General features: G+C 35.1%; 3 protein-coding genes across 6 annotated transcripts; all 3 read left to right on the forward strand.

The window, feature by feature from the left end:
- The first annotated feature begins 4,293 nt into the window (after nt 1-4,293).
- On the forward strand, nt 4,294-24,575 carry LOC136987902 (palmitoyltransferase ZDHHC16). Of its 4 annotated transcripts, XM_067285679.1 has the most exons (10): nt 4,294-4,389; nt 9,211-9,345; nt 18,558-18,874; nt 18,956-19,147; nt 19,214-19,331; nt 21,620-21,762; nt 21,835-21,906; nt 21,989-22,243; nt 24,074-24,144; nt 24,217-24,575. In XM_067285679.1, exons 3-10 carry the CDS (start codon nt 18,659-18,661, stop codon nt 24,344-24,346), a joined length of 1,197 nt encoding a protein of 398 aa, XP_067141780.1. In that variant the 5' UTR covers nt 4,294-4,389; nt 9,211-9,345; nt 18,558-18,658; the 3' UTR covers nt 24,347-24,575. The 4 variants fall into 4 exon arrangements, with proteins under 4 accessions (XP_067141780.1, XP_067141778.1, XP_067141781.1 ...); XM_067285677.1 differs by having other exon boundaries at nt 18,956-19,331; XM_067285678.1 differs by lacking the exon at nt 4,294-4,389 and adding an exon at nt 5,001-5,080 and having other exon boundaries at nt 18,956-19,331.
- LOC136987865 (uncharacterized) lies at nt 8,403-14,771 on the forward strand. Its single transcript, XM_067285614.1, has 2 exons — nt 8,403-8,510; nt 12,639-14,771. The coding sequence occupies exons 1-2, from the start codon at nt 8,403-8,405 to the stop codon at nt 14,769-14,771; spliced, it is 2,241 nt and encodes a 746-aa protein (XP_067141715.1).
- Nucleotides 24,576-53,868: 29,293 nt separating the features above from the next.
- On the forward strand, nt 53,869-54,273 carry LOC136987866 (uncharacterized). The gene has a single exon (XM_067285616.1). It carries the CDS (start codon nt 53,869-53,871, stop codon nt 54,271-54,273), a length of 405 nt encoding a protein of 134 aa, XP_067141717.1.
- The last annotated feature ends 955 nt before the right edge of the window (nt 54,274-55,228 follow it).

Genomic DNA, 55,228 nt, shown 5'->3' on the forward strand with positions numbered 1-55,228 from the left:
TATTCAATTGGAACGGTCCGTTCGGATATGTCGAGCCCAGTCCCTCACCACCCGGTCGCCCCATTGTGGGCCTGGCCGAACCCATAATGGGCCTTCTAAACGAGGCCCTCTTAGTGCCCACAGGGCGGAAAGAGTTAAAAAAACCGCCCGAAAAAAGGAAATAAATCGTCCATAAATTGCGTATTATGTAACGTGCATTTTCCATTCCCTTAATTATACAAAGGAATAATAGACAACACGGAGTTCTGAAAGTTACATTATTTATTAATTACACGTATAACGGACAGTAATATTAAATGAACCATCGCTATGCAATATTTCAAAAACGAAACTCAATCATTCTGTCACCCAAGGAATGAAACCGTAGAATTACATAAATGCTCTACCTTCTCATAATGCATTGTAACGATTACTTGCAAACCAACTCATCCATATGTGCTTTACGTAATTTAAAAACAGCTCCAAATATGTATTTTTAGTATTATTACTTTGGGTGGAAATTCCATATCTAAATGTAACTCAGGATTTCCCGTTTAAAAATATTTGCAGACACCAAGATTTTCAAATTAATAAGAAAACTTAAAGTAACACGTTTCTCGTATATAATGATATAAACATAATATATTGAATAGCAAAGTGGCAGCCTACCGCTCTGAAGGACCTGCGTTCGAATCCAGACGGATCGATAAATCCCCAGAAATTTTTCGGGAGTGGTTCGTCCGGATATGTCGGGCTTTGTCCCTCACCACTCGGCCGTCCCATTGTGGGCCTGGCCGAACCCATAATGGGCTTGCTAATGGAGGCCCTCTTAATTCCCACAGGACGAAAAGAGTTTAAAATATATTCTTTCCTCTATTTTGCAATATGTTATAAAAGCCATGCATATGAGTAGCTATTCAATATATATATACTAGCTGACCCGGCCACGCGTTGTTGTGGCTCAAAATGTATCTATTATAAATGTATGACACTTCCCCCGTGGGGGGAATTTCAAAAAATCCCTTCTTAGTGTACATTCTCTTGACGTACCCTATTAAAACGCAATCAAAAACGCATCTAAAATAGTATAATAAAAGCCGAGTTCTTCACAGTAAGCCTTAATCCCGTCATTTTTCCCGCTGGGGAATATCGAAAAATCCCTTTTTAGTGTATATTCTGTTGACGTAACCTATTAAAACGCAATTAAAAACGCAAAAAACCGCATGTAAAATAGTATAATAGAAGCCGAGTTCTTCACGGTAAGCCTTAATCCCGTCCATCTCCTCCCACTGGGGGGATTTCGACATGTATATTATATAAAAACACGTGCGTATTCGAATGCAACGTTGTGTCAAAATTTCAAAGGAATCGGTAGGAACAAACGAACGTTATATTTTATTTATATAGATAGATAGAAAATGATCTGCTTCAGTCCATTCTCACAGAAAAGCAGAATGCCTCACAGAAAAGCAAACTTAGGTCGTCGGAAGTTAGCGCCATCTGTTGGACATAAAAGCCTTAATCCATATATAAATATATTTTTGAAAGGGGGAAATGGTGTAGGGGTATGAAAAATAGATAGTAGCCGATTCTCAGACCTACTGAATATGCATATAAAATTTGGTAAAAATCGGTAAAGCCGTTTCGGAGGAGTACGGTAACTAACATTGTGACACGAGAATTTTATATATAAGATAATTGTTGTGTCTGTAAAATAAACGATTACTTGTCAACGTATATAATTTACTTTATTATAATAGAAACGTAACTGTGTGATAGTACAACGTAACGTTGTCCCTCCAGGTTTAAGTGCTACTACAGCTAACGCACGACTGACCGTAGAGAAAGGAACACGACAAAGATCGGAGGTGCGAGATCGCTAACTAGGTCAAGGGGCAATTCGGTGTGGGTTATGCCCTGGAGGTTTACATACATAACAATAATCCATCCTGTATGCATGTTATTTTCTCAAATATCAAATAGTTGATGTAATTGATGATTAGCCGTTCTCAGAGTAGTAAAACCAAAATACCGACTGGTTTCAGAACCTCATATATTAATAGCGGGATGGTCGAGGTGATGGGAGCGTTTGACTATCTCTCAGGAGACCCGAAAACTGTTCATAAGTTTCATAACACAGATGACTGGGTACGCAGGTAATTGTTGAGATACGTTACAAGGGGGTGTAGTCTTTACAAAAAGGATACGTAATGCTAGGGACTTTAAATCGACTGACGTTGTTTGTTAGATATATAAGGATTATGCTATTCCTAGTTTTTTACCAAATGGCTACAGCTTCTCAGACTTAGCTTTAGCTCTCGTTATCAAATTCGCCAAAAAGCTATCACGATAGATAAAAAGTATTGCATTGTATATTTTCAAATATGACAGGAAAATATATACTGTGTAGAAACTAGCGTTATCGAGAAAAAACTAAGAATGTAATCCAAAAATAATTATGAAAGTAATTATAATACAATGAAATGTCCATATAGCAAAATTGTAAAATCACAGAAATACATTCTATATCTGTGATCCCACAGTTTTGTAATCCCCAGTGTAACCATTCGTTACACTCAAATATAGACAAAACACAAGAATGTTGAGAAAGCTGTTAACAATTGAGAAAAACTCTCATACTGTAGTTTGAAAGCAAGGTTACTTTACATTACAGTCTTTCTACTGAATTTAGTTTCCCAGAGTTTTTTAAAGCTGGCCTTTCTACCGTGTGGGCACTAAGAGGACCTTTTTTCATCAAACCCACCGTGAGCTCAGTCAGAATCATAATGGGTTACCAGATGTTTATTTCTTTAGTTAAGTTATAGCAACGAAAGACTTGGGCGATCTGCCTAAGAGGAATGCGTTCCGAGAGATTTTTTTAAAGGTGACTGGCCCCTATTCAGAAATGTGGAGAAAACCCGAAAAACTCCACGTGGCCAGCCCGTCCTGCCGAGGCGCGAATCCACGACCGAACTTCCAGTGTTCAGGGAACGGAACCGCTAGGCCACTGGTGGGCCGGCTGCCAGGTGTAAAGGATGAAGCCCGACATATCCGAAACGGACTTAACTGGGGTTTCCGACTCATCCGTATTTGTTCTGGATCCCTCAGAGCAGCAAGCTGATACTTAAACCGTCGGAGATCCGGCCGCTAGTTTTCCAAGTGGTAGATAAAACTTTATTACCTTGCTCACTAAACCATTTACGTTGGTACTTATCTTAGTTTATTATCAACACTATCAGGAGTCGACAAGAGAGAACTAGGGATTCTTCTCCTAGCATAGAGGTTTATAGTAGTTCCTACCTTACAAATTGTTATTTTTACTAACAAAAAATAAAATTTTTAAGACGGCTTTTTATTAATAAAGAAACATTCTACATATTTCATTTGTTCAAAAAAAAAAAAAAAAAAAAAATGGCAAAAAAGGGTCCTTTGTACCCTAGCCCCATACAAGCTCTCGACGGTCTTGAGTACTGTCTTAAATGAACAGCTGATGTGACAACCTCAGGTGACTAAGAATTTAACCTGGGACCGAATTCGAGACCTACCCCAGGAATTTTTGTGATCTTCCTCATCATCCGCATCAGTATGTCTACTGCAGTCGCCGAGAGCTTATACGGGCCCCTTTTACCTTACGTATTTTGAACAAATAAAATACGTACAATGCTTTTTTTACTAATAAAAAAAAACCCTAAAGATTTTATTTTGTTAGTAAAAATAACGTTAAAGGTGCGACTATGCAGACGCGAGCGAACGAGAATATGTGATGACGTTTCACGCTCTCTGTTTCATGTATTACGACCACACAGGCGAGAGCGAGAAGCAGAGAGCGTGAAACGTCATCACATATTTTCGCTCGCTCGCGTCTGCATAGTCGTACCCTAACTTTATATGGGTAGTAATCACTTCGGATCCCTAAGTTTACTCTGGACCCGGGGAAAAGTCCCCGGCTTTCCCGTTCTCGACGCTTCTGATCTATAACTCCGGATGGTTAAGCGGCTAAGGTACTGTACAACATGCCTGTCGCCGTATCGGATTATCAGTGATTTTTCTAGTACTAGTAGTCAAATTTTATCTCTCGCCGCCAAACCAGAACATTCCCGAATTCATTACGGGAGTGTTTGAAAGCCCTTTTATTTTCCTGAAAGTGGAAAGAAAATAAAAAAGTTACTTTAGTATATTGAAGGTTTATCTCTTTATTATTATTTTACTAACTAAAACTAACCTATAAAAAAAAATCCGAAAGTTTGAAAATATTAAATATATTAAATTTAAATATTTTAAAATTTTCTTTGGTTGGCAACGTCTGAATGAATTTTTAAATACGCATGTGCACATGTATTATAATAATCAGTATCAGTCTGCCAAGTTCCACCTGCAACCTTTCCTGACTCATTCATTCACGGAGGAAATGTAATGAGTAATATTTGGATAAATATATATTACTTTTTTTAATTAATAAAGTGTTATTTATGTTCAAATGTAAATGTATATTTAAGATCGCACGAAGATATGATAGATATTATTCGGTAATTGCAGCTCTTCATAAATATTCATTTAGTGTCAAGGAGAAAACAATAATGATGATGTCAATAAGTAATTACCACAATTGTTGAATATAAAATTATTCAGTTTAAAAGTATATATCTATGTAAATATTTTAAATTATTTAAAAAGTAATATATCAATTATATGATATTTTTAATCATATACCCAATTTAAAATTATTCTAAACACACAATAAATATTGCAGTTATGGAGTTATATAATTAAACTAAAAACCCATAATTTCTCGATGCTCGTTAAGCTTTTCAAAGAAAAATCGTCAATTAATTGATGTTTTGTGTGCACAATAATTGAAATTAACATATCCACTCAAATATTAAAGGGAATCATTAAATATCGGTTTCATTTCTGCAATCTTTATTTAAAGGCTCGATAATGAAAATTAATTTTATTATGACGAGCCAATAAGGTGAAATAGTGTTACAAAATGCTTTATCGGAAACTAGAAAAAACAGAGTTTAAAGCTTCTCCGCTTTGTCGGTTCTTTTATAGAAACGTGGCTGCGATAAAAGCGTTTTTTATAGTGTAATGTAGTACGGTAAGTTATCTGGAGTCTCGAGTTTCAAATTAATGAATGATTGTATCTTTTGGTTATTATAACTCTATATTAATATAATACAATTTTCAGTTTTGACTTATGAGAAGTTTTTGTGAATCATATAGAGGAATAGTTGCAAATTATTCCATAATCATGATGTTTTAGTATCTGTTTAATAAATTTTGAAGTAACCTTTGCATAACTTTTTAAGATAAGTTATAGACTATTTATATAATGTTAAAAGTTAAAGTTAATTTTATTAATTTGTCTTTAATGAAATGGATAAAGGTACTAAATTATGATGTTTCAATAAATAATTTTTATATTGATTTTTGAATATATTAAGAATAGATAATTTAAAATTTAATAAACTCCTGATTTAATTGTAAAATGTATTTATTATTATTAATTAACACAGTTCAGTTTAATTAGGTACAATGTCAACTTTAAAGATCGAATACATTAGTTATAGTTTGTTTATTGAGAAATATCTATATCCAAGTTGGCTTTTATATTTTATAGTTTAGTAGACAAAGTATTGTTTTACATTGTTCCTTATCTTTATTTTTGTATTCTTTTTCTATAAACAGTGACTTAAATACGTATTGCTTCATCACATAAAAGCATATATCTTCACATAATAGATGGAAATTTCCTTATTTAAGTTAGAGTTGAACAATAAAAATCTACGGAATCAGCTTGAAATTATTACAGCTTTTAACGAGCAGATTACAAGTTGATTCTGTAGATTTTATTGTTCATTCAGGCAGATAAGATTATCAAACATTTTCAAATGAAACTTTAGTCACTTCCACGAGAATAACATTTTTGTAGATATTGTGCAGTGAGTGAGTTTTGTATGTGGATTTAACAGTTACTGGAAATGATAAATAGAATATAAAAGATTCTAAATTCGATTCATTAACAATTCAAACATTCTTTTCACAATTATTACAGATTTTCTTCTTAAAATAAGTTAATAAAATGTTGATTTCAATGCAAAGTATATGCCATTTTATTTGGAGTAATATGTAAGATTGTAATTAAATTATTTGATGTTACTTAACTATAACTTCTGCATTGAGTCTTAATTCTCTTAAAAGTATATTTTGTAATAGAAAGTTAATCTTACAAAACAATAATGAAGCTACTTAAATAAAAGTTGTATTTATATCCCTTGAAAGTTACTTGATAAACAAATACAAAGCTTATGTTTACTGATGTGAATGAATAATTGTCTAGAAAATATTATTTCAGTTTAATTATCTTTTAATGTATCTGATAATATTAACAATGAAAATAGCTTAAAAATGTTTTCATAGAATTGTAAGAAATGTTACTGTATAATACAGAATGATTATGGTACTAAGGGCTGTCCATTTGTACAGACTAAGCAGGAGGGATCATGAAAAGTACATTATTGTGCAGGAAGGATTGTGGCATTGTTGTGTGGACTTTTTAATGGTATTAGTAGCATATAAATTTGTTTTTATGAGCTACTTACTAATTATTTGACTAAACTATCAAAAAAGGTTATTTCTTCGATATCAGAATGTCACGAGGGGGATCCATAAACTATTGTACAGTACATGTAATTAAAGATGAGGAGTTTGACAAAAGTATATTATGTATAATGGGGAGGAGGACAAAAGTGGCTCAAAAATTGTGCATGTAATGGACTCCCTAATACATTATAACCTATCTGATGAAATAAGTATGTAATTTATTAATTTCTTTCACTTTTATAAATTCTATTGCTTTTGAATTTTTCTATTTTCAGTTTAAATATTGCATTTTTTTTAAATAGCTGTTTTGATTTAGTTAGTTTGAAATGAGACTTAGCTTAGAGGAAAAGAAAGCAGTTGATATAATAGCGAGGTTGAGGACGAAGTTTTAAACACGAAAACGTGTACGTCGGATGTTCGGCACCGCTTTCCCGTAAGCCTAGAAGTTTGACAATGGCATTTGGAAAGTCAGTGGAATCGTGCTTGACATTCCAAAGGCCATTGCCAAACTTCTGGGCTTACGGGAAAGTGGCGCCGAACATCCGACATATACGTTTTCGCGTTTAAAACTTCGGCCCCAACCTTGGTATTGTGTTTTAGTTTCAAACTTGTAAAAATTAAAACACAAGACACTTCAGAATTTTTTTAAAAACTTCCTATAGAACTTTTTATAAATACTTTAGGATTTCACACTTGGTGTCTAATTTATTTTGTGAAATTACTTGTATTTGTTTGAAAATAAGCTTTCAGTTGATCCTTACATATAAAGTATGCTAGACCTTTACAGTACAGTTTTATTATGACTGATAAAAAAATTCCCTATGATTTATGAAATGTTGTATAAGTGCCATGTATTTCCTTAGTTATCTCATAATTTAAATTCTATTTTCGGGAATGAAATCTTAGTTTGATATTTAATTGTTGGGAAATCAGACTTTCAAGTAGCATAATTTGCATATTAATATTAATATTAATATATTAATATATATCCCACCTGGAATTATATGTAAATGAATTACGAATGTTTTTATCGTGTTAAATCAAAAAGAGAAAATTCAATTATGGAATTTGATAAATTATGCATTATTATACAAGTTAGGTTGCTGCTATGTTTTAATTTCATATCTGAATGGTTTTAAGTTGAAAATTATGTCTACTATACTGCTGGCCATCAAAAATGCAACACCCTGAAGGAAGCATCCAAATCAAGTAAAATTTGCACCATGCATTTGCGGCGAGGAGATATGCAATTGATTAGCATTTCAGTGCAGACACACATCATGGGCACCTGTTGTGCCACCTGCAAGTGCTATATAAAGGGAGAATAGAAGGCCATTTTGAAGTACTGGAATTTTGTTTTGTGCATTTTTTTGGCGTAAGCAGCTTCAGTATGCCATGCAGAAGAAAACGAGTGTCTTTTAAGAACGTTTCTGAGTTCGACCAAGGAAGAATAGTTGCCTATAGGGATTGCGGATTATCCTTCAGAGAAATCGGTGATCGTATCAGACGTAACCAAGCAACTGTGATGCAGATCTGTAACCGCTGGATGCAGGAGGGAATGATGGACTGACGGGACCTATTGCACCCACCTTGTTGCATCACTGCATGTGATGACAGGCATATCATGTGCATGGCAGTGATGGATCACTGTGCCACATCACAAACCATATCACAACAAATTCAGTCTGTTGTGCAATAATCGGTGTCCGCGCGTACCATTCGACATCGTTTGCAGCAGAGTGGAATGTCCACAAGGCATCCACTGCTGCGTGTACTGTTGAGTCAAAACCACAGGCATTTGTGCCAGCAATGGTGCGATGAATGACGGACATGGACAACCGAATGGAATGACATTGTTTTTACTGATGAATCCTGCTTCTACCTGCAACACCACGATGGTCGGATTAGAGTCTGGAGACACTGTGGTGAGAGACTGCTGAACTGTTGCCTTATGCATTGCCATACACATCCTAGACCTGGTATTATGGTTTCGGGTGGTATTGAATTCCACTCCTGTACCCCCCTAGTATGCATTGCCAGTACACTGACCAGCCAGCACTATATTTCTGAGGTGTTGGAGCTTGTTGTCCTCCCTTACCTTCAGAACTTGCCAACGGCCACATTCCACCAGGATAATGTGCAACCACACGTGGCATGCATTGCTCAAGACGACTTCTTTGCCCATCAGATTGCATTGCTGCCTTGGCCTCCTTGTTCTCCTGATCTCTAGCCTATAGAAAATGTCTGGTCGATGATTACAGAACGACTGGCCCGGGATACACCACCCACTGCTACACCAGATCAACTTTGGCAATATGTGGAAGCAGCATGGAATGCTATACCCCAACAACATATCCATAGCCTCTTTGACTAAATGCAGAGGTGTGCAGCAGCGGTTATAGCCAGCAATGGTGGCAACACTCCATACTGATTCCATCATCTTCCTCACTTCACAAGAGACTGTATTTTCAATCATTTGATCTTTGTACAACGTGTTATCTCCCAAATAAATTTGGCTGTGATATCTCTGGTCCTTCTTGGTGTTGCATTTTGGATGGCCAGCAGTGTATTTGTGTCTTATTGATCAAGTGATTTTTACAGTAAATATTTTGTTTTTTATTTTAGGAATATTGATAGAAGAGAAATTTTATTAATGATTGACACTTAAGTCATGGATAAAAGTTGAACAACAATAAATTACAAGAAATCAAAGTATTAAAAGAATGACTTTAAAATGTTTCTAAATGAAAGAAATTTAATGTAAGTTGATTTTTTTCTGTTTTCTTACTGTTTTTGTAATAATGTAAAATAATTAGAGTGAAAATCTTAAATACTGTATTTAAATGCATGAAAGATATTCAAATTTATTTATTTTTTTTTTTTTACAATAAAGATAGTTAGATGGAACACTATTTTATTGTTTAATAAATACAAACACTAAAATAGTGCGGCTGAGATTATGGGATGATCTCAAATTTATACTATAACCACTTACAATTGAGACCTTGTGGATAATTATTGCATTTAGAAATATGTTTTATTCAATAACACTTCTTTTTTACAATATGCATTTTGGCAAAATAACTAATTTACAACAAGAGGGCCAAGCTAGTTATTTGGCCAAAATGCATATTGTAAAAAAGAAGCGATGTATTGAATAAAACATATTTCTAAATGCAATAATTATCCACAAGGTCTCAATTGTAAGTGGTTATAGTATAAATTTCGGATCATTCTGTAATCTCAATCACACTATTTTAGTATATATATAAAATAATAATTATTATTATTTAAAAAATAGGAAATATTTAAAAACCTTTGTTTCACAATAATAGTTATTGGTAACTATCACTCATTAGGAAATATATAATTAATTTTTTTAAACTTATATGTATTATACACAGGGGTCCTCAATATATCTTGTAGCTATGTTTAAAACAACCATGACTTAAAGGAAATGAGGTATGTCAGGCATTAATTTTCCATTGAACTAATGCTTTATTGGAAAATACATTTCAGACTAACTAACTAAAAAGTTCAATTTCTTTAAATTATAACTGTAAGTAATGAGCTGTTATACATTAACAGTTTATTACTTACAAATATAATTTAAGGACATTGCTTTTAGTCCATTATTACTAATTTTATTCAACGTTAAATATAAAAAGCTGATGTTTATATGGAAATATACAGGGATACAAATAGGAAATACAGTAAGACCCCGCTTAATGCAGGGGATGCGTTCCTAGATGACAGAGCGCTAAACGAAAGAGCGTTAAACGGGGTCATCTTAACATGTAAATAAGGGAGATACGTGAAACAGAACAGAGATAAGAAAATTTATCAGTTTTTTTTTTGTTTGTTTTATTTTGTAACATTTATTGTTAAATACTTTTTTATTACATTAATTATAGACTTATTTATTGCTAATATCGAAATTTATTCATAAAACATTCATGAAAATAAAAAAAAGTTCGAGTAAAGAAGTTATGTTTGTGATGAGGAAGGTTCTTCCTCATTTGACATCTTTTGTTTCTTTGTGAAGAAGTCATCTAATGTCGTTTGCCTTTTCCTGTTTCGTTCAGCAAGACATTGCATCCATGACACTTTGTCTTGCCTTTGAACTTCAAAATTGAAATCATTTTGTATAAACTGATCCATTATTTCCGTTATACTGGCTAAACTTTTTTTTAGAACATCTGTTGAAAGTTTCTTTTGTTCCTATCTTCAGAAACGCTAATTTCTTCATCTTCATGCACCTGTTGTTCTACTAATTCTTTAAGATTGTTGTTGGAAAAACTTTCTCCAGTTGTAACTTGGAATAATTCTCCAATATCCTGCGCATTTATATTATCCAACCCTGTTTCATTAGCTAGCTTGACAATTTCGTCGACATCAACAATGAATTTTCTTGTGTTAACATCCTTGCTAAGCTCCGGCCATACATTCTTCCATACTCCTTTCAAAACATTTTTCGGTCACCTCATTCCAGGAAAGATTGATGTTGTGTACAGCATCCATGATATTATAGTTTTTCCAAAAATCTCTAATGGATTGTTTATCTGCTCCATCTGTTTTATCAATCAGTTGTCGGAATGTCCGCTGCAGATAATAAGCTTTAAAATTTGATGTTATGCCTTGATCCCAACACTGCGATCTCGGGTAATTCCAATACTACTGCGTAATACCGAAACAGCATTAAGCGGGGTTTTACTGTACTTAAAAACGCCAAATGTGATAAAACATAGTCTTTCAAAAATTGTTTTGCTCATTATATTCTCATAATATGACCTTTTTCACACACCTCAAGAACAAAATAAAGTCATACAATAGAGTTAACCTTTATTTTAAAACACAAATTATAGCTTTCCTATCCAGCAGAACTAGATTTATTTTTGGCCCCTCCTTTATAGGACTTCAGGCTACAACAACATAAAAGAGAATGTCCGTTTCAACACAAAAACAAAAATGGAACATATTTGAAACAAATTCCAACATGTATATTTAAGTTAGAGAATGTCCATTTCAATGCATATTTGGAAAAGGAACACTCCAAAAAAATATCTATAATTAATTTATGTTTATGTTTAATTCAAATTGCATATTTATTCATTTATAATTCCCTTTCTTTGGTACATTTTATGCTAAGTAAAATAAATAAAATTTGAAGACTAAAATAACTTATACATGTATCCCTCATACAATAGTTTTAAAATTGGGGATGTTCCTCGTAAAACACGACTTCAGGTTTTGCTCTAACATGGTTTTGGAAATCCTCCATACAAAATTTCACAATTTTCAAATGTAAACTTTGTTATTCGATATTTTTTTTTAAATTCAAGTAAGCACACATGCCATCCCAAATTCAATATTCTAAAATCCGTGGACGAAATTATTAAATTATTTTGTGCTTTTCATCAGATTTACTTTAATGAAAACTGATAGGAAAGTTAGTGCAATTGTTTTCTTCCTTGTCCTATCAACTAGGTGTTGTTGTTGCTGCTATCAGACTTTAGCCATTAGGACTGTCACTTAGTTCTTTTTATAGATTAAATAAACTTTAATCTTTGTATTTAGTAAACGCTTTTAGGTAAGTGTTATTAAACTTTCTTTTTAATTGTAGATAAACAATCATTTGTAAAACGATGAATGAAATATGGCAGAATCTTAGTACTCAAACAATTCAGTATTTAAACACAAATTCTGGTAAAAAGTCACTTGGTACTCAACTGAACAAACACAACCTGCTAGAACAAATTTTTGATTAATAACATATTTTTATTTTGTCATCCATAAAAATTTTGTGTTAAAAATAAAAAATATTAAAATGCTGCTGATACTTGTGATCAAGATCAACAAAAAAGCTGAGATGACAAAGATACTTTGTAAATGAAAATCAACAACTTTAGTGCCTTTGACCGGTGTGCTTCTCTCTTCTTTCTCTGTAAAACGCAAATGTTTTCGAACCTCGTTGGTTCTTCGTCAGGCGTAACGGAATTCTGTTCGACAAAATTTTAGAAAAAATTTGCATTCTGGAACGCTGTCGCGTGTAGCATATAGTGCAACTCATCTTTTCTGCATTGGCACAATTAATACGTGTAGAAGACGCTCTATACGACCGCAGCAAGGATTCTTTAAAAAAAGAAAATGCCAGACTCGTTGAAATACAGGCAAAGCTATCCACTTCCTACAAGAAGAAATACCTTAATAAATTACGGTGGATTAGAAAAATTCAATTACCACACCAGGCAACCACGCCATCGTTCCCCTTCATCACGTGGGACAACATCAAACCTCCTTCATACGTCACCGAAGTACTGCAATTAGGCCCCAAATTTGCTCCGCATCCCATCGTCGATAAAATCGACAACATCCCGGAAATCGAAGCTCTTCTAGCGGGTTCCCCGGCCGTTGAGAAAGAATTCTACAGGTGGAAAATTACCCATACTCTCAAAAACCATAAGACATCGAGGGAACAAACACAAATAAGAAACAAGGTCGAACGGACTCGCTCCTGGATGCGCAAAAATAATATCACCCTCATCAGAGCTGACAAAGGCAACTCCTTAGTCCTCTTGAAAAGGGACACCTACAACTCCATGTTACAGAATCACATACAAGCCACCCAAAGTAACACCGCCGACCCCAGTGCCATCAGTAACCTCCAAGCCAGGATGAAACGCTTCGCCACCTCGAAACTAGCGAAACGGATGGGCTTCCACAACATCGTTACACCTGCACCGGATACACCCAGAATGTTTGCCTTCGCGAAAACTCATAAACCCGGAAAAGAACTCAGACCGGTGGTGGACAAGGCCAGAGCACCCACGTTCCTATTAGAAAAAGCCACTCACAAGTTACTTATTCCTCACCTGCAAGGGTATCCGCACACCGTTACCAACCCGGCAGATCTTGCCAATACACTCAAACGGTTACCAACACCTCCGAAATTTATAACCGTACTAGACTTTAAATCTTTATATCCTTCTATCAAACTCCCACCGGTATTTTGCGCAATAAGGGATACACTTATGAACATCACTCAAGACAGCACGTTACAACCTGACATCCTCGAAATGGCACACCTGATCTGCTTTAACTCGTTCTTTAAATTCAACGGCATTACGTACCAACAACAACGGGGTGTACCTATGGGTAGCCCAGTCGCAGGAGACCTCTGTGAGCTTGTGGTCAGAAAACTGGAATCAGAAGTCATTTCTTCTCAACGCTCACATATCCTCCTTTACCAACGGTATATTGATGATATCCTTATATTATGGAAGGACATCCCAAATATCAGAGCCTTAGTGGACACCTTCAACGACAACCCATATGGATTAACACTAGAACTGGATCAAGCCCACCATACCCAAGCACACTTCTTGGACATTTACATCACTGTAGAAGAATCTTCCATCAATACGCAAGTCTATCACAAACCATCTACCGAACCTCTATATATACCCGCATTCTCCTGTGATCCTCCGCAGTACAAGATGGCAGCCTTTAAGGCGCTACTCAAAAGGGCACTCACGCATTCCTCCTCACAAGCTGCCTTCAACTCGGAAATGCGGCACATCAAGAATATAGCTAAACAACACGGATATCACAACATTGCACGCAAAAACAACTTTGAGGCACTACGGCTTCTTTCCACCCACACCCCTCCTTCCAATGGTTCCCCACCTAAATTTATACCGATCACCTACAATCCGGCACTGAAGACCATATACTACCAAATAGCGAAGAAAAAGGATATCCGCTTAGCTTTCAGGAGATGCCCAACGATTTTCGAGTGGCTTAGGAACGGAAAAGACGCTCCAGATAAAAACAGACTTCCGGGAATATACTCTATACCCATCGCCGACCACAGAGATAACAGCGAAGCCATCTACATCGGATCCACCAAACGCAACATACAGACGAGGATCAAAGAGCACAAAGCGGACATATTACACCATAGACAAAACACCGCCCTAGCAGTCTATTCATCCGATCAAGAAATAGAGCCTCTTTTCACCCGTGCCGCAATCATTCACCCCACGTTTCGACAAGATCACCTCAAATGGCTTGAAGCTATATACATCTTACTCAACACCCGCAGTAACACGCACTGCATCAATTTTAAAAAGGAGATCATCTTATCATCGGCTTGGGAAGCCTTTCTCAACAGATCCCTGACGTAGCGCTATACTCACATCGCACAAGTCTAATATGACGACATCAGCTACACGCGACAGCGTTCCAGAATGCAAATTTTTTCTAAAATTTTGTCGAACAGAATTCCGTTACGCCTGACAAAGAACCAACGAGGTTCGAAAACGTTTGCGTTTTACAGAGAAAGAAGAGAGAAGCACACCAGTCAAAGGCACTAAAGTTGTTGATTTTCATTTATTTTCACTCCGGTGTTGTTCCTTTAGATACTTTGTAAAGCGAAAACACCCTTATTTAACTAAATATTAATGTGTAATACTATATTTTTAATTCTGATTGTTAGTTATTGGTTGGAAATAAATTATCAATTGCTTTAATAAAAATATACCTTTTAGCAGTGGCGTGCGGTCATTGGAAGCGATGGAAGCGCCGATTCCACCTTTCAATGACCTTCCCTTGAATTTTATAAAATATAAATTTTCATATTTTAACGTACTTTGAATTAATTAAAATGAATATTTTATTATAACTGCATTATGTATCTTTTACAAATTTTTATACTACATGTGAAAAAAACGATAAGATTGCTATTGTATATTCGAATAATTCGGTGACGGAAGGAATGTCGAAACCGGGTCAGTCTCCAATCAGCCAGATTATATAGGCATTAGCACATGTGGTTTACAGTGCACCAACCTCACCCAGTTTAGCTGGTAGAAGCGACACACTCGTAAAGAGTACAGCTTTATATCCCGGAGCGGTTGTGGGCTGTTAGCCGCCTGCTAGATATTCGACCACCCTCGCCCGATTATGTGAATCACGAGCAGACTAGATCAATGGCGGGCCAGCTACGGCTGGCGAAAAGTTTCTATCCGGCCCGCGAGATCTTTAATAGATTATTAAATTGGAAAAATAACTAATTAATAGTTATTTTTCCAATTCTTTGTAATTTTCGAAAACGATAAGAGAAATAAATGTAGTAATTAACTTTTTATTTATTTATTTCATATTTGCAGACTAAAAAAATTACGAGTCACAAGAAGGCGTCAATTTACTACTACGGCGCGGAAAAAAACGTAAAATTTATTCTGGCCCATGTTATTAAAAGGGTTGCCCACCCTAGACTAGATTTATAACAACCCAACCGATAGAAGTTTACTGGCACGTTTTTATGATAGTTCTGTATAGTTGACAGGAGTTTAAAAAAACTCCATTAAAATATTTGATATATTTATTCTGCGTTTATTCCGCTCTCCCATCTTATATTACTTACGGATTTCAATGTTAAACCGGTGATATTACGATTTAGTATGTCCCATCTGTAAGGGGATGCAGAAAAAATGTGTACAATTCTAGTACACTGTTAAAAATTAACTGTTACTTTGGCAGCATCATTTACAACCAAATTTAATGAATGAGACGTACAGTACATACAATGGTACAAAAAAAAAAGCTCTAGAATTTATTTTCCTTAAATTTACGATTTATATATCCGTTGTCATAAAAATTTGTCTTTCCACTGTTTTCCCAAGACTACAGATATTCAGGTACAAAGTAACTGGTTTCGACTTATTTCTACTTAAGAAGTGACTAAATAATTAAGAGATTAGGGAATGGGGACATAAATAAAACCCTGTTGAAAGAGCCAGAATTTTACTTCAACAAAAGCTTAACAGAACCAATCACTCGCTCAGTACAGTGGGAAACTGATTTCCGTGTACACCTGGTATTAAAACGAATTAGTTAGAAAACGAATGACTATTAAGTTTAACATAGTTAGATTTTTACAGCTATAGTGAGAAATGTTTAAAATTTACAACAGCCCTGTGGTGTCCTTTGAGATATACTAGTGATGCGACAAAAGAGGCATTTGACATTGACCGGTATCGGCACCCTCGGGATTTGACACGCACACACTCACTACACACCTACCTGGACCGTCACTAGTTCCATCCATTAGCTACTCGTATCAAGATATTTGACTAAGTAGATTGTTTTAAGATTTAAAAAGTAAAGAATATTTTATGTTATTTTTATGTACGTTTCTTTACAAAGCTATATTTTAATTATAATTTTCTTTAAAAGTATATTAATACAATCGAACAATACATTATACCAGGTATGTATATCCACCGCACATTTTATTTCACCGAGTAAGTTTTTATAATTTATTTTTAATTTTAGCCCTTATATCGTGGCTAGCGATTCAGAATGTAATTGTGATATTAAAAATACATTTAGAGAAGTCTACAGTTTTTACTGGCTTATCGAACAAATGAATACGAATGGACCCTAGACCAGTAATTCTTAACAGGGGGGCCGCGGCCCCTGCGGGTCCATAAGAAGTTTGCCGGGGGCCGCCAAATTATGCAAAATTTCCTTCAGAATATAATAAAAAGAAAATTGACGTATAATCCGAATATCGTATTGAAAAGTGAAATAAGAAAGATAAAGTTTTCCTATTTAGTTTTTATTTATTTATTTTGTATTTCTTCCTACATACAACTTTGTTAGTACAGAAGAAATAAATGTAAATATGCTACTTACACTGCAGTATTTACTTCTTTTATTCCAAAGCAATTTTAAGAAACTATTAATGCTTGGAATTTTAAAAATAATTAGGAAAAATAGTAGGCTTTGAAAATTTAAATATTTTTGCAAAAGTTATGCAAAATCCTTACGACAAGTGGGCGTTTTAGTTTAGTTTTAGCATCGACATTGGATCGATTTATCGACATGTTTCTTATTTTATTTTCTGTTAAAAATTAATGAGTTTTCATGTTTAATTGTGAAGTTTATTATTTCATTATCTATTTAAATAACATTCAAAGTTATGATTTACATTTATTATATAAAAAATAAAGCAATAATAAAAAAATCAATTTATTATAGATAAATTATCAAATTATCAAATATAAATTATTATTAAAAAATGGGGGTCACAAAAAAATTATGAAATATTTGGTGGGCCGCGAGTATAAAAAGGTTAAGAACCACTGCCCTAGACCATCACTGACGCACAATTAACTGATTGCCCCTGGAAGTCGGCTTCTTACAGAAACACAGCTTCCCTGTCATCAAATGTCACGGCACGCCACTGCATTTTAGTAACGAAAAAGAACAGTATACTTTTGCTAAATTCTGGAATATAACGTATGTTTTGCCTTAGTCCTTTGTTTTGTATAGCAAAGATTTGCGTAACATGGCACTTTTTCAGAACATAACTACCATATTATATAAGGGATACTTGTACAAATAAATATGTACAGACATACAAGAATAATTACATGCACAAAAATGTAAATAAATAAATTTAAAGACTATATATAACAAATAAGATAAAATATTGCATATATACTCATGACTTGAACTTTATTAAGGCAGAGAATAGCCTCAAAATATGTAAAACTTCAAAAACATCTTTCTGGAAGTTGCACAAGTAAAAAATATCTTTAGAATATTTTTATTTGAGTTTCGTACTAATAATAATGTTCCACTTTCAGAGAGATTTCTTTATAGTTTTACGTATCGAGGCAGTGAAGGGCATCAAAATAAAGGTTGACTTATTTTATCGTATACGAAACTGAATAATTGAAAAGTGTATTTCCTAATAAGATAAAAATAATACTAAACTTGTAGAAAATATATATGTATGGTACATTGTACAACAATATAAGTGTGAATATATTCAATATATATTGAGTTCAACCTCTCTAATTAATCATTAATGTATGTTGGCATGTGTATGTTGAGGACCCTCCCTACTTTAAGAAAAATAATTTATTTTAAAATAAATTATTTAATTTTCTTTCTTTCAGACATTTTGCATCTTCCTTCATTATTTAATTTATTCTGGTGCTACCATAATCATTTCTATAAATTATACACTGAACATTTTATTTTATTTTTCGATGTATTTATGAAGAGATATCCTAAAGAAATGGTTCAAATACATTGGACTATGCATTCGTGTATCAAACGTTTATGGGAAAGATTGAAATTCTACGGTTATTTGATAAAATTAACTTTCGTAACTTTATGTTATAATGAATTTGCCGATAAGTTTTACGTTGGAGATACATGTATGGAGCCGATGTTTTGGTTTGTTGATCATTTTACAAAGGCGATGGGACCAGTATGTATTGATAACCATTACTTTTAATAAATAAAATTTTATATCATCTTTATAATTGCATTTATTATTAAATATTTCTAGATATTTGTTGTGGGAGTAATCATTTTAACTTTATCTATGATTATCATTGCATATACAATTGGTTTATCATTCTGGTGGCAAACTAGTATCCCATTTACTATTCTATTATTGATAGTGGGAAATTGGCTTCTTGTTAATGTCATCTTCCATTATTATATGGCATTTATCACTTTACCGGGTTATCCTCCTGAGGTAAGTTTTTCTTTAATGTTAGCAAGATGTTTGTTTTACAAAGTCTTTCAACTTACATTATTACAGGGAGCTTTGGTACCAGAAGCTGTATCAATATGTAAACGTTGTATTTCGCCCAAACCACCTCGTACTCATCATTGTAGTGTTTGCAATCGTTGCATTCTTAAAATGGATCATCACTGTCGAATCCTTTCAGTTACACTTTAAGTTTACTTTGTATTTTAATTATGTTATCCTGACTCTTACCTTAATTATGTTAAATTCTAAATCTTGAAATTATTATAGATTTGGTTGTTTTGTGTGAAAGACATGATAATTAAAATAAAAATTTTATATTTGATGTAAATTCTTTATATTACAGTAAATACTTTATATTAAAAAATGATCATTTTACCATAACATTATTTAAATTGATCGCATTTACCAAATTTGTTATTTTATATTTCATATACACTATCTGGTCAAAAGTATCCAGACACTTCCCTAAAGAAGTGAATCTGGCAGGTGACGGTCTTTGATGTGAAGGCATGGTTTGACGAAATGGGTGTTCGACAACTGGACTGACCTTCTCAGAGCCCCGATCTAAATCCCATAGAACACCTTTGGGACGAATTAGGACACAGATTACGTAGCCAGCCACATTGACCATCCTCACTGCCAGCACTCACTTCAGCTGTGATGGACGCCTGGAAATCAATTCCGATAGCCACCTATCAAAAACTAGTGGAAAGTCTTCCCAGACGTGTGCAGGCTATCGTCGATGCAGAAGGAGGCCCGACATCATATTAATATATGCCTCGGGACTCTCCGAGTCCGTACCACTGGGTGTCTGGATACTTTTGGCCAGATAGTGTATATTATGAATTAATCAAATTTATTGGATAGTTTATGCATAATTGCCAGTCTAGGATGGTAAATTTGATATATAATGCATTCTCAAGTGTCTTTTATTTTTACAAGTTTTACCAGAATAATAGATGTTGACAGGACAAGACGCTATCTGCAGAATATATTGCCAATAATATTAGCTACTGAAATTGATGAGTACTATCACTTGGGAACAAAGAAGGGACATCTCACAAATATATATCAGAAACCAGTTTTTGCTATGTGACAAACAATTTCTTACTGTAGAAAATGTACCAAATATCACACTGTCTCTTAAGGAGTGTACAAGAAAAACCATCAATTTCAGGTTGGATACTGAAAAGTGCTTTATGTAGAGGAAAGTGTAATTCAGCCAAATACAAATAAAGAAAATATGAAAAATTATGTAATTCAAATGTCATGATTGCTTGCCATGTTTGAATAATCAGTTCTATATTTTTTTTGCAACAAATTTTTTGATATTTTTGTACAAATAAAAAGAAATTATAAAACACACCGACAAGGAGATGGCCAGACGTCCTCTCTGATTCGAATGAAACTTGGCAAGAACATAGCTCTAAACACAAATGGTTCTTTGCCCAAATAATAGGACCCACTTCTCAATTATTTTCAAAAAACGAGCCTCTGAAAATTGAGTGTTCAGCTTATAAATCTGGAAGTTTTACATATCATAAGAATGGCAGTAGCCAAGTGGATAAGGTTGTTGATGCTGGAACTACAAGATATGGGCTTGATTCTAGGCAACTTACATGTTTTTCTAAAAAAAAACAGAAAAAATTGAACAGTTATTTTATTATTTTTGTATATCATTAGCCTTATTATTACTATTCTTATTCCTCACGTTTAGAACTTATCACTATTTTAGCTTGTGCTTACATACTCTGTCAACACAAGTGAATAAGCTTCAGACATTACTGCTCTTGGACAAAAAAGACAAGTCTCTGATATGAAAATAGGATAGCATAGTCATATTCTTCTTTTAATTGTTAATGTTATGGACAATTTCCTCATGCACTTATGTTTGTTACACTTCAAATAAAACAATACCACCATATCTGACACTCACATGAGGAATAAGAATAGTAATAATAATGCTAATAATGCTGTAAAATAATAAAGTAAATGAAATTTGCAAAGGATTTAACCCATATCATGTAAGTTCAGCATTTACAACTGTATTCACTTGGCTACTGCCATTGTTATGATACATAGAATTTCCAGACTTATAAGCTAAACACTCAAGTTTGAAGTAATGAAATATCTTAAAATTGTTTACCCAAAATCTAATATAGGACTCTCTTGACCAATGTAATTAATTTTTGACTTTAATTGAAAATCCTTGAATCAATATTTCATTAAAAAATCTAATAATAATGAAATAATTGCAAAATATCCAGTGTAAAATGTTTTATTTGTCATTGCTTATAGATTTTATATGAAATTAGTAGAGAGAGAACTCTAAATAAACATATGTCATTATTAAAAGAAAGACAATTGCTTATTCTAAGGAATTAATTATTATAAATGATGATAACGTTAGCATTCGTTAATAAAATTTATTTATTTTTCCTTAACTATTAACAGCATGGTTGAACAATTGCATTGGATATTATAATCATAGATATTTTTTCATGTATTGTGTTTATATCTGGTTGAGTGTTTCTTTTGTCTTATTGTTTGGTATTCCTATTGCATATGTGCATTTTTTTGTTGAAGTGAAAACTCAAGTAAGTTCACAATAAATAATAAAACACATAGTGTTAAGCACATAATATAATGTAAGTTATTGTTTCTTTTAGCCATTGAATGCCACCATTGTTATTCCTGAGAACAAAACCCATCAACTTTCCACTTATGTCAAGTCAAAATCAGTTGAGTAAAAATAAAACTTTATGAATTATTTTTGAAATTGTTTTAAAAATGTTTTTTTTTTTTTTTTTTCTGATTATACAGGAAAAATCTGATTTAGAAACTTTTGTCAAAGAAAAGTATTCGACATCTATTACCGCTACGACAGTGAATAATCGTTCTTTCATTGATTACCTATATCATGCCTGTCTCGTTTATGCAGCTTTATTGTGCCTTGGTGTGTTTCTGGCAATTGGAGCACTCACGGTGTGGCATGCTCGGCTAATAACTCGTGGAGAAACTAGTGTCGAAGCCCATATCAATAAAAAGGAAAGAGAGAGATTAGCAAAAGAAGGAAAGGTAATTTACTTTAATAAATATATTTGTCACATCTATTTTATAAAATGTGCAAGAATAAATCAAACTATGAATGATGCATGCTGATGTTTATCTAAATATATATTTGAATTTACTAAGTTAACTAAATATTTGAATTTGCAATTTTTATGTCCAGAAATGAAAATTTTGCATAATATTTTTAATAATTAACCTATAACTTTCATTGAAACTGGAAAACTATTTGAAATAATTAAATCAGAAGATGGTGATTAAGTTTTGTCAAACATCAAACAGTCAGTTCCTTTAGTGGGGCTATTAAAGCTAAATTGTTTATAATTTATTAATAGTCTGATAATAGAATCTTACTGTTTGTTAGATATTTGAAGTAATTATCGAGTTGATTGCATTTATGCAATTTCTTCAACCGAAAGTTTTAAAGTGTAAATAACATTTTAGGTTGAGATAGACAGTATTCTCTACCATCTATCTCTTCTCCCTCCTCCTTCCCTAGTTAGGATCCCTCTGAACGGCGTACATATGGCTACAGTATCCTCTATGTTTGATGTTGGCGTGCAGTTTTTATGCTGCAAGGCCGTAGGGCAGTGGTTTCCAACCTGTGGGACGCGCCCCCCTAGGGGGCCTCGAGACTGTTGCAAGGGGGGCATGCAGCTGTTTCCAAAATATCATTTTCGAATACAAACCAAAAAAGTCGAATAGATGTCAAAAAATGAATCAGCAAAATAGGTATACGTAATCCACAATCCTCGCCGCGAATTTTTCGGATACAAATGCTAAAACATCCATCCATACTCTTGCTGGAACAAAAACATCTCGCTTTCGCGTTTGGAGCCGAGCACTGGCGGGGCGAGGAAACAAAAGACAAGCACTCGGAACATCCCGGGTATTCTCGTGCTTACACGCGCCAAACTTCAGTAAACAGAAGCATCTGTTTTTTTTCTGTTGTCTATGAACGGAATTAGTTCGTTAGTAGTGCTTGCGATAACCACGTTGATATATAGAATGAAACACTTCGCTTTGGTAACTTCTAAATTAATATTGAGGTAAATTTCATAACCGTTATAATAGTACATTATTTTTAGTACATTTAAAATTATTATTTCTTATAATAAATAATTATTTTTTTATGTATATTTTTACATAATATTGTATATTATTTTGTAGCCCATTAAATAAATTATAATATCAGTTGAGTATTTATGAAATTAGATTGTTAGAAAAATTAAGGGGGCGCAACAATTTTTTTAAGGGAGGCGCAGGTACAAAAAGGTTGGAAACCACTGCCGTAGGGTCTAAAAGGGTCCCCAAAGGGTCTAAAAGAAAACCTGAGTGTAGCGAACACCAATAATTGAATGTCGCCACGAATAGCTAAGTTAGAAGTTAGTGCCAAGTGGCTGTCAGCAGGAAGACTTATACCTGCTTAATATGATCGTGAATCTTAATACTATTTAACAGTAGTATTAGACAGCGCCGGATCCAATAGGTGCGAGGCCAGATTGAATTTTTTTTGCGGGGCCCCTCAAACTTTAAATAACAAAATTAATTAACAGCTAATTTACATATTGAAATGTGTTTTTTTATTTTTAATAATAATATACCTAGATATTTATTTTTGCAACATGTACTATTTTTAAATATATAAATTTTGATCTGATGCGGGGCCCGATTGGCACCAATCGCCTCAAATCCGGCCCTGGTATTAGATACAGTATTCTCTGTCTATCTCCTCTCCCTCTTTCTTCCCCTCCTTTTTTCTGCCGGCTAAACATTTCGTGTACGGCCAATGTCTTTCTCGTATGTATGTATTAATTTCATAGACATATAATTTTTCAGACGTATAAAAATCCTTACAATTTTGGACCAAAGAGAAACTGGATTATATTTTTAGGACTGACAAATGGGAGGTAAATAAAATGTAAAATAAAAATGCTTTCAACACACATAATTTGCTTGTAAAATAACATTTTATTTTTTAGGGATTTACGACACGTGTTATTTCCATCCCGACACAAACCAGATGGAGATGGTCTGCGCTGGCACACGCGAAACGAAATAAAAATTATTGACGATTGGAATGTTATCATTGATAGTGCCAAAGAGAAATGATCATTTTTCTACTTAAAGAATTTATTGTCATAAGATTTAATTTATTTTCAAAGTATGTTAATTTTTTTTACTTTGAATTAAATATTTAAAAATGACATGTATAATTTATAATTCAGTTTTTTGGCCATGAGAATGTGCTGTGCTGTAATTTTCTTTTGTGGAGGTTCTTGTAAATATTTTAAGTGTTTCATAAAATGCAGAATTTATTTCTGATTCATCTTAGACCTAACCATTCTCATTAAATTTCTCTCTTTAAAATATTAGTGAGTTATTTTTCATAAAATAATCTATTACTTTACTGACACCTAAAGCAAATTAAGGAATAAAGATACAAATACATATACACAAAACTTATGTGCAGAGGTTCATGACATGCAAGTGTATGAGGACTGGAAAATCTGTTTATTAATGAAACTAGTAACTGAAAAGCTGATGTAGTGCACTGATCTTTGTATTCCTGTAAAACTTAAAAATCTGTAATTATGAATAGTTTCTACAAACTGTTTTTAGATGGTTGATTTGTATTTCTTGGCACAAGAACCACATAGGTTATGCTGCATAAAGGATAAATGACAAACAGATACAAAATATAACAATATAAATACTAATAACTATACATAAATACCTTGTGTACAGTATGGTTAGATATGATAGAGAGGTTGTGGCCGAAGTTTCCAATGCGAAAAAGTATACGTGGGATGTTCAGCGCTGCCTTCCTGTAAGCCTAGAAGTTTGGAACGCCAATGGAATCAAACGCCATTGTCAAACTTCTAGGCTTACAGGAAGGCAGCGCTGAACATCCCACCTACACGTTTTCGCATTGAAAACGTCCACCGCAACCTTTTTAGTTCTCAATTTTCTTCATTGTTACAATATATTGTTAAAATGTATATAACCAAACGTGATTATTTATTAATGACTTTCAGAAGGTCCAGTACAATGTCAAGATTTGGCCTCTGGCCAATAAATTCTGGAAAGGTTTACTTTTAATACATAGGTCTCTTAAGAAAGGAAAAAACGTACTTCCTATTAGATGTGTCCTAAACAGATAGAAATTTTTGGGGGCAACACATGTAATAAGAGTCGATTTACACACAACAGTGACGTGCTGGCACAGTGACCGTTTGGTGCATAAACATCGATAAATATCACACATAGCCAATTGGAGTTTCATCTACGACACACAATCTGTATTCTGTCTGTCATACATGAAATTCTGATTGGCTATGTGTAATATTTATCGATGCTTACTGCACTGTGCCGGCACGTCACTGTTGTGTGTAAATTGACCCTAAACGAAAACTCTTCAGATTACTTACCAATTACACATAGGCTGGGAGCTTCCATTAACATTGTTTACATCATAAAGTAGCATGTTGGAGGTGCCCTGATTTATTTTTCTAGCAGAAGGATTCATTGTTTCTGCTACACTTTGGAGATGTCACGTGAGTCTTCTCTTTGAAAACATAATTATAACAACTCTAAATTTAAATAGATCACTTTTAATAAAACAATGTTTTTGTATAAAATTTAATACTTAAGGATTACACTGAACTTGGATTCTACTGTACCATTTTAGACGCGGTTTTTGTGTTTTTATGGGAAATCAAACACATTTTTAGACCAATCTAAAAATTCTCTAATTAGTCTCGGAAGAGGGTAAACCTAATTTTTGGACCCAGTGAAAACGGGTAAGATCGGCTGTAATCTAATAATCTTTGCTATTGTTACTTTTTGTCCGAGCAACACCAGGCTCATCTGCTAGTTAAAAAATAAAATTTAAATAATAGTAACCTATATTAATATATTTTAGGTTAATGATATTTAAATGGGTATTATAAACTTGTATCTCAATCATTTCTGACTATAATAAGCAAATCATTTTACAGAATTTAGCTATTAGCCAAAATGAATTTTAAAACATTATATAATATATATATAAATGAAATAAATTTAAATTTTATCAAATTAAAATTTCATATACAGCCAACAACTGCACAAATTCTTTCTTTGTGAAGCACATGGTCTGAATTATGCTGTTTTTCTTATAAGTGGAATATGTCATTGAAAATTATGGCATGAATATTGAATATTACAACAGCTTATACTATGAAGACACCTTTTAAAAAGTTAATAGCAAAAGTAAAGACAATAAGTACAATGTTAGAACACAGTCTCTTCTTCCAAATTATCACTTTGACTAAAATGGATTCAATCCTTTAAGTCCTTGACACTTCTACAGTTACAACGTAATTTAGTTTTCCATTTTGGGGCCGTCGTTTTGAATTCCCTAAAGGACGTTTTGCATAGAGCTGTGAGCCGAAACTAGTAATCCAGGCAGTAAAGATTCGCAGTGGCAATGAGAAAGTGGTGCAGTTGAACTACCATGTCGGGATATTTGGTTTTAAAAAGACATTCGGTCAAATATCCGATCATATGTTCCTTGCGGACACCATACTGGGGAACGTTCACACTGGTGGCAGTGTTGTGAGAGCTTGTCTGGGGATCAACAAATTTTTACCTGTAATTAACTGTCAGGTGATGAAAGCCTTCAGTTTGAACACAATCGTATGCCTTCCAGCAATCACTGATAACTGTTGTCCCAGGAAGCATGGCTCACCAGTGGCCAAGTGATTTTGTTCCCTGAACACTGACAGCCGATTGCAGAGACGTTTAACGGCCGAACGGCGTCTAGTTGTTGGCTGGCTGGCTGAACTGCACTTTAAAATGCGTTGCAAAGACGACGATCGTCTATTTCTGAACGCTGTTTAAACGAACTTCGGCAAAACTTTGGCTCTTACTTTCTTCACTGTTACTCCCCCTCTCTCAGGAGTCATTTAACCAATCAGGTCATTCGTTGTGAGGAACAATGTGTTCAAATCATGCCGGAATTTTTTTGAAGAGAAAAAGTGCCCTCGCAGAAATTATAAAAAAATTTCCTGCAGTTGATGAGAAAAATTGCAACAAGCGTATTCTGGGGATGGAGAAAACCGCATGGGAGATGATACGGAATGAATTTTCGTCTTCGTTTCCTTGTTGGTCTGCTCGCAGCAAGACTTTATTCTTGCTACAAGTGTCTCTATCACTATACAAGAAACTTTTAAAATTTATTTAATGGTAGTTTGATACATACCTGCATACAGTAGAAAGGTGAACTCCAATAACATCACGGGCTACTCTCTGAAATTTCCGGTGGCATAAAATCACAATGCTGTCAACAACTGTTGTTCCGTATGTCGTGGTCCGTATGTCGTATGTCGTGGTATTACAGTTCTTGTATGTTGTTTCGGACCAAAAATTGATGCCTGCGGTCGCGTTACACAGGTGATTGTTTAATACAGGTAATTTATACAAAAACTCTATGGATAAACTCTTCCGTACCAGAAATTTTTGCCCGTTTTGAGAGGTGCCCGTCGAATGCAGGTGGTCGCCTAACAGTTTTCACTGTATATTTATACATATGTAGATATTTAAAATTAATAAGTTTTAAATGTATACACATTTTAATGTATAAATTTCTCTCAATTAATGCAGTAATATGTTTAATTTTTTTATTTCAATATCATTAGAAATCAATAGTTTATTTTTGACTTTTTACATTATACAGTATTACATCGCAGTTTATAACAACAAAATATTAGTGTTTGAAAATCTTTAGAGGATAAATGTGTGAGAATTCGTATTGTTAATATTCTACTTTAATTACATTTTTATAGGTATTCAGTAAGATTCTTTACATGGAATTAGCCTCTTCAGGTGTAGACAGGTATGGCTCCCACGAGACACTATAATTACTACTTCAATGCTTGTCAGTTGCATTGACAGATCTACATAGGGAATAATAGGGCTTAACTCCCTACCCATTTCCGACATACAAGAAAAGCTTTTTCGAATTAATTGAGTTTATCACTATATGAATAATGAAATGCGTCGACTGTATAAAATTTAATCAAATAAAACGGACGTCCATCGAAGTTCAATCACTCCTTTGCCCCGTCTAGCCAATTCGCATTTTTCATGAACTATAGAGGGTGCTGAATTTTTACAAAATGGCTACTTTACTAGTTACAAGCGACCCAGATAATGTAAAATTAATCATATATTACTGCCCGATATGATGATATATGCTGCTTGTAGCTGTTTATCGAGAAATTTTATAGTAGCAGAACAATTATTGCTAGCGGGATACGTCATTATGTGGTGTCGAAGCAAGTGAGCGAGATCGTTCTATGCATATTTGTGCCCTTTGTGTTAAAAACATCAGCTTTGACATTGTCCTATCAGGGTTAGATTTACAAGTAAAAAGCTATGTAAATTGTTGCTTAGGCTTCGACTTTCAAGGAGCCTCAAACATTTGTACAAACAAACAAAAAAAATTAAAGTAGAATTTTGTAATAAACATTTTTTTACAAACCAAAGTATGTTTTATACTTTACTTTTTATTTTGTGTAGTATTTTGTTAATTTTTTTTCTAAGAATTAACGTAAAGTCTTTTTTTTAAAAAAAATGATAAAACCAATTTTTAAAAAAGATTTTAAAGGAATGGGTATAAAAATTTAATTAAATTCAGTTATAAAACAGAAGACTAGTGAAACCTCACATCTTTTTCTTCCAATAACCGTATTGAATCAGAGAGAGAGTCTGATTTAATTTTTTTCTTTTTATGATTGACTTCTAAAATTGTGAAGGGTTGGTAAGGGGACTTACATTCAGCTTAAGGCTTCGAAATGCTTAAATCCGACCCTGTGTCCCATACAAAATAACTGGCATTTTAACTTTAAGAAAATATCTTGTAAAATTGACAGCATAACTTGTTCGTGGAAAGTTGGACAATCGGGAAACTGCCAATTCTTAAGTCTAATTCACTCTTTCACAATTCGGAGAAGCTCATAAATATAACCGACCGATTTCCGAATAATCATCTGTTTTTCGTATGAGAATAGACGAAAACTTATATTAGGCTCCCGTAAATCTGTGAAATTGCAATTTCGAACGCAACAGAAAGCTTTGCTTTTTCTATTGTTATTCATATTTACTGCTGATAATACACAAGAATTAATCAAATGACCCAGATAGAATAGTTTTGTTTTTAACACCAGAGGGCGAGCATCCGGTGAAAAATGCAAATAGCCAATGATATACAGCAGTGTTTCCCAAAGTGTGGTACGCGTACCCCCAGGGGTACGGGAAGAGTTTAGTGGGGGTACACGCTGCACCGTGCTTCGGCTGTTCCTGGTCAACAAGCAGTTTACTTTTTTCGATTACAAACATAGAAAAATAATAAAAAAACTTCGTTACTTCTTAGCGGTTTCGCCGGGTGCTGTGATTCTGTGTATTCCTCCACCCTATGGCCAAGACAACAGTGTCACACAAAAACCTCCAGTATCTACACATTGAATTGTTACAATGTGCGCGTGTGTATTTTTAGCTTTTGTGCGATTTTTCTAACAGGAAAGGTTTGTTATGTGCTTTAGTATTAATAAAAAGCTAAAATTGCCGAATAAACCAATTTTTCTGTAGCTAGTTACTATAACTAACAATTCTTAGCAGAGACTTACTTTGACAGTGCTTCTAGGAAGACGAAAATGAGACCTAAAGTCCATATCGCTATATCTAGGAACGATATTTTCCACATAGTCTTCTATTTTGGCTTTTTCGATTTTTCAATTGCAGCAGCATATAGCAATTTTTTTGACGAGGGGTACTCAGTATTAAGAAAATTATACAAAGGGTACCAGCAGCACTGCTAGCTGTTTGAGCGCCCGTGTGCAATACCGATTATATCGCCCCTGTTTAACTACGACTACCTATGCTGAGCTTGCCAGCAATACCGCCCCCTGGACGTGCCGTCCCGTGCCCAATTTGCCGCCCCCTGGACGTGCCGCCCGCGTGCGGTGCACGCCTTGCACGCCCGCTTACGGCGGATCTGCAGGGTACACAGATGTTAAAAGTTTGGGAAACACTGATATACAGAATAAGACAGGCTATGTGCTTACTGTAGAACAGCGGTTCCCAACCAGTGGTCCACAAGAGCTAAAATATGGTCCGCGAAAGATTTAAAACTTTTATTCATTTTAAATTATTATTCCCACATTGATACAAACTGAATTTAATTTTTACTAAAAATGTTATGTTTTCTATTATAATAGTACTGTATTATAATTGTTAACATAAGTAATCGTTAGACTCAAAAGTAACATGCTTTAACTGTTTTGATTAAAGTTTACTTTTAGATTGACACAGTTTATTTTTCTTAAACCTTGTGGTCCCTGCTAGCAACAATGAAATCAAAGTGGTCCCTGGTCAAAAAAAGGTTGGGAACCGCTGCTCTAGAAAAACGAATGAAGCTAAGTTCTATGAGTAGTATCTTTAAATTTTTTGACGCTTTTATTGGTTCTAAGATAACTTATTTATTTCCGGTCTGGGGACTGGAGTTTCTGTCTAAACTAGAAAAAGTACAGATGAAATATTTTAAGAGACTTTTTAAAATAGAACGCTCAGCTTCAAGCTCTGCAGTTCGTCTTGAATTGGGAAAACCTCCATTGGAATTGAAATTTGTCGAGGCTATTCTTCTGTTTTGGAGAAAAGTTACGGAGTTACCCTCATACGATTTGTGCCGAATTACTTATAATGTTTTGTTAATTAACAGGAATCAAACCTGATAAGAAAAGTCGGCCTGCTTCAGTTAAGAATATTTTTGATAGCTTGGGTTACTCCTTTTTGTTTTCAAACTAAGTCAGACCAGCTGTGGAATCGGGATATAACGTCTACTTCAGCTAAACGAGTTAACTTGTTTGAAACGCGCCTGGGTTGGTGTACAAAAAACTACTTAAACTGTGAGATGAATTTTTCCACGAAAAGCCTCATTATGCAACTTAGACTTAATAAATTTCGGATTATGTTAAAGGACTACCGGATAAATATATCAAGAGAAAAGTTTTGTAGTTATTGCGGTAGCAAAGAGGAAGAAAATCTCTTAATACACTTGTTTGGATCTTGTCAAGTGACATATCAACTACAATGTTTTGTACTAGGAGAAGATTTCAAGTATAATCATTTGGAAAATGAGGACATGTCAAAAATTGCTTTAAGATTTTCCCCTTCTTCTCTAAATCTTTAGAACTTTTGTGATAATTTATTACTATGTATATTAATAACTATGTATAACAATTGCTCCTCCATTGTAAAATAATTTAAATCAATAATTCTAATAAATTCTATAGATTAATATTTCCTTCTATAAAATTACATCGTTACGCAATTTTATAAATATGGCAATTATATAAATATAAATAAATAATAATAATACAAGGTTAATGTTACCCTTGGTGGCAAGATGGCGGACGGGGAAATTTTTCTCTACATTCTAGACGGTGACGGGGAAAATTTTTTTCCCTGCGTTCGACGTAGCGGCCGCGTTTCCTGTAACCTCGAAACGGAGACGCGCGATTTCGCGTTTGTGACGCGAGAGAGAGAGGGAGCTCTTTGGAAATGTTGTGACGTAATGTGTTGGAGCCGAGATCGTCGAATTATGCAAATTTCGTTTGCAGGGCGTTTAGAAGACAGTGGTGTGTTGCATGTTCGGTGTTGGCATCGAATTTTTTTTTTTACAATATCTGTTCTTTCCGAATTGCTAAAAAGGTAATTTATATTTTTTACGAGTAAAAACAAAAAAAAATTGCGTTCTTTTTGTTGAAATTTCGTGCACGTCATGGGCGACGTTGATTTGAGTTCGAAGGAATTCTGGGCCAAATGTACTACCAGGAAGTTTTATAAAATGATGGAAACAGATTATTCGGAATTGGGATTGAACCCGGCAATTGATAATGCATTCAAATTTGCGGCCAAATTAGGTATACAGCAGATAGAGTCGACGTGTTCTACGTGCGATAAGACATGCAAATTATATTACAGAAGCGAAAGAAATGAATGTCTTCTTAGATGCAGTTCGTGTGCAGTTAAATATTCGGTGTACGAAGGAACTTTTAAAAGCAAATGTGGTCGTCTGTCCTGGGGATGTATCTTGTCATTCAAATGGCACTACCTATGTCTAGAATGTGGTGCGACGATTTCGGCTTTAGCATCCGGGATATCTCGAAAAGCTAGTGTAGAACCCGAGACAGTTCCGTCTGCACCCGTTCAAAACGTCGATAATAATAATAAGAAGAAATCAAAGAAGGGTCGGGATAAGGAAACGTCAACCACCGCGAGTAAAAAAAGAAGAAATAAGAAGTCATCGACAGTAGCAGCCGACGCAAAACAAGGGGGGAAAGAATCTATAATAAACGAAGATCAAAGTTCGAAAGTCGGGAAGAAATGTAAAAAAGGGAAATGACAGACAATCAACGTGAGTAAAAAGATGTTTTTTTCTATTAAAATAGGATTTACAGTAGCTTATTATAGTATAGGAGTTACTAGGTCGCGTTATTACGATACAGTGCGCAACGCGCAGTCTCCATAGAAGACCAAGATGGCGACCGGAAACGCGTTAGCCACGTCGAACGCAGGGTAAAATAAAATTCCCTGTAGCAGTCGTGAATGTAGGGAAAATTTTTCCCGTCGCCGTTTAGAATGTAGGAAAAAATCCCTCTGGTCGCCATCTTGCCACCAAGGGTAACATTAACCTAATACAAATATAATATAAATAATTTTATAAATTTGTTACATTATTACGATGTTATAATTTTTTTCATTGTTATGCTTACCTCTCTTTTGACAAGCTATGATTAATTGTTATAAAATTACATTGTTACGTCATTGTAAACGAGTAGTTTTTTGAGGTAAAAAACTGAAAAAAACAGATTAAATTCAAATGTTTCTCGACGTAACAAATGACGCCGTATAAGGAAAAACAAATCAGAAAAATTCATTTTCAGTTGAGGTAAATATAAAAAATAAAATTGCGTGGGTGAGGAGAAAAAAATATTAAAGTAATGTAGAATCAATTCTACATAATATTTTGAAAATATTAAGAATAAAACAATAAATTTCTCTTAAGACATTTTTAAGAATAAATTCTTTGTTTGTGTCAGTCGTTTGTCAAACCGGGTGCCGCAAAGTTTAGGACCGATAATAAAACTAGATTTAAAAAAACAATAGCGAGATTATTATTTTACATGTAGGTATTTCGACAAAATTCAATGGACTTAAATTTTGATTTCGAACATGTAGAAACGCTTTTTTTTTCATTAAAATGCTACTTAAAACTGTCAATTTTTTAAATTTTTCTTCCCGGGGAGGGAGTCCCCTCCCCGGACTCCACCCCAGCGTTGCACGTAATATTCGTTTTCGCAAAAAGTTTATCTGGCTCATTAGACCCCCTTATTGAAATTCTAGATCCGCCGCTGGTCAAGCGTGTCGGCGATTTTTTATTTTTCAATCAGGGGTGCCACACACTGAAAAAGGTTGAAAAACACTGGTTTATGTCATCGTAGAAAACGCGAACGTGCGCAATTAATGGAGAAGTTATTCAATTTTCTTTATATAAAATTCCATTTAGAACAGTTGCCTTTTTAGCCAAGTATCAAAACTCGACAATGGTTAAAGGTCACGTGGAGGATAAACGGGCTACAAATGCGTCTAATCAGAGAATAGTGTGACCCACTATATAGAATATCTTTTAAATTATTTATTTCAGTTTTTTTTCTTTGCAACTTACACTGCCATCTTTAAGGTCTTTGTCATTCGAGGTCAAAGGTCAAGGTAAGAAATATGAGGGCTATAGCCACAAATGAATTTAACTTCTTATATGACCGTGCATTTTTTTATTTTGTTTGTTTGTTTATTTATTGAAACGTGAGAAGGTGATGTGACAACTTTGCAGGGTGGCCATATTTGGTATATTACGAATCGGTTTAACCTCTTAACAGTGAGGGACGTAAATAGACGTCCAAGGCGATCGAGTGGCAGTGGTGAGGGACGTCAATAGACGTTAAAAAATTCTTATAAAATACCTGGACCATTTCGTGAAGTCGTAGAATTTTCACGAGTAGTTGGGTTCTCCAACTTTGTTTTGGAATATCCTTTAGTTCTCGAGAAATTACAATAAAAGACAGAAAATTAAAATAAATATGAAATTTTAGACGGCCATCTATCGACATAAATCGAATTTAAATCTCCCGCCGTCATCTGATTGGTTAAAAAAATTAATATTCCTAATTGGCTCGCGTCAGAAAAAAGTAGGTGTGACTTCTGTAAATGACGCTATCGGGAGTGCACCGATGCAACCGGAAAAAGTAAACAGCCTACGTCATTAGTCTAACGGTCCTTGTCTGACCTACTTTTCGTAGAATCAACATTGGAGTAAGCTGTAGTAAAACGTAGTAGTTTATAGTAAAACGGTCTTCTCTAATATTCATAGTACTTTGTAAAGCTCGGATTTCAATTTAATAAGTATTATTTAGTTCAGAAACATTATAAATACATCATTAAGTAGGAGAATAACGAAAAACTTTATTTTTTAGTATAATACAATTTACAAAATCGAAAGTTCGTATATCGTAATATTATAAAAAACTACATCGAAACATACAAAGTCACCTAATTTACTTAAATTCAGTTCATTATACAACTGTAGATACTCTTGCCTTCCTCAGTTTCCTCAAAACAAAATTCGAAAACTTCAATTAATTCTATAAATATTTAAGCGCCATTACTATTCGAATTAACTGTAATTACAAATATAACTGAAAAATATTTTCGACATAAACCCTAGGCAATAATTATCAAAACAAAATTCTTCAAGTATAAATTTTTCTGATCGAGTAATATGTAATAATAGTTTTATCTATTAGTCTTGCCATATTCTACTTTCTATGTTCACATCCATTTAGTTTCATGTAATTACACTTTAAATGTAAAAAAATCTACCAACAAATTAGTTTGCTAATAAAGGGACTACTTGCTAATTAAAGTTTGTATTCTTCTTTGACGTAGTTCTACGTTTTAGCACTAAATTGGTAGACATGTCTAAATAACACGCTTATAAACACTAAAAACCATAAATGTCTCGAAACTAGAACTACATAATTATATGCACAAATAAATTAGTAAACCTATAATACATGCCTTCATTTACATCCAAACAAAGATCAGTTCTCGCAAATTGTCAAAAAATAAATTATTTTCAACTTTTCTTTCTGTAAAGTAGCATATTCTGAAAAACAAGTTCTATATTCAGAGTAAAATTTCCACCTTTTATCCGTTAAAAACAACGCAAAATCTATGAATCCACGTAATAAAAATTTATCGCAGTGAACTTCGAAAAAACGAGAAACACAGAAACACCAAACCGCACGCTATTAAATTTTCCCGCCAATTGATTAATATAGTGATGCTCCTGTAAAAATTTTATCACATGACGAAAAGTTTTAGAATAAATGCTAAAAGTTTTAAAAAATTATTTCATGAAATTCGATGAATTTAATTAATACACAATAACTAAATCTGTTTAATAAAGGTTAATAATTTACTACTATAATTATGCAAATTAGATATAAAAAAGATCGCTGCGCAAATTCTCCCGCCAACTATACGTCATGGAAAAACTTACGATGTCAATGCGATTGAAGCTTTCCCACTAAACACTGACAATTTTATATAATTATTTAATTAATCCAGTCAAATTTAAATAATATAAAATGTCTAGATCTGTTTAATAAAGATTATCACAAATATTATTACAAATATGCAAATTAGATATGAGATAGGTCACTAGGAAATCTCCCGCCAAGATAAAAATAGCTTTCGGTCACGTGTTCACCAAGAAATATGTTTAAAATTTAATTTTTCAGCTTACATAAACCGTACAATAAATGAGTATTTCTTCGAAAGAAGTCGATATACACGAATAAATAATAATTATTTAATAATGCTTTTATCCATTTTAAATTGATATTGTAAAAATTAAGCCATTTAATCTGTGTGGCTTTTATAATTTAGAGTTTCCGAGTATTTTACTGTGAAATTCAATTTAGTAAACAGAAACAAAGTTAGGTTATTAAGTATAAACAGCACAATACAATAATTTATACGTAAGTTGAGTGTAAATACAGAAAAAAATCGAATTATATCAAAGATGGGAGAAACAAGCTTACATCCCCAGAACAGAGCTTATAATTCGTTGTTATTTTCAGCCTGTTTCTACTTCGACTGTTTTTTGTTGGTAAAAAGTTAATGTTTTAAGATGTTCTTAGTGAAGAAACATAAAAGTATCGAAATATAATATTCACACACACAAAAATATTCATGTATGTCGACATTAGAAATTTGAAATCAATTATAGAATGTCCTGGATAGAGATATCGTGTGATTGTCTGTTTCTTCTGTCTTATTTTGTTTTTCTACGTGAAAATAAGATATCTTTTATAACTATTGATAATATAAACATTTTGTTTCTTTATATATTACCTTCAATTACAGCTGCAAACTTTAACACATGGAGCATGTGAGAAAGTATTATTGTATAGATTATTACATTTTTATGAATACACCTGAGACTCGTGACAATATAGGCCTATATTAACCTACTTTAAGTGTCAATATTTTATTTAGAATCATTTTAAACGTTATTATTACATCAAATTATGAAATGGAATGTTCCAAGTATAGGAGTAAGAGGGAGGGGAAAGAAGCCATGCGTGGGGAAAAAATGAGTTTTTATCTAAATTATAATAAAATTTACTTATATTTACGATAAATATCGATAATTTTCTTTTGGAGAAATGTATCTTGATAAAATTAATTATCTATATGAATGAAACTTTCAATAATACATTAGTTACAATGACTGACGTTCCTTTCTTACCCTTTCTGTAGTATGTCTTATTATTAAACATAGTTTCCTAGATTATAGCATAATAATGTGTAAAAAAAAGGAAAATTCTGTTAATTTGTAAACGCAGATACTATCACATAACAAGCATACTGTATCCTCTGTATATTTAAAGTCAGTTATTCGCGATTGAATTTTTCTAGATAAGCCTGTTTAATCCGTAATTTATTTGACAGAAAGAAATTGTTTATGGCCGTATTTCATTTATATAATGTTTTTTTCGTGATATTATTTCTAATATCGGAAAAAAATATACATTTCTAATATGGACATACATCAATATTTTTAATTCTGAATATTATATTTCGATACTTTTATCTTTCTTCACTAACAACAAAGTACTTTTATTTTAAAAAAATAAGTTTTTACCAACATAAAACAGTCAAAGTAGGAACAGGCTGAAATTGACAACAAATTATAAGCTCTGTTCTAGGGATGTAAGCTTGTTTGTCCCCATCTTTGATATAATTCGTTTTTTTCTGTATTTTCACTCAATTTACGTAAAAATTATTCTATTGTCCTGTTTATAACTAATAGCTTGTCTTTGTTTCTGTTTACTAAATGGAATTTCACAGTAAAATATTCGGAAACTAAATTATAAAAGCCAAACAAATTAAATAGCTTAATTTTTACAATATCCACTTAAAATGGATAAAAGCATTATTGTATATTTATTATTTATTCGTGCATATCGACGTCTTTCGAAGAAATAATCATTTATTGTAGAGTTTTTATAAGCTGAAAATTATTCTGTTGTCTTTGATGAAATTTGTTACAATTTACTAATTTTTACAGAAACATTAAATTTTAAACGATGACATTAGTTAAAATGTATTAATTTGTACACAAACATTAAATTTAAGGCATATTTCTTCGTATTTCTTGGTGATCACGTGACCGAAAGCTATTTTTATCTTGGCGGGAATTTTCCCACAGTGATCTTTGTCATATCTAATTTGCATATTAATGATAGTACATTACTAATCTTTATTAAACAGATCTAGACATTTTATATTATTTAAATTTGACTGGATTAGTAAAATAATTATATAAAAATTTTCAGTATTTTGCAGGAAACTTCAATCCAGATGACGTAAGAGTCATCCATGGTTCGCGGGAGAATTTGCGCGATGATCTTTTTTATATCTAATTTGCATAATTATAATGGAAAATTATTAATCTTTATTAAACAGATTTAGTTATTGTGTATTAATTAAATTCATCGGATTTTATGAAAGAATTTTTAAAAACTTTTAGCTTTTATTCAAAAACTTTTCGTCATGTGATGAAATTATTCACAGGTGCATTAAAATATGAATCAGTTCGTGGCAAAATTTTGTACAGTGCAGTCTGGTGTATCTGTGTTTCTGGTTTTTTCGAAGTTCACTGCGATAATTTTTTATTACGTGGATTCGTACATTTTGCGTTGTTTTTAACGGATAAAAGGTGGAAATTTTACGCTGAATATAGAACTTGTTTTTCAGAATATGCTACTTTACAAAAAGAAAAGTTGAAAATAATTTATTTTTCGACAATTTGGGAGAACTGACTTTTGGATATAACATATGGATTTACATGAAAGTATGTATTATTGGGCTACTAATTTATTTAGGTTTATGTGTATTGTTGTACTGTAACTTACTTTGTTTTACTATGTTAGAGAAAGTAGGTCACACATTGGATTTCTGACATAAAACTGTCGGCTTTTTCAGAGTGAAGCGGACCTTCTCAATGAAGTGTGTTTTAGGGAAGTTGTGCATTTTTTTTCTGATGCATGCCAATGATGAAAATTGTTTTTAAAATTAAATATCGGTCAATGACGATAACATATGTTATAAATGTGAAGATGAATATAAAAATATTTCTACATTTTTTTATTGTTTTGTTGTTTCTTAAAGATTAATTTATTTAAATTTATTATATGTCAAGTAAGTTTATTTACAAAATGCTAATATTTTAATCCGCTTTAATATTTCGGTGTAAATTTGAACAACGAATTTTAAAATTTTAAATAAACGATATACTGAAATTTTCTTTTATTTACAATGATTACGTCACTTCTACAGAAAGTAGAACACGAGACGACCTTCACCCACATTTCAGTCTGGGGGGAAAGGCCGCCAGGCGTCGTAGTTGTAAACGTAACAACTTTTACGTCATCTATTGTTGTGGATGAAATTCGTTAACTGTCAATTACATTTTCTTGAATTTGATTCGAAGGTTGAAAAAAATCGTCATGACTTAAATGCCTAAAACTTTAAAAAATTATATAAAATTGAAAATAAATTAAAAACTTTTGAAAAAATCGTATCGGATAGAAAATCAAAAAAGAATTTAATATAAATTTGAAAAAAAAAATTTAGCAAAAAATTACCGCGAAAAAAATTCATATATAAAAAAATTATGTGACAATAAAGAACGATTTTTTCTTTACAAGACGTAACTGTTTAAAATTTGTTTTTCCTAAACGGAAACGAGAAAAACGCGTGGGAAAATTCTTAAAAATTTTCCCACGGTTTACCTCCACAACTAACTGGTAGCGCGGCGTCCGACTGTTCCACTGTTAAGAGGTTAATGTACCGCAGTTCCAGGTCACTTAACAGTGCGATAAGAGCGATCTGCTGAATTTTCTGACACAAGTAATTATGAAAATTTACATTTTACTCCCCTTAACACGTAGCGCCATCTGTGAGCGATCGGATGAATTATGCACGTAAGGGATTTCTTTGTTTTTTAAACACCAATTTTTAACGTTTATTTTTGATTGATTCTTGCGTTATTTTGGAGATTTTAAGTTAAAATTTAATGAATGTGTTAATGGATTTTATGTTTGTATTGTTCTAGAAAAGTTATTTTAAGTGAAACTAATTATGGACGAGATAAAGTTACTTTAAAGATAAGGATCTTTCGTTTTGTTATCTTTTCGAAAATCCCTCATTAAAGCATTTTTCTTAATTAACTGATAAATGAACAATAAAGCATAATCGGTAAAGACGAAAGAAAAGAGGAAAAGAAGACAAGTGACAGGAATCTGTTTACTTTAGTGATTCACACCCAAAATACCTTAAACCCTAACAATCCGGCTCGGGAGCCTTCAGGCTATGCCAAATGGTGTCTGGGTGGTCTGCTGACGTCATTTCCGCTTGCATTTTTCCCACGTGACTTACAAGAGAACGAACGGCGAGAAGAAAAACTATAGAAGGCTGGCAAAGTAGGAAAAAGAATCCCAGCAGAGGCGACCTCCCCAAACACAAGCGCACCTGCAGACACCTGTGCGACCCGATTCACTACTACTTAAGACTATATTGTATACACGATGAAAATAAGATTAAGATTGCAATTCTTTTTCTTATTGTGGAAAGCTTTGTTAATGCTATATATACCAAAAATAAATGATTTTTCTCCTGATTTCGAGTCGTAAATTTTAATACAACATACTTGAGTACTGGATGCAGAAATATTTTATTTTGATTACAAATCAATAATTTTATTGTTGATATCCGTCACACCGAAAATTTAAAGATAAAAATAGTGATTCTTAACGTCTCACTTGATATCCAAAGTCTTGTTCCTGTAGAATGTCGAGAATTAATCCAATTCCTAATACCCAGCTTCAATATCATTATTTATTGTTCGCACGATTTTATCATTAAAGCGACAAATTTGAATTTATTAAAGTTCTAATAACAACGAAATAAAAACAAACGAAAGTTTAACTTTTATTAAACTTACCATTTAAATTATCGTCGTAATAAAAATTAAAAAACAGATCAATTGTTTTCATACAGTAAGAATAATATTAATAAAAATAAATTTTTGTTTTATATTAAAGAGAGTAATGTCATCAAAAAAATATATTTTCTTAAATTTATATTAGACGTATCTGTTCTCAGTTGTTCGTGAACGATTATTGGCGCATTAACGCTGTAATGAACGCCTCTATATTCGTATATAATACAGTAAGACCCCACTTAACGCTGCCTCGATTAACGCTGATTCTATATAACGCGGTCTGCTCGAAGCCTAAAAAACGCTCAAAGTTTACGCTGATTCAAATTAACGCGGCATTTCATTGATTGTATATAATATTCCCAAACACGAACCAATCTGAACTTGTTTAATGCAATTTTGGAAAAAATATAACATCGTGGATGCCATAGGCAACATCGACTTTGCTTGGAAAGAATTAACTTATAAATGCATAAACAGAGTGTGGAAGATGTCATGGCTGAAGGTATCCAAGAACTCTCAACGAGAAGAGCTCGCTGTATCTTTAGGTTGACCAAATTGTCAACCTAATCGATACAGCAAGACTAGGAGATGTAGAGAAACAGGACACTGAGGAGTTACTGCAGGTTTCTGGACCAACGATAGTTGGTTGGTTAAAGTTTATTGGCACAAAGGCAACATAGGCCAAGCTGCGCCACAACTTATGGTATATATATGTACATAAATAACTATAAAAATGAACAAAACAAAAAACCAAAAACATAAATATACAACAGTTAAACTGTGTATAACAACAAAATGTACATGGATATAAATAAATAAATAATTAAATTTCTTTATAAATATTATTGAACTTTCTAAAAGTTACAAATTTATCAACATTTGGCCTCTGGCCCAAAATCTCGTTAAAACTTGCATTTCCAAAATGCTGGCTATGAATCCGTTCAGAGGCGATGCAATTGCTCAGTATGTGCAATTGCTCAGTATGTGCTTAACACTTACATTACAGTTGCAATACTGACATACAGGCTGGTCATCACCCTTCAAAAGGTATTGATGAGTCAGTCGAGTATGTCCAATTCTCAAACGAGTAAGAATGACCTCAGATCTCCTGTCATAAGGTTTCTTCTGTGTCCAATTTTCTATCACAGGTTTGATCTCGTGTAGTTTATTGTGGACTTGTGCGTTCCACACATTTTGCCATCTCTCCTCTAGTCGTTTTTTAACAACTAGCTTCAAGTCACCTCCTTCAATATGCATTGTATGCTGAGAAGGACTTGCTGACTTTGCAGCTGCGTCAGCTTCTTCATTCCCTCTTATACCTACATGGCCTGGGACCCAACAAAATTTTATAGAGAAATTCCTCGCAAAAAGATGGCAAATCAGCTTACGAATTTTAATCACTATGGAGTGAAAACTAGGTTCATACGAGATCAAAGCCTGAAGTGCACTAACTGAGTCAGTGTAAATCACGCAGCAACGATGACCTTTCCTATTTATATACTTTAGGGCTAAATAAATAGCCTGCAACTCCGCAGTAAAAATGAAAGAATTCGGTGCTATTTGTTCTGCCACGATTTCATCCTGGCAAACAAAGGCTAAGCCAACATAGTCATCCGATTTAGATCCATCGGTGTATATAGGAATTAAATTCCTGTCACAATGTTGAATTTCTGCGAAGTGCTGTCTATAAACGTAGTCTGGAATGGTTTCTTTTAGAAACTGCTTTAAGCTTAAATCAACGTTTATCACAGGAATTGACCAAGGTGATATATTATCGACCTCGACCTGCAAAATGTTGCTTGTGTCCAGGTCAATCGTGTTGCTTACATTCTCCATTCTTATGTCAAATGTAGGGACACTACTTGGGCGAGCTGCAAATAATCTCCTCAGCTGACTATCTGAACAATCAGCTAAAAGTTTATTTTGAGATCTCTATTTAATGTAATAAAAAAGAGACAACTGTTCTCTCCTAAGAGATAGTGGAGGCTCATGAGCATCCACATACAAACTTTGTACAGGAGAAGTTCGAAATGCACCAGTGCACAAACGCAATGCTTGATGGATTGGATCCAGCATCCGAAGAGTAGATTCTCGTGTAGAGCCATACACAACGCATCCATAGTCCAGCTTAGAGCAAACAAGGGCCCTATAAATCCTGAGCATAGAACATTTGTCTGCTATCCCAGGATGAGCAGCACAATACCTTTAACAGGTTTAAAGCTTTTAAACATCTACTCTTCAAATTGCGCAAGTGTGGTAAGAACGTCAATTTATGGTCAAACACGACACCCAAAAATTTTGCTTCGTTGACCATTGGAATTTTAACCCCATTTAGGTGAATTTCAGGATCCAGGTGCAAACCACGCCTTCGGCAAAAGTGGATGCACGAGGTCTTCTCTACGTTAAAACTGAAACCATTGGTCTTAGACCAATTGTCTATTCGATTTAAGGAGGTTTGCAGTTGTCTCTCAATAAAACCCATGTTACTAGACTGACAAGAAATCTGAAAGTCATCCACATACAAGGAGTGTTTCACACAGGAAGGAAGACACTTAGCTATGCTATTAATTTTGATTAGGAACAGAGTCACACTCAAAATACAACTTTGAGGAACACCTTCTTCTTGTGTGAAAGGCCTAAATAAAGTGTTGCCAATCCTAACTTGGAATCTTCTATTCCGTAGAAAGTTTTTTATAAAAATTGGCAGATTACCCCGCAATCCGAATTGGTGCAGATCACAAAGTATTCCGTATCGCCAGCAGCAATCGTAGGCCTTCTCTATATCGAAAAACACAGACACTAAGTGCTGTCGTCTAACAAACGCTTCGCGTATAGATGTTTCAAGGTTTACTAAATTGTCTGTGGTACTTCTGTTCCTACAGAATCCACTCTGATGTGGTGAAAAGTAGTTCTTTTTCTCTAGGAGGAACATCAGGCGTCTGTTTACCATTCTCTCGAAAAGTTTGCACAGACAACTAGTCAGAGAAATTCGTCTATAATTAGAGGGATTCTTGCAGTCTTTACCTGGCTTGGGAATGGGAATGATAATAGATACCCTCCAAGAGTCAGGAAAAGTATGTTCTGTCCATATTCTGTTAAACAGATTCAGAAGATTACTGAGGGAATTGTCTGACAGATTTTTAATCATGCTGTAGTGGATTTTATCCAGGCCTACAGCAGTATTCCCGAGCGAGAAATTGCTGTACATAGTTCAATTCTGCTGAATAGCACATTATATTCCTCATTAGATGAAGAATGGCAGTCTAAAGCAATAAAGTTGTCACCAGATAGATCGATCGCGCAGCTCAGGAAGTTGATCACGTAATACGCCAGGACGTCTTACCTGTTAGCAAAGGCGTTTCAGGTGGACTGGTCCGATTTGCGCCGTAATAGGGGTGAGGAAATCGAGCTGGAGGGACTAATTGTGCAGTCAAGTGTGATGCATGTTGACAAGACTAATCGCTCATCGCTTGCCTAGTGCTGGGTTCAAAGCATCGGTCGTTTGTTTTTTTTAATTGTAAATTTCCTCCACTGATCATCAGAAATATAATTTTATCTGTTATTTTCATACTTTTCTTTCTTTATAACGTTTTATTCACGTTTATTTTCCTGTAATTTGAGACGATACGGCTTTAAAATAAACAGATCAGGTCTCAATTGCCAATAGACTATCTCAACTTTCACCGATTGTCGTCGGTTTCTTTGTAATCGGAGAGGAATAGATCCTGGGTCAATTACAAGCGTGTATTGCTTTTGTAGTAATCTGAGTAGAGCGGGGGAAGTCACTTAATAAACTGCCAAGTGTTTTATTACCCTTTAAACAACTCCTTCCCACTTGTTATTCTTAGTAATCGGAGAGGGGTAGATCGTGTGTCAAGGTCAGTAAAAGTTTATTACTTTAGCAACAGGGTGTCATATGAGCTGCCACCCACTCCCCACTCTTAATGACAACAACGCGCTAAGTGTATTATTACTATGTAAACAAAAACTCCTTTCCCTGTCAGAAGTGGGTCAGATGTCAAGGCTACTGTTTGATTGTATTGAACAGAATGCTGTCCTTGATATTTACGAATCATTTTGTCAGAACTGTTTACTTTTAATACCTTTCTTGTAATTTATTTCCGTTTCGGTTATAAAATTGTTTTTATCATGTTTTAAATCTGCGCGTTTTATAATACGCTTGTATAAAGTAACGAATTAAAATTGAAATGCACATTTCGTTGTTTCATAAAATATTTATTGATTTTGATCAGAGTTCAAGTTTGCAAAAATGTTTCCATATCTCTACATCTTCGTTATTACATATATATGAATAAAATATATTGTCATTTTATAAACAGATCTTATTGAATTCAATTTGTTTTATTTTATTGTATTTATATTCATATTATATTCGAATTCACCTTTTTATAATTTGTAAATATGCACGTATCACATTATATTTCATTCGTTTAATTTTATACTACTTATGTAAAAACTATTTTTATATCATTTAATTTCCTTTTATATGTTTTTAATTAGTTTTTTAAGCTAATGCGACCTAATCTACGAATGGCAGCTTCCCCGCATCACATAGAATTCTACGGGAAAGCCATCATTGCAGGCGTAAAGTTGCCTCTGTAAAGTTGTTTATCCGGGAAACATGCCGTTCAGGAATCATTTTCGACATTTTAAAAGAATATAAATATACACACTTTTTTATATTTTTAATGAATATTTATTTCAATAATCAAAAGCTATACATTCTTCTGGGCATGATTTCGAAAGAAGCCTTCTAATGAATAAGGTTAAACTATTGTAAACAACCTGATGGTGTTTTGAAATATAATAAATATAAATATTTTACATGGCATAATTAAACGCGACACATTGCATTATCGCCATGTAATTCAGATGCAATGTATCGCTCTTGGCGATACATTGCATCTGAATTTGATTTCCCCTCCCTTTTTGCAATCTCACCACTTTATTGCTTACTGATTACGTTTTGTAAGTTCAGAAAAAAACACGAAGTATATTGGTTTGTTATTATCCAATAAAACAATCGAAAATTTCTTTGAACATGATTTGTTAATGGGTATTAGCCACACCTTGTTCTACTTGCTTGATTGGGCATTTTTATTGGTCACACCCCGCATACAGCTATTGGCCGTGAATCGTTACCGAACTATGTCAGAATCGCGAATCATAGATAACAAATAAATCTAAGCAACCAATCTGCCAGCAATACACATTAATGACAAGTAACAGCTATAATAACGATAACGTTTAATTGTGCAATGTTTTTATCACTTCTTAAATAACCACACAGATTAGAAATGACTATTTACATTTATTAAACTTTAAAAATAAAAATGTCGTCTTGACATATACACAGTAAAAATTAAAATGTCGTCTTGACATATACACAGTTAAAATAAAAATGTCGTCTTGACATATACACAGTTAAAATAAAAATGTCGTCTTGACATATACACAGTTAAGATAAAAATGTCGTCTTGACATATACACAGTTAAGATAAAAATGTCGTCTTGACATATACACAGTTAAAATAAAAATGTCGCAGATGGAGGGGAGAGGGTCAGTATTTCGTCCTCATGCCTACTCTGTCGACGACCTCATTCAGTCGTGAGGGCATACTTGCGACAAGTTTGTTACATAGTGTGCCCCCACGAAGGTCCTCCCAGCGACCTCTGACAAGTTCCCAGAGTGCGCTGGGAGTTGCCGGCTGAATGAGGCCGTCAGAGAGGCGAGCCCAAACATGCTCAATTAGGTTTAAATCTGCTCCTCTCCCCGGCCACTCCATGTCAATGACGTTTGGATGTTCTCCTAACCATGTTTTCACAATTCCGGCGGTGTGTACCGGGGAGCGGTCGTGGACAAAATAGAAAGGATGTTCTCCATAGACGGCCCTCACCGTCGGCAACAAGACTTCTTCGAGTATTTCTATATATTGGACGGCGGTGAGGTTACCGTCTATACGGACCAACTCCCCGGGACCTGCGAATGTCATCCATCCCCAAACGGCTGTAAACAGGTTGGTTGGTTAGTTCTAGTTTTTTGGCACAAGAGCCATACAGGCTATACTGCGCCATGACAAATAATAAAATTAAACAAAGCTAAATATCTATATCACAAAACGTCAATACAACACAAAAACACAAACAAGTGCAAACAAACAGTACAACACAAATATAAATATATACTAAATAAATAAATAAATAAATAAATTAGTTAAATCTCTTTGTTAATATTTATAACTTTCAAAAACTTCATTATCTTATCAAGATTTGGCCTCTGGCCCAAAATCTCTCAAATTTGCATTTCCAAAATGCTGTCTGCGACTCAGGTCAAAAGCAACACAGTTGCAAAGTATGTGTTTGACACTTAAAATACAAATGCAATACTGGCATACTGGCTGGTCATCACCCTTTAAAAGGTATTGATGAGTAAGCCGAGTATGTCCAATCCTCAGATGAGTAAGAATGACTTCAGATCTCCTATCATACTGTTTGTTGTGTGTCCAATTTTCTATTATAGGTTTGATCTCGTAAAGTTTATTGTGGACTTGTTCGTTCCACACATTTTGCCATCTCTCTGCTACTCGTTTTTTAACGACCAGCTTCAAGTCACCTCCTTCAATAAACATTCTATGCTGAGAAGGACTTGCTGACTTTGCAGCTGCGTCAGCTTCTTCATTCCCTCTTATACCTACATGGCCTGGGACCCAACAAAATTTTACAAGAATATTACTCGCAATAAGATGGCAAAACAGTTTGCGAATTTTAATCACTATAGAGTGAGAACTAGGTTCATGTGAGATCAAAGCCTGAAGTGCACTAACTGAGTCAGTGTAAATAACACAGCGACGATGACCTTTACTAATTATATATTTTAAGGCTAGGTAAATAGCCTGCAACTCTGCAGTAAAGATGGAAGAATTCGATGCAATTTGTTCTGCCACGATCTCATCCTGGCAGACAAAGGCTGAGCCAACGTAATCAACCGATTTCGATCCATCAGTATAAATAGGAATTAAATTCCTGTCATGGTGTTGAATTTCTGCAAAGTGCTGCCTATAGATGTAGTCCGGGGTGGATTCCTTAGGAAACTGCTTTAAGCTAAAGTCAACATTAATCACAGGAGTTGACCAAGGTGATATATTATCGACATCGGCCTGTGAAATGTTGCTTGTGTCCAAATCAATCGTGCTGCTTACATTCTCCATTCTAATGTCAAATGTAGGGACACAACTTGGGCGAGCTGTAAATAATCTTTTCAGCTGAGTATCTGATACTCTACAATAAACTGAAGGTTTAGCCAGAGATTTCTGTTTAATGTAATAGAACAAAGACAACTGCTCTCTCCTGAGAGATAGTGGAGGCTCATAAGCATCCACGTACAAACTTTGAACAGGAGAAGTTCGAAATGCACCAGTGCACAAACACAATGCTTGATGGTGGATTGGATCCAGCATCCGAAGAGTAGATTCTCGCGCAGAGCCATAAACAACACATCCATAATCCAGCTTAGAGCGAACGAGGACTCTATATATCCTGAGCATCGAACATTTGTCTGCTCCCCAGGATAAGCAGCATAATACCTTTAAAAGGTTCAGAGATTTTAAACATCTACTCTACAAATTGTGCAAGTGTGGTAAGAACATCAATTTATGGTCAAACACAACACCCAAAAATTTTGCTTCATTGACCATTGGGATTTTAACCCCATTTAGGTGAATTTCAGAGTCCAGGTGCAAACCACGCCTTCGGCAAAAGTGGATGCACGAGGTCTTCTCTGCATTAAAAGTAAAACCATTGATCTTGGACCAATTGTCTATGCGATTTAGGGAGGTTTGCAGTTGTCTTTCAATAAAACTCATGTTAGTAGACTGACAGGAGATCTGAAAGTCATCCACATACAAGGAGTGTTTCACACTGGGAGGAAGACACTTAGCTATGCTATTAATTTTTATTAGGAAAAGAGTCACACTCAAAATAGAACCTTGAGGAACACCCTCTTCTTGAGTGAAAGGCCTAGACAAAGTGTTGCCCATCCTAACTTGGAATCTTCAATTCTGCAAGAAGTTTTTTATAAAAATTGGCAGATTACCCCGCAGTCCAAATTCATGCAGATCATGGATCGCCAGCAGCGATCATAAGCCTTCTCTATGTCGAAAAACACAGACACTAAGTGCTGTCGTCTTACAAACGCTTCGCGTATAGATGTTTCAAGAATTACTAAATTGTCTGTGGTACTTCTGTTCCTACGGAATCCACTCTGATGTGGTGAAAAGTAGTTCTTTTCCTCTAGGAGGAACATCAGGCGTCTGTTTACCATTCTCTCGAAAAGTTTGCAAAGACAACTAGTCAGAGAAATTGGTCTATAATTAGAGGGATTCTTGCAGTCTTTACCTGGCTTGGGAATGGGAATTATGATAGATAGCCTCCAAGAGTCAGGAAAAGTATGTTCTGTCCATATTCTGTTGAACAGATTCAGAAGGTTACTAAGGGAATTGTCTGACAGATTTTTAATCATGCTGTAATGGATTTTATCCAGGCCTACAGCAGTATTCCCCGAGCGAGAGATTGCTGTACATAGTTCTATTCTGCTGAATGGCACATTATATTCCTCATTAGATGGGGAGTGGAAGTTTAGATATTGTTTTTCAGTTTGGACTTTATAAGCCTGAAAATCCCTTGTATACATAATATTGCTGGATGAAGACGAAAATGTTTCACCCAACAAATCAGCAATACCTTTTATGTCACTGATTATTGTGCCATTATTTTCCAGCATGGACAGAGAGTGAGAAGCATATTTCCCATTAATTTTATGGATTTTATCCCAGACTGCTTTTGAGCTGGTGGAAGATGTTATGCTAGAAACATACTTCCTCCAGGAATCCCTTTGGCTTTGCCTCCTTATTTTTCTGGCATTTGCCTTTGCTTTTTTAAAAGCTATCAAATTCTCAGCAGTGGGGTATCTCCTGAAAATCCCCCATGCTTTCTTTTGTTTTTTAAATGCTGCCTCACAATTCTGATCCCACCATGGTTTCGGATGTTTTGGATATCTGGTTGATGTTATCCCCATTGTTTTTTCGGCTGCCTGAATAATACTGGAAGTGACAACTTCTACTGCATCATTGATATCGGCAGTATTGACCATTTCCTCAGTGATGTTAGCCAAAGAGGAAAATGCAGGCCAATCTGCCGTTTCAAATTTCCAGCGTGGTGGACGGGCTGTTTCACAGCTTTCTCTGCCTCGATATTTTAAAAATATTGGGAAGTGGTCACTGGAAAGTGGATTACATCCAACCTTCCATGTAAACGCTGAAAACAGATTTGGACTAGCTAATGTCAAATCAATGGCAGTAAATGTTCTTGTTGGGGCGTGGAAGTATGTCACTTCTCCAGTATTAAATAAATACAGTTGGTGATTGCCTATAAATCTCTCAATGGCCCTGCCTCGACGGTTTATGTCGGGACTGCCCCACATTGGATTGTGGCCATTGAAATCACCAAGTAAAAGGAATGGAGTCGGCAGTTGTTCAACCAAGGCATCCAATTCATCTTCATCGACTCTGACATCTGGTGGCAAGTATATGGAACAAACTGTGACAGTTACTCCAATAGAGATTTTGACTGCCACCGCTTGCAGCTCTGTTGTTATTTGTACCGGTAAGGACGGGATGCGGTTTGAAACCAGTATAGCCACACCTCCACTGGCGCGAGTGTGGCTATCATCATCCTTACGGTAAAGATTAAATTCCTTTTAAAGTAATTTTTTCTCCAGGTTTTAGATGTGTTTCCTGGAGTGCCATGCAGAGAGATGTGGTAGGTGATGTCATGTGTTTAACGTCAGAAAAGTTGTTGCGGAAACCACGACAGTTCCATTGGATTATTTTATAATCCATTATGTGGTTGAGGTAGCATTCTTTGTAAAAGTATCCCTCTTTAGTTTTACAGCCGATTTGCCTTTTGGAGGCGAGTTTGGTGGTGTAACCACCTTATTAGTCTCCTCATCTGAGAAGTCAGAGAACTCACTCATAGACTGAGTCTCTGATCTTTTAGATTTAGAGAGGGCTGATTTTAATTTTTGTTTGTTCAGTGGGTTCTTATTAGCTTTTTTAGAACCCACATTTCTGGTTACTATCCCTGCTTTAGGTAGGGGTGTTTTTTTCTTTATATTCTCCTTTACTTCTGTATCTGTAGATTGAGTTAACAAGCATCTAGCATGGCGAGTGAAAGATTCATTTGGTGAAACGGAAATTTCTGTCTGAACCGCACATGTCTTTGTGGACTTCAAAACAGAAGCAAATGTCTTTTGTTGTAATGATGCACTTTGAGTGACCATGCGCCGAGCCTCTGGGTAAGGTATGTTGTTAACTGTTTTTAGGCGTTGAATTTCTTTTTCTCTTTGCCATGCAGGGCATTTCCGAGAATAGGCAGGATGGGCATCCTGGCAGTTCACACAGTGTGGAGTACTTTTACATTCAGTACTGTTGTGGCCTTCAGTTCCACACTGTGCACATAAGCTTTTGCCTCGGCAGGAGGTCTGGGAATGTCCAAATCGCTGGCATTTGAAACAACGCAGCGGATTTGGAACGTATGGTCGAACTGGGCATCGAAGATATCCCGCAGTCACGAATGATGGCAATGTCGGCTTTCCGAAAGTGAGAATAAGATGTTTAGTCGGTATCAACTTGCCATCACGACGGATGGAGATGCGTCGGACAGCAATGACACCTTGATCTGCAAGACCGATCTGGATATCTGATTCATCTTCAGACATCAGATCGATCTCGGATATCACACCACGTGATGAGTTCAAACTTGCATGTGGTGTGATGGTGACTGTTATGTCTCCTAGAGATGTCATTTTTAAAAGCTTTGCTGACTGTTGAGAGGAGGCTGCTTCTATCAGTAAGTCCCCTGACCTCAACTTTTGTATTTTCTTTAAATTCCCGATAGTTGATTCAAACAACTTTTGAATTAGGAAAGGGGAACACTTGGACATAGGTTTTTCAGTAGTACTATGTACTATTAGGTAGGTTGGTTGGTTAGATGAACTGACCTCCTTTGCTGGTAATACATCAGTCCTTGTAATTTTTGATTTTGTTGAATCCATGTTTAAAAATAACTATTCAGCTCCTAGTGACCCCACCCACCATGGGGCCCAACAAGGGGATGCCGTCACATGGGAGACTCCCATAGACCGTCACACCAGGGTTTCCCAGGAGCTATACCCTCACAATGCAGTCAGGAAGAGCACATCTTGCCTGACGTGTCCGCCCGGTCTGCATCGATCGGTTGACTCCAAGCCGAGGTCAACAATGACTCAACGACCAGCCGATTGACTCAAACGGAGCCTGATTTGAGCCTCCCGTTTATCCGAAGCAGGGGCCAAAGCAGTGTGTTGGGGACGTTATGTTGCCCCTCAACTACCAGGATCCCCCTTTCCGGCATACGGGACACCACGCACGGCAAACACGTGGGTGGGCGTTCAGATCCCAGGGATGGTAAAGAAGGGTTACTAAACCATCTCTGGGAGGTCCCCTCACCACGGACAGGAACCCACATCGAGGGGGAGACAGGACAGTCCGAGTCCTAGCTAGAGGCAAAAATAAGTCAGATGACATAGCATTTAGCCAATTTAAAAAAAAAAAAAAAAAAAAAAAAAAACGAGCTTCGGACAGCTCCGGGACCGAGAGACCGAACGACTCACTACCCCCAAGAGGGGGAAATGCGCAAAGTAGACAGATGCTGTCATTTAGAAATAAGGCAAACGAGACATCCGCACCCCCTCGAAATTATTTTTTTAGTCTGCGTTATCCAGTACCCGCGACCCCATCTTTTAATAATAATCAGCCAACCTTCGGGAGGCAATCCAGACAAGCGAGTTATGGGCGACCTAGCGGGCCGAATTCTTTTCCTTATGATTCGGGAAACTGGAGGGCACCCATGCAGGGCCCGCCATTTTTCCCAAGTTGGTTCGCACCCACATATTATGTGCAGGCAAGGATGCCCGAATGGCAGGGACCCATGTTTTCCCCATCCTTCGCGTCACAATATTCGTAAGCGGACACGCCACCATTTTATGCAGCGCGTAACTTTTTTAAAATAAAATTGAGATATCTTGATTTGCTAATAAATTGTGTTGTAATATGCCTTGAAATATGTTACCGATAAACAAACCTAATTTATTTAACTTTTTCTAGAAAATTGTCTCAATTTTCTAGAAAAAGTTATGGTCAGGGATGGCCAGGGGAAAGGTTCAGTAGCGTGCGTTTGTCACCTACGGTCATGGTGACGGAGTATCCTGCGCTGCCCGCATCAGAAAACTCGTCCGATGAAACGGAAAATGACTCGCGAGGACAGAGGAAAGGTGCTAATCAGGATCAGAAATCGAAGTTGAACGGGAAATGGCTCGAATCGGTGAACGTTAGAGTGCCGGCTTGTTCCTTCGTGTGTTCGGGAAATGAGGCAAAAGTGACTACTCGAATAACGGGTGTAGCAAGAAACATGCGAAAAACGGTGCCTGTAGGCACTTTGGTCTGTGAGATTAACGAAAATCGAGCTCTAGTGTTGGTCAACACGGGCGCGGCGGTTACGTTGATATCGAAGGCATTCCTCCCGGATTGGAATGCGCTACCTCGATTAGAACCCGGACCAGTAGAGCTATACAGCACTTCGGGACATACGATCAAAAATTATGGGAAGGTCAAGTTAGTTTTCAAAATCGGGAATCTGACGTTTGCTCACGAGTGCTACAGGGGTTGGACAAAAATAAGGAAACCCTTCATGAAATGCATAGTTGAACGTAAATGTTGATTCTAGCCAAGCCTCTAGGTAGCACTCTTGTGTTTCACTACTAATGACACCTGTGCAATCTCCTCAATACGTTGCACATGTCAGTCATTGTTAAAACTGTGTTCTGTGTAGGTGGAAGTGCACAATGTCAGAGCTAAGTGAATTCGAACGTGGGCAAATTGTTGGTGCTCGTATGGTGGGTGCTTCCATAACCAAAGTGGCCAAAATGTTTGGTGTGTCAAGAGGCACCGTATCAAAGATTTATACTGCATACAGAACAAGTGGAAAAACATCATCCGCTAAGTCACAACGTGGACGAAAGTGTGTGTTGAGTGATTGTGACAGACGATCATTGAAGAGGATTGTGACAAAAAATAAGAAGACTACAGCTGCAAAAGTCACTGCCGAACTGAATATGGAGCTCACAAATCCTGTCAGCACCAAAACAGTTCAAAGGGAGCTCCATGAGCAGGGAATTTCAGGGCGAGCTGCAATTCCAAAACCATTAATCAGTAATGCAAATGCCCAGAAGAGGAAAATGTGGTGCTGAAGCCATACAACCTGGACTATGGAGCAATGGAAAAAAGTCATTTGGTCAGATGAGTCTTGTTTTACACTGTTTCCAACCTATGGCCGAGTTTACGTCTGGCGAACGCCGTCCCAAGCTTATGATACAGACTGCTTGCTGCCAAGAGTGAAACATGGCAGGGGTTCGGTTATGATTTGGGGAGCCATATCGTGGTATTCCATGGGCCCCATGATTACTCTGCAAGGTCACATTACTGCCAAAGATTATGTAACCATTTTGGGCAATTGTGTTCATCCCATGGTACAATGTTTGTTTCCCAATGGTGATGCTGTGTTCCAAGACAACAGGGCGCCTGTTCACACAGCTCACATCGTCCAAGAGTGGTTTTGTGAGCACGAGGGTGATTTGTCGCATCTCCTCTGGCCACCACAGTCACCAGATATCAATATTATTAAGCCTTTGTGGTCTACTTCGGAGAGAGAGATGCGTGATCACTAGCCACTTCCATCATCGTTACCTGAACTTGTACCATTCATCCTGCAAAATAGTGACAAGATTCCTTTGAAAACCATACAGGACCTGTATTTATCCATTCCAAGAAAACTGCAGGCTGTTTTGAATGTCAACGGTTTTCCTACACCGTATTAGTGCTTAGTAATCGGTTTCTTTTTGGTGTTTCCATATTTTTGTCCAACCCCTGTATCTAGTCGACCCAGACATTACCGGATCAAATGACAGTCTTCTTGGTCGAGATGCTATTGCGCGAAATAATCTGACAATCTCCATGAAAAACGCGGAGATAATTCTCCCGTCCAGAGAAAAGGTGTCGTTCCAGGGCGAATTGGAGCCCGTAGGTGACGATTTCTTGGGGGATAAGCCCGAAAATTCAGTGCGAGGTGATCCCATGGGCGCAGGGAAACTTTTAAATTCTGCGGAAATTGATAATAGTGTGGACCATAGTGGTAAAAAACATAGC

Source organism: Centruroides vittatus, unplaced genomic scaffold, assembly GCF_030686945.1.
Source record: "Centruroides vittatus isolate TY-2023 unplaced genomic scaffold, ASM3068694v2 scaffold_2802, whole genome shotgun sequence".
In the NCBI taxonomy this organism is placed as follows: Eukaryota; Metazoa; Arthropoda; class Arachnida; order Scorpiones; family Buthidae; genus Centruroides; species Centruroides vittatus.

Coding starts and splice junctions, on each gene's coding strand:
- LOC136987902 (XM_067285677.1), top strand. CDS start 18,659: ATGAAGAGATATCCTAAAGAAATGGTTCAAATACATTGGACTATGCAT. Junction 18,875..18,955: donor TTACAAAGGCGATGGGACCA/GTATGTATTGAT, acceptor AAATATTTCTAG/ATATTTGTTGTGGGAGTAAT. Junction 22,244..24,073: donor GATTAGCAAAAGAAGGAAAG/GTAATTTACTTT, acceptor ATAATTTTTCAG/ACGTATAAAAATCCTTACAA.
- LOC136987866 (XM_067285616.1), top strand. CDS start 53,869: ATGTCAGAGCTAAGTGAATTCGAACGTGGGCAAATTGTTGGTGCTCGT.
- LOC136987865 (XM_067285614.1), top strand. CDS start 8,403: ATGAATGACGGACATGGACAACCGAATGGAATGACATTGTTTTTACTG. Junction 8,511..12,638: donor TAGAGTCTGGAGACACTGTG/GTGAGAGACTGC, acceptor TGTCGCGTGTAG/CATATAGTGCAACTCATCTT.